General features: G+C 39.9%; 4 protein-coding genes across 4 annotated transcripts in view; 1 reads left to right on the top strand and 3 right to left on the bottom strand.

Moving 5' to 3' along the window:
* Positions 1–1,308: 1,308 nt before the first annotated feature.
* On the bottom strand, positions 1,309–28,101 carry LOC137285118 (piwi-like protein 1). The gene is made up of 21 exons (XM_067817337.1): positions 27,968–28,101; positions 25,090–25,247; positions 23,984–24,128; positions 20,711–20,789; positions 20,096–20,311; positions 19,486–19,681; positions 18,932–19,050; positions 14,366–14,446; positions 14,120–14,233; positions 13,322–13,513; positions 12,616–12,694; positions 12,396–12,494; positions 11,823–11,963; positions 10,864–11,166; positions 9,926–10,021; positions 9,405–9,521; positions 8,527–8,721; positions 7,192–7,377; positions 6,601–6,671; positions 6,081–6,258; positions 1,309–4,257 (listed from the first exon to the last, which is right to left on the bottom strand). Exons 2-21 carry the CDS (start codon positions 25,198–25,200, stop codon positions 4,171–4,173), a joined length of 2,805 nt encoding a protein of 934 aa, XP_067673438.1. The 5' UTR covers positions 25,201–25,247; positions 27,968–28,101; the 3' UTR covers positions 1,309–4,170.
* An 8,569-nt stretch (positions 28,102–36,670) lies between these two features.
* Positions 36,671–42,442, top strand: LOC137285148 (uncharacterized). The gene is made up of 9 exons (XM_067817372.1): positions 36,671–36,771; positions 37,105–37,141; positions 37,745–37,855; positions 38,291–38,481; positions 39,604–39,733; positions 40,031–40,171; positions 40,636–40,812; positions 41,265–41,502; positions 42,260–42,442. Exons 1-9 carry the CDS (start codon positions 36,671–36,673, stop codon positions 42,433–42,435), a joined length of 1,302 nt encoding a protein of 433 aa, XP_067673473.1. The 3' UTR covers positions 42,436–42,442.
* Positions 42,443–56,204: 13,762 nt separating this feature from the next.
* Positions 56,205–58,358, bottom strand: LOC137283998 (uncharacterized). Its single transcript, XM_067815662.1, has one exon. It carries the CDS (start codon positions 58,356–58,358, stop codon positions 56,205–56,207), a length of 2,154 nt encoding a protein of 717 aa, XP_067671763.1.
* A 1,881-nt stretch (positions 58,359–60,239) lies between these two features.
* LOC137284795 (uncharacterized) overlaps positions 60,240–60,948 on the bottom strand; it is a 2,205-nt gene continuing 1,496 nt past the window's right edge. The window contains exon 1 of the mRNA XM_067816776.1: positions 60,240–60,948. This exon is cut by the window's right edge and continues 1,496 nt beyond it. Within this exon, the coding sequence (XP_067672877.1) occupies positions 60,240–60,948 (709 nt within the window).

Below are 60,948 nucleotides of genomic sequence, written 5' to 3'. Positions count from 1 at the left end.
GGTTTACAGTGAGTGAATACCACGGTGGGGCACCAGAAATGGCTTACAGCAATGATTGTGATAGATCGATTACGAAAGCGTTACATCTGACCACGACGTCAAGTTGTTCCTCTACTTTTGCTGCCATGTCATCCACCTTGACGCCATGGCGTGGTCAAGACATTACCTGGGGTTGAGAGGTAAGTCCTCTATACAGGTGTAGAATGGTTTCATCAATCAGCAGTGATAGCCGTTTAATAAGGAACGTTGGGCTGATGTAAAGTGCTGAAAATGCTAAAAAGAAATCTCACCATTTGACGAAGCAAGAATGGTATCTATAAATTTGTCCATCAAACAGGTTGTATCAGGTTTAAAAAAGAACTTGAATTTAGTTATATCAATAAATTACTGGCCACCCTTTTAATTACTGTAAGTCAAAAACGTAGCTCGGATTTGATTAACAGCGAATTTTGATAATGGTGGATTAATTCCTATTTCGAAATATTTAATCGCGCATTTGATTTAGTTTGACTTTCGAAATATTTACAAAATTTAAAATATTTTGGAAATACCAATAGAACACAAATATTTCAACAGGCAGGCTTTGTACAGTTTATGTAAAGAGGTAGGATAGAAATGATGATGTAATAAAAGGGGTTAGAATATAGGGTTGTGGGAAGCATGTTCTGGGCACGTCTCAGCCAGCACCACGTTATACTGACCCAGCCGCTACACCGGGAATTGTTTCTCACAGAAGTTCAAGTTCCTGCTGTGTGCTGGGACCTGATACATTTCAGTAAGTTTGTTAGAACTTTCTGCACAACGCCAAAACATTTGTACAAGTTGTTTGTTTGTACTTGATGGTAGTGCCTGCCATTCGGTATATCAGCATAGTGTTTTACCTTACGTATATATGGAAACGGAAGGTGGTGCATGATGAATGCACGCGCACACATCTCTTCATGCGCCAATGATTGGCATGGTATATGGCCTAACTATAGAGGAAACAAAATTACATTTATTTTAATGGTCTCTGTTCTTTAGAATATAAATCGAAAAGCCGATTTGCAAATTCAGTTTTAGTTTACTTTGATTTCGATTTGATTTGGACTTTCAACGAAGGTACAGAAGACAGGTGGGACAAATCATCCTGTTATTAGTGGTAACCTTAACTCATATTACAGACATCACTATGTAATGTTATTAGAAATAACCAGGATCTACTGGAAATGACAGAACGGCTGAACCAAATGACATTGCAAGAAAATACAATAGACGAATTCAAATCTTGTGAACTCGAAACGTTAACAAAAATGCAAGGAAGGTTCATTTTATATTTTATTATCAAACACCATATTAAATTGCGTATAAAATGTATGGAGCAATAGTTCAAATGAAGAAAATATCTGAGGCAGTCTCCGCATCAGTACCTTAGTTTTCATATTTAATAAATGACAACATAAATGATCACGGAAATGTATGAAGTACCCTACCATTAACATTCTCACAACGGGTAATTACTGAGTATTAAAATGTATTAATAAAAACATAGCCATAAAGGCGGAAATATAACTAAAACGTATAACAATCTGGACGTAAACTGTTTGGTAATCTAAATATCCAATTGTGCTCAATAAGAAATCATTTATTTCATACCAAATGTGGATTTTTCTTCATTGTAATATTGAACAATTATCATTCACCTTTCCAAAATAATTATGATATGGCTATATACTTAACTAAATATTGCCAGGAAATCTAAAACAAACTTGTAACACTGTCTCATATGGTAATTTTTAAAAGAAATCAACAAATCACTAAGATGCTTGTCTCTCACAGCAAATGTGAAGGTAAATTGGGTTTCAAAGTAAGACACATTGATCATGAATAAAATGAAACAAATCAGTTTAGATGTACTCACCACACTCTTTACCATTCAAACCAACTGGAAGACTCTGGCCTAACTTTGACACATATTGTAAATATTCCTTAGAAATCATAACATTCCTGTCCTGCATAAACAACAGTTAACAATTTCTGGCTTCCTCACTTATTACCTAACTAAACTGAAAATTTGGCCAAACTAATATTTATGCATTGTAGTATATACATCAGAATCTATTCCTGTGCTTCTCACATAAAAATTTCTGCTATGCTCCAAGGTCTAATCTACCTAACAAAACGAAAGCTAGAAATCAGCCTCAATGAACATGATGGCAGTCGGAGAGACATGACAAAATTTGCATGAAATTCACTATGGAAAAACTGACTGACATGAAAATGAAAGTCATTCAACTTAATTTGTCTGTAAAATATGAGATTCAATGGTGGAAAATTTGCAACATAACATAAGGAAGAGATCCAGGGGTTAGTGTGTATTTACCAAAATGTGAGCCCCGAAGATATTAAGTATGCTGACTGCCATAAATTATGTTCCAATTTTACACGAGTGTACATAGAGGAACCTTACATAGGTACAATCTTCATTGATAATTGTTGACAAAGTCCTCATTTATTGTAATCTGTGAACCCACTACACTGAATAGAACTGAAAAACAAGAGCCACAACAGAAATATTATGCTTATGTTCCAAAAGCACACATTTGGGGTATTTTCATGTGTCATAAATGACTGGCAGACACCAATATTGCTAAAACATAGTCTCTAAAAAACAATGTGTGAGCAATGCTCCACATGATTGCGGTATTTCTTATACACAGGTGAAGTTACGAAAAGTTAAGACAAATTCCTCTAAGTTTCTCCCATCCCAAATGAACTTTATCAAGTGATGATGCCATGGTCCCATTAACAGTTGTATTGATGTTTCTATTTATGTTCAAAGTGTCTTTAAAAGCCATGTAATGAATAGTCAACTTATTTATTGCGAGTGTGATGTTACTGTATAGGTCCTAATTCTCAGTGTCAGTACCTACACTGAAACATTGCAATAAAGAAGTATCCATAGAACTTGGATTTCCTTAAAGTTCAAAGTTGTTTTTTTTAAGCATGAACAGCTAAATAACTCTTGTTATCGTTTTCTACTTCATATATTTGTCAACCATTACTTCACCTACAAAGGATATTTATTTCATCCAGTACATTTGACAGTATATAATGGTCATGACACAACTGCACTCACAAGCAGTGTATCAGTGTTAAACATAACCAGCAATCTTGGTCCACACTGAAAACAGATGACACTGCAGTAAATCTACCCAATGTTAAGAGCATTACCTTAAACAGACCATCTAGACAAGCTGATGTGTTGTGAGAAGCAATATTTCAAAACCCAGTACTCTAGAGTTATTATTTCATATTTTGGTGAACAAAAATAACATAGCTGCAAAAGATTTTGTCTGCAGTTACCCCTTTTGCTTGACCCAATTTAGGTATACCATACATATTTTCATGTAAGTGAGAATGAACTCCAGTACAATGTCAGAATATGCTAATGAGCGAGTTTAGTTTTACACCGCTTTGGCAATATTCCAGCAATATTATGGTAGGGGACACCAGAAACGGCAATATGCTCATGAAATACACAAACATGTCAGAAAAATACACTGTGTCTTTTGACTAGATATACACACACAACATTCTACATTCTGACAACCATGTGAGTCTGAATGCTAAGGCCCTATACAAAAATAGATCCTATTTATCAAGGAGTGAAGACAATGCAAGTAGAAATATTTGAGTTATTGCCAGTACACACTGTGTAGACCGCATGAAGTTTTCTTGCTAACTACACTGCATACAGCATGTGCTAATTTATCACATCACCTTTACAATCCTTCAACTTCTAAAACCTTTTTAAAATCACAGGCATTAACGCAAAAAATGAAATAAATACATAATAATAGGAGAACTGAACTAACAAAACATACTGTAAGCCATTGGTTCAACTCAAACGTAATGATCACTGTAACAAATGTACACACACCATTTCCATCCTGACTGTTGAATAAGTATGACAACAAAGTACATCGTTACCATCACAATGTTTCTCTCGATGGAGGAGTGTCGATTGTTACTGAATCTCACATTCACACAAGCACCTGTTGCCTTTCAGCCTCTCATACTTCACACTTATGACTGAGTCGCTTGCAAGCACAACTCAGCCAGACTACTGACATTTCCTGATATGGTTGTTTATGTCTGGAATGAAGACATTCAGCTCTATATGTGATGTTACAGGAAAAACAACCTATCCGACAGCAGCTCACTTGGCTCCTTGTGAATACTCTGGCCAACCAGGTATGCAAGCTTATGAGCATACTGAAAAGAAAGGTAAGTAGAATAAAAGATATGATAGATGTGTACATATTCACATGAACAATTAAATACAATATTGTATTCTTATGCTACTTATAGCTAGTTGCAGGAAAATTACACAATCATATATTCAAGTACTATTTTATGTTCATTATTCTGGACACACCACTTGAAGTACCTTGAACAATGATAACATGGTTAACAAAACAATGCACTGACACCCGATAACATAAATCATTGAGCTTCACATTTCAGCAACCATCAAATTATTTTAAAGGTCACATGCAACGTAAAACACAACTTTGCAGATTCTGGTACCTTTCGGTATGCACTTACCGAAACAAATCATAAAAAATGCCAATTCAACCTATAAAGTTGAAAAAAAAAACGCGATGAAAAAAAAGCCCGCGAAATCAGAGTTCAAACGTTTCACTAAATTCCCCCCAGCGTTGGGGGGAAAACTGGTTTCAACAGCTGTGCTGCGCTGCGTCCATAACTCATGCGCAGTGAATAAGTTCGCGGAGCTTGAAACAGTATGCATGCCCAGCGTCTGAGGTCGTGAGCAGTAGTCTAATCTTGGTTGTGTACACAAACAAGTAAATAATTCTACTCGTTACGTAAAACAACTTGTTGATTGTGGTAAGCAGTCTCTGTCACAGAAAAAGCTCAGTGTCTGGTTTATTCACACCTATATGTTTGTTTGCCTGTCTGCTAAAGACAACATGCAATACACAGCTTCAATCATTGACCACGTGCAATTTGAACTTAACACCTATCAGACTATACGACATAAAGAAAATATGTTGATTTATGACTCGTGCACCCGAGTCCCGTGTCTGCCACATTATGCAATTAGGCACATGTGATACACATGACATGTTTTTATGTCTGTGGGTTGCAAACAAACTACATTCATTTTTTTCGGATGACTGGATCGGACGGAAACTGGTGCAAACTCTTGTCAGTTTCAAGTCCTGCTTTGTACTTGGACGAATGACAGATTCCAGCCACGCAGTAGTTTACCATCTCTACTGACATGATTTTTTATTGGATCGAGCGCAAATTCAGAGAACACGTATTTTCCAAACCCAACATCTCTATATACATTCTTCATGGATAACTACTTCTTTTCGTGTATATGATTTTGTTTGACAACAGTATATGAATCCATACGGAAACGACGCATCAAGTACACAGAAAGAAGTTGTTATCCATAAAGAATCTTACTTTCTTGTGACTGGCTATACTTCTAAAATGCCCATCAAACAGATCATCTTTCTGTAAACACAATGAAACCTCAACATATCAGCAAATGAAACAGCCAATCGGAAGCCATCGTTACACTTGAGTGCATATCCACCTGCTATGACTGGGTTCGGTCTCCTGAAGGCTTCGTTTCGGGGGAAGTAAGCCCAAGTACAAAATATTGCACTTTTGAATCGCGATTGTACGCTTATAATTGTGTTTATTTGTTTTTTAAAAGCAGCAATGTATATTATATGTCATGAATTAGTGATACATGTGTTTAAATTATGTTTGATTTTTTGGTTGCATGTGACCTTAAAAAGGAAGTATCAGGTACTGGGGACTTATTCTGCCCAAAAATACCTTTCAGGGCCGAATAAAACAGTAAAGCAAATATTCTATCAATAATCAATCCAAATCTTAATATCCTGAAATACAGAGGAAATAGAATGTTCCTGTATTTGCTTACAATTAAGTGTTACATAAACACTATTGTTTTACAACCAGTGTTTCCCAATATGAAGCCTGCCAGACACAAATATTCCCAAGGTCAAGGTACACTGACAATGTACACCATTTACCTGGCAAGGTGCTGGAACTCTGACTGTGCCTGGCCAGTTGTAATACATGTGGGTCATCTTGTAGGCCAGCCTCTGCATGTGGTCAGGCTTCATGCTGGAGCCATCATGAACCACAATGTAGTGGGTTGGGGACACAGTTCCTTGTCGCACATGTTGTGACACCAGAAAGAAGTCATACCTAAAGAAAATATAGATTGAACCATGGCCAACTGTTACCTGCAGTAACTCCTTAAGAGACAGACCTCTGCGATATGTCCACTGAATTTGAAGATTCTGAATATTTCTTTTCTGTAGAAGTTGTATGAATTTTGTAAATTCCTAGTAATCTGAGTCTGTTCATATGACCACCCTAAGTTACTGTTCCCAATACATTTTCAAGTTGAAGCATTTATTTATTCACAAATCAATTTTTAATATGGAAAACAATATGGATATCTCTTACAGTATAGTATTTTCTAATGCAAATATCTGTATTAGATACATCAGAGCATCCTGAATGAGTTACTGAACATTAACATACCAGTCTCTACGTGTGATGGTGTGATCCATAACACTGCCAGGTGGGGGGTTGTCTATCCTGTCAGGTCCAGTCTGCAAGAAAATAACTCAAAACTTGCAGATGTATCGAGATACAATGAATTGGCAGAAAATATATCAATTAAATCTGGATGTAACGGGGTCTCTTCCAAAAGGAAAAATCTAAGCAAACTACATCATGCAACATATGTCATATTTGGGATTTCACTTTCTTAGTAAAGTACAAATTCTAGTACTATTTTTTCGGTTGAGTCCCATCCGGGATTCGAACCCGCACCCTCAGAGTCAGGCACCTAATCGCCAGCACACAAAGTCAGCCGCCTAGTCCGCTCAGCCACCACGACTTCCAATCTTCGAATCCCGGATGGGACTCAACCGAAAAAAAAAGTACTAGAATTTGTACTTTACTAAGAAAGTGAAATCCCAAATATGACATATGTTGCATTTGACCACTTTCTAAATGGCATCGTGTAATCAAACTACATCATATCGCACATCTTACTCAATTAGCATCCTGTGTTCCACACTCTGAAAATACAAGCAAAAGAAGTTATATATCAAGTATATGGCATACCTGGTAGAAGAGTCTTGTGTTGATTCTCTTCTGGACAACAACTACAGACAATTTTGGCTCATAGTTGGGAAAGTGCTTAAAACAAGTTGCCAGCTGCTTCACTTCATGTTCTGACACTACCTTAAGCTGCCCATCGCCAACTCCATCACGGTACACAATGATCTTCTCTGGCAGTTTGTGATTAATCTGAAAGTTGCAAAATAATACTGTTTACTACAGGTACATTCAAATGAAATGTCAGCTGCAATGAAACTGACCTCACATACATCATCACAACAAGACAAAATTGTGTCCAGGGTCACAAATGCCCCTCCTGCTGTGAGAAGCGTGCCCTATCCTGAGTGTGCTGTTGTGATTAATTTTTACTACACAAGTTCCATAAACATCTATGCAATGATGATATCCACGTGTTTTGAGTTCCAATGAAACACATGTATAATCAATTCTGTTTAGCAGTTTTTGTGGAGAAATGGATAGACTAAAACACCTATTTCACAATCATCAGACAGAAATTCCACAAAATTTATCCACGTTCAAATGTCTCTAAACTACAAAATACTAAAACAAAATATGAGATGCCCTATATAAGCAAAATGAGTTTTGTGCAGTGGTTTTTGAGGAGAAGTTGATAAAGTACACACCCTGTTGTATGGGATTCAATTGGAAGAATAGACCCAAATTCAACTTCATTCAAACATCTGTAGAAGTGACAAAATTAAGAAATTGGGTGGACATTGTATGAGATGTACACCTTGGAGTCCCTATGAAACACATAGACGCTCAATCAATTCTACTTTTGTGGAGAAGTGCATAGACTTCATCCCCTATAACACTACATTCATATAGAAATTTATGTATGTTTAAACAGCATTAAAAATTGGAAAAATAAATAAAATACAAAATCAAAATATGCACACCTTTAGAGTCCCTATAAAGCATGTGTAATCTAAACGAAATCCATCATGTAGTTTTTGAGGAGAAGTGGATAATGTGCACTTCCCTTCGTCCTACTACCATCACAGAAAATTCCACAAAATGTACCCAAGTTCAAATGCCTCTAAACTTACCCCCTAAAACCTGATAAAATACAAAAACAATATATGACATGCACTCAACACGTTTATTGAATTCCACAGAGCATTTTATGTGGAGAAGTGAATAGAGAACATACCCTGTTTTGTACGGACAGATGGACACAGAGGGTAACTAATATACGGCAGGGGAATAAATATTAGAAATATCAATAGAACGTTTCACTATCCCACAATGACAGCATTGATAACGTTGCTGCTAATACAAAGTCCTACTGAACACTGAACATTGATCAGGACTCACCTCATGATATGTTCTAAGAGCAGAGAGAAGACTCGTCTTTAGTCCATTGACCAATTCTTCATGTGGCAGCTGAAAGTGCACTCTGCTGAACCAACGAGTGCATGTGCGGTTGGTGCTGGCAACAAAGCCAGCTATAGAGCGCTTGCCCTTTGTTGCATCATGGTACACATCAATCCCCACAATCATCAGATCTTTCTGTAAATCATTTATTTGAACATTCATTGACCTATGTGTAAAAATCATTATTTGCTAAAATTACTTGGGTAAAAACTAGAATATCCTTCCCATAAAAAAATTCACTATAGTAGATATTGGCAATTCCTTCAGGCAACTGCTCTAAACTAACTCTCAAATAGGCTATACTGTGTAAAGGTTGTGTTTATACATGAACTGATGTATTGGTTACAAAACAAATGTGCAACATTATAAAGATTACTGTCAGAAGTTTATTAACTGAAAAAATAAGTGAAAATTGGCAATCACTTAACAAAACTATACACCAAAATGCAGCTGTTCACCTGCACAATATTTGCAAAAGCTTCCCAGCAGTTTCCTGCATGATCCTCATGCAATTCCTCTGCATAGTTTGCAGTTGGTTTCCCCATGATAGTGGAATTTTGTACTTCATGAAAAACACATCTTGAATTATCCCTGTTCTAAGAATGCTGGGTATGCAATGTTCAAGCATATACACATAACTAGAAATGATTCCATTACCTTGACAAAATGTCATGATTCAAACCTATTTGACTTGTACATATGTACTTGAGTGTAACAATATTCACTGACAAGCTTGATATTGTTTCAGTCAGAACTCTTTCATATATGCATCCTGCTTTAGCTGAGTAGATATTACACATCACGACTAAAAACTTTACCAGAGGAATTTCCACAGCCCACAGCTCTCCTCCAAGTTTACAGTTCATTTGAAGGGCGATCTTCTGAGTCACACTTCGGAGTTTGTTTGGGTTTCCTATTGTTTTGGATATAATAACCTGGAAGAGAATGGACAGATTACAAGGGGTGTGAATATTTGGTATGTTGTTTGCAAGTGATCTAAATCTGGGCCCTGCCAACTCACAACAATCCCATCAGACACAAGATGTTTGCATCTTTTCACAAAAATCAGTCCACATTGAAAATGGATGACTCTTAAAAATGGGGACTCTAAAGGATTTCTTTGAAAAGGAACCCAAAGACTTCCAACTTCCTCTGGACCATTACCTTTTCTTGACCCCACAATCCTGGGTACAAGAACTTTATGAACTCTTGTGTACTATTAGGGTATAATAACAAGCCAAGTAAAATGAAACTGCTCATTCATTTTTCCTAATAATTTAACTGAAGAATGAAGTCTATTTGGATGGCACACTATATACTGAACATGTCCAATGCATACCTGTGAAGGCACAGGACATTCAACACAGCAGAACTTTTTGATTGCTGAGTATCTGTCATCTCGGCTGGTAGGACAGATCACAACCACCATCTGAACCTACAGTCAGATCACAGAAACATGGGTTAAAACATGTCATACTTACATATCTACAGATAATATCCATTTCAGCATACTATGACTATTCTTCCATTGGAATATTAAGGTGGCTGAAGTACAAGGTTACAACCAATCTCATGTGTTGGTATTTGTCTTATGCTTTCAGACTGAAAGCTAAACATATACTGAGAATAAAAAGTTAAGAGCAACCTAGTATATTTTGCCAATACAGGTTGTCTCATAGGACATCTGTCAGAAAAAATCCAACAAAAACTATCATAATTTGGTTTTGTACTTTTAGCTTAAAAACAAAACTGTTGTTGAAATTATCTTTTACTTTCAATAGGATGTACGTGTTTGTTGAAAACATGCAGTTTGTATTTCTCCAAAAGGTTACCTTCTTTTGAAAAGTGAAAATCAGAAATGACTTATACTGTCACATGATTGTCATTTCTGACAAGTGAAACCTAACTTTAATAGTGTAGCATAAGCAGGATAAGAATAGTTATTTTGCCTTAAAAAACCTGCACTATCATATCCTTAAAAATATTTCCTTTAATTTTAAATACACAAAGGGTGTTATATGAGTGACCATGTCATACTATGTTTACGACTCAAGTGCTGAAATGTTGGCATTTCCAGAGCAAGAGCGAGGGACATACTGACATTAAAGCAAAACGTTTCTTTTCGTTTCATGGTTGTTGTCGACCGCATGTAATACTGAATCTGAATGAAATATATGAACAATCGTGTCAATGCAATCAAGTTTTAACTCTCAGATCACATTGATCATTTCCACCATGATTTCAGAGTTTTTCATAAAAGGGTAACTTTAAACTTACCCTTGGGTTGACACTTTCCCGCAAGTTTCTAACAAATGTCTCTGTGCGATCATCTTTCAGATCGCGTCTTATTGGTTCTTGAATTTGAATACCCATTTGTGGACACACTCTTTTCATCATCTGTATATATTCTGTAGCTCTGGGTGTGTCTTTCTTAGTATAGAAGACAATCCAGTTGCGAAGATCAACTGCAACAAGCACTTCAGATCTGGTCACATCTCGTCCAAAATCAGCTTCTGGACCGGCCATGAACTCTTTCTGACGCATTTTTATTTTTTCTTCTTTCAACAATCGTCCCTCAATCTACCAAAAGTAATAATTAATAGTGAAACTCAGTATTAGAATACACATTAAAACAACACATACAAATCTACTAGAACTATCCAATATATAAAACATAAGCTTACTCAAATGAACTTTTCAGTAGGTTTAAATGTTTTACTGTAAATATTTGTCTCTTCATCACCCCAAATACATGAATAGTGAATGTCATAACTTTTTGAATGATAAACTTGACCCCTTCATATTTTCAGTTAAGCCAAAAGCATTCTGCATGCTGGTAAAATCATATGAATTTTACCGGATTATATATTGATATGCATTTAATGCACAAGTAATTATAGTCTTCAAACAACAAAAGTAATGTGTGTGATGGGGGTGGGGTGTGTGTGGTAATTTACTTTAAAATGTTCATGAGAAAAACTGAAATATCAAATTCTACAAAGTTGCCAGAAGTTTACTGGGCAATAAATAGGATAAAGAGCACTTTGACAGAGTGATCAAGAAAATATTTTTGAAAGCATAATATGTTTTGAAGAGTATTCTGGGGGTGTAATTTTAAGAGTCTGCCAATTGTTCCACAAAACATATTTCAGAAATATACAAACTGCAGGAAGCTGGTCTAATACATCTAATTGCTCTTAAAGAAACTCAATGCAACACCAAATTGTTGAACATACTCTTATTGTCTCTGTTTCCAACTCAAGGCCCCAGTTCTCCAGCTGCTTCCTCGCCTCATCGTTGGTGTTGATGCTCTTTATGAATTTCCTCATTGCAATAATTCTTTGCATAGGTGTGACCCGAGTGTGAACTGCAATGTCCTGAATCATAAACCATGAAAACCATGATAATGAATGAATGATATGACAGTTTCATGAATAAAAAAAGAGAAAGAGTTTATTCAGAAGAGGTGGATAAGTATTTATGGTGGACAATAAATGACAAATCATCCATGTTCTATTATGATGTTTTGGTATTTTTAAATGGTTGAATATTTATTGCACTTCCTGATATTACTCTGAAAACAATCATGTTGAGGAAGAGTATATAAACGCTAAAAGAAGTTAAACTAAAGTGAAAAACTGCAAACTAGAATTGGATACAACCAGCAACAATATGAGTCTGAGTACACTAATACACAGCGAGTCTTGCCAGTGCTAATCACTGAAAGTGATGCTATGAACCGAGTTCTAGGCTAGGGGACTGCAAGGTTGAGCATATTGTGTTTTATAATTATATTTCCGAATAATCACCTTCATCAGCCTAAAATCAGACCTCATCTCATCTGTTAGACCTGTCATGTAACACAGTTCAGGAACCAGGCAGATCATCTCAATTTTAGGTTCCCTCTCCTGTAGACAAACAAAATCCACTTTATCATCAACAAAGAATACTAAATGCAGAATGTGCAATCATCACATATAAGTCAAAGCTCTTCTACATATGCAGGATATGAAGAAAATGAAACCATACCCCTGGTTCACGCTTTTTCCTTGGGCGGTTGATGAGGAGAGGCTGCTCAGCATCACGAATACTGATGTTATAATTCTTCCTGCAAACATCAAAGAAAATAATAAGATACACTGAGATTCCATTTATTAAGGGTATTAAGTCCTGCTTTCTATATAAGATCCGCTTTTCATGGTGAAAAGAAATACTGATTCCAGTTTGTAAACATTCCAGATTTTGGTTGTTCCCTGCTGATTGTCAGGTTGCACAGAACAACCCAGACTGAAACTTGTGATCCTAATAGACATCCGTAACTCTGTAGGACCTGCATTTATGTACTTGGGGTTCAAATACACTTAAAAAGTACTCCATCCTAACTATGTGTGAGTGAGGCATTATGCTGCTGTTAGAAATATTCTAGCAACATCACCCAAAAAGGGCTTCACACATTGTACCCATGTGTGGAATCAAACCTGGGTCTTCAGCTTCAACCATTAGGCTACCGTACCATACCTCTTCATTATCAGATCAACTTATCTCCATAATGTCCAAAATTTGAGATGCATATGTTCCAGATAGAATACCTAGATGAAGCAATGGCCGTATCGGAAGTTACAGTCAATTCAGATGATCATGGACTAAGTGCAAGAATTTGCATTGGCGAAACACAACATGATTTTCAAGGTATCAGAAGTGAAAGATCTTACATCCATTTTGAATGACTACTTACTTGTAGTAGTCCAGGAAAGAAATCTCCTCCCCGGTGGTGCCACTCTTGAATGTGTCAAGGGGCTTCATGTCCCACTTGATCTCATCCACCCTGTATGTCTTGTTGTTGTAGCGAGTCAGCACAACGGACCCAATCACCTTACGAACTATATCATCCTGGCAGTTATTTGGGTTCCTAACAGCAATACTTTGCCTATCAGAACAACAAATAAGAGACACTGAGTTAGGAATTAACTACACTTGATCAGACACTGAGACTTGGCTCTAAGTCTAAATTAATTCCCAAACTGAAATCTAGAATTTCCAAAGTCATGTTATTTTAATTACATCAAAGTTATGGCTTTGCATTGGCATCTTGTAATTCACTGAAAAATAGCCAGAACCTATAAAGACGAAGTGACAAGCAGCAATAAAAATTATATTCCTGGCCAAACTACTTAACAGTCATGTTTTATGGGCACTGGAAAGCTGGATGCTTTGAGTCCTTAAGAGTTTTGCAAAAAATTTTTTTGACTAAACATGTTAGTTCTAGCTATTCTAAATAATATCAAAGCATCATTGTATCTTGCTTGTATGTGTATCAGTAGCGTGGTATTAAAATATGGACAAATCATATCCTTACTTTAAAACCACAAGAACTCTGATGCATGGATACTCTAACAGATTACCCATATTCGCCCACAAGAAATGGCAAGACAAATGAGATGTACATTGTGCTCATGTGACAGAATGCAATGTAAACCTAAGTAAAAGCAACTGTATTTTTTAACATAAAAGATAATATGATCCCCATACTTACATGACATCTAGCACTGTTTCTGTCCTCAGTACTCTGTGAGAGGCATCTAGGTTGAGCAACAGCCCACCTTCTTGCTCCTTGATTGAACTGATATATCCTGGCCACACCTCAAGTCTGTAAAACACAAAGAGCAAAAAAAATCAATAGCTTTTAAACAGGAATCTGTCACATGATCATTACCGTCAGAATAATTTTACAGGTTCCCTTAGAATACTAAAACCTTAACAATGGAAATCATATACTCACTTGTGCTGTGGAACCTGAGATGGTGTGTGGGGATTGTAATAGTATCTGCCGACCTGACACATATCCAAGATGCTCATGATCCTGAAACATCAACATTTTCACCATATCACATTTCTTGCTGCAAGACACTATTAATACTAAAGTATTAACCCTTTTAGTATAAATTTGAACTAACCTGTTGAGGTTATAAATTCTTTGAAGAATGTCCTCCTTGGGGTACATATATAGCATTAAAATGTCCATTCTAACATGCTTACAACACTTGTAACAATATTTCAATAAATATTTTACAAAATTAAAAATCTTGTTTTTGTCTTGTGAGACCACCCCTACAGGGCCCCTGACTTGGCCCCCAACAGCCAAGAGCAGGTAACTCTCGCCATCTACCTCGTACCTCACTTTTCCTGCGGAACGAATCAGACAGAATGTGGGGAGGTGAGTGGCCGTACCCCAAGGAGGACATTCTTCAAAGTATTTATAACCTCTACAGGTTTGTATAATTCTTTTTCAGAAGAAGTCCTCCTTGGGGTACATATATAGCATAAGACAGACTCCCATCGAACGTGAGTCAGGAGAGGCATTCTGTCAGCTAACGTGTACCCTTCTCACACTCTCATACACTGCCGAAGCTGCAGGAGATAGAGAAATACACTTACCCAATCACCAAGACCGCCGATGTCAATCAGGCGAGGGCGTGGCAAATGAGGGTGGCAAGAGCCAATCAAAAAAGAGCTCATAGGCTATAGACATGTCATTTCCCAGTCCTCCAAAGAGGTGGGAAATATGGACACGCCCCAATATTTCCACTGAAAATCCCCCAAACCAGCGAAACACAGTGCCGGGGATAAAACAGTGGATGATAGCGTATGTGGACACAATAATCAATAAAAAAATACCACCACCCATTAAATACCCATCACCAATATGAAAAAAGGGTAATACATCGTATCCCACCACCAGGAAAAATAAAAACTGATCGTGAAGTCGAAAGCTCATGCAGCTAGAGAATCACGACTCTGCCAACTGGTGAGAACTGTCTGGACAAACCGAGCACGCTCCCGTGAATGTTTGTCCAGTTGGTAGTGTCGGATAAATGTCCTTGGCCGGCTCCAAATAGCCGCTGAGCAGATCTCCTCGATGGGCATAGCCGCCGCATAAGCCTGCGATGTAGCCATTGCCCTAAGCAAATGAAATTTTAACCCCTTAGGTACTGTTAACCCTTTATGAGTATAAGCCATACCTATGGCAGAGACAAGCCACCTAGAAATGGTCAGCTTGTTCGCCAGAAGACCAGCTATCCCTCCGCGATAACAACAGAACAGCTGTTTATCCTTTCTGATATCAGAGTTTGTTTGATATAAGCCTTGAGGGTCTTACGAACATCTAAGACGTGAGCATGCTGAAGAGAGGTACTGGATGAGGGAGGCTGTTGGAGCGTAAGTCGATAGGTGCTGTAACATCAAAAGCGCATGCAATCTTAGGGCGGTAAGAATACGGCAGTCTAATACTGACTCTCTCTTTGTGAAAGACAGTAAGAGCAAGATCCGCAGACATTGCGTGAATGTCGCCTACCTGCCTGACAGACGCTACCGCCACAAGAAAGGCAGCCTACCAAGTTAACAGCTGGAGAGAGAGATGACAGCTCATAAAAAGAGGATCTGACAGTCAATCCAGAACAATTGACAAGTCCCATGGGGGACTAATCCACCGGACAGTTGGACATATCCTATCCTCGTCTGCAAAAAAGCACTGCACAAGAGGGTGCTTCCCCAAGAGAGCAGGATTATGGAAGGCAGAGATAGCCGTGGAATTGCCTCGGATAGCAGATGCGGCTAAACTGGCCTCTTACCCAGACTGTAAGAACTCCAATACTTCAACTAAAGTTGAAGAAAAGGGATCAAGAATCCCTCTGCCGACAATCCAGCATGCATAACAGCCCACCTATCCTCATATTTAACGCTTGTCAAATCCCTCTACGAAGCCAGAATTGTGTTTGCAACTGGTGCAGGAATTCTGCTCGCTTGGAGGCGATTCTTGACAGTGGCCAGGCCACCCATTGAATCCTGGGATTCGGGTGCGGCACGCCGTTCTGGAATGGAAGGCCCGGTTGAAACAGTAATAGTACAGGAGGCAGAGCCACGAAACCTGAGAATTACTGGAAACCAGCTTTGAGAAGTGCAAGGAGCTCAAGCAGTCTAGCTGGTTGGGTGGCAAGCTACGAGGGGAACCTGGGAATCAGCGGTAGAGGTGGGAATGCCCACAATACCATGCCCGTCCATCGAGTAGGAAAGCGTCCAGGGCGATGGCTTTCGGATCCGGTATCCACCTGGAATGACCCAAACAACTGGGAGATAGTCCTGAATATCCCCAATGGAGGATCCACTCATTTGCTTGGACATTGTCCACCTCCGGGAGATACACAGGTCTCACCCAAATATTGAACTGGACGCACCACAGTAGAAACTGCCAAGCCTCCTGTAGGAGGGACGGAGACACTGTACCACCCCGTTTCAGGATGTAGGTCTTTGCCGTCTGGTTGTCCATCTCTAGATGCATCACACAGTCTCGAACTGTCTCCTGAAATTGTTTGAACACTAACTGGACTGCTCTCCATTCTAGCACAATGAAGTGCAGGCCAGTTTCGCTCTGTGACCACAGGCCCGAGACTGATTGATCACCCAGTACACCCCACCACCACCCTGCGTCTGTTTGAATTGAGAGATCTGGTGACTAGGAAATAAGTGGAGTAAAATCCCTCTTCTACCTGTCCCGTCAGAACCACCTCGATGGCTGCCTTGACCAGTATTGACTGGACCTCGGTGCGGAGGATCTCGGCTTTCTCTGGAACAGCCAGCACTGGAGTGCAACGGATCCCGGAAAGGGAGGTGGGTCTCGCTTCCACTGCAGTAAATGGCCATCCCTGAGTGTGGATAGGACCCAGGGATTAGAGGTGAGTTTTCCCCATTCTGTCAGGAAGAGACAGAGCCGGCCACCCACAGGGATACGATTTCGGCAGTACATCGACTGCTTGATTCAGGGTCAACAAGGGCTCTGGAGGACTTACTACTGGGAAGCCGGAACCTCTGAAAAGGCTGCTGCGGCACCACAGCCTTGCTCTTGCCCCTGCCTTTACCCTTGAAAAAGGGTAGACCCCACCCTATAGGGAAGCGCCAGTAGAGCTTGTTGACTGGTGGGTGAATGCCACACCACTGAAAGCCAGAGCCGACGGAGGCCCATTTATAACAACCGACATCATCTGGCATCTGAAAACCTGAGTCCCGAGTCAGTTGAGACTGGACCTCCATCAGCTCCTGTGCGAGGGTCGAGGAGGCAACCTGCTCTTCTGCCCCCAGGGCGACTAACGCATAGATGCAGTCGTCAACCACTAGGGGATTGTATAATCCAAGATCTCCCATCAGATAATCTCCCATCAGGCAAACTAGAAACCACCGCTGGGATAGTACCCGCCAAACCAGTACCACCAACCACAGAGTGGTCGGTTACTGATTTAGTAGTCAGTACCGGCTCACCCCCTGTGGATATCCCCACACCACAGCCCGTGGTTTGGTTGAGTATTCCACTGAGAGCCTTGCTATGACTAGTAGCAATGTCTGTTTTAACCTATATACTGCGCACAAATATTCAACAGACACAATAGTATGCACTGGCAGTATTTAACTGTTAAAATATTAAGCTGTCCTAACAAGGAACAAATAGCAACTATACGTGCACAAACTAGAGTAATTTGTAAAGGATACTTAAGTAACTAGCACAGTACTCAACAAAAAAATTACCTATGCCTCACTGCAAAACATGAGATAATAAAGTAAGCATGAACTAGTATTGAAATATAATCCCGTAGTGCCCTCTATCCACGCTCACAAATTTGGACAAAGTTACCATGAGGACTGTTACCAGTCACATGGCTGGAAACAGCTGACACCACACAAAGTTACAACATATCATGAATGAAAAGAGTGATATATAGATTACTCATAGCACCCCTGCATTAAAAGAGGAACCATACATAAAGAATTAGATGCTTTCTCACTCATTTTCTGTATCAAGGTTGTAAGCTTCTATTATGAAGACTGTTCTATTATGTAGACTGTGGATGGACAACTGTATGTGACAATGACAGCATGAAAAGTGAGGTATGAGGTAGACGGCAAGAGTTACCTGGTCTTGGCTGGGGAGGGGGCGGGCAGTCAGGGGCCCTGTAAGGGTGGTCTCACAAGACAAAAAAGAGAGTTTTAGTTTTGTAAAATAGTTATTGAAATATTGATACAACTGTCTTAGGCATTTCAAAATGGACATTTTAATGCTATATATGTACCCCAAGGAGGACTTCTTCTGAAAACAAATCATAAAAGTCTAAAGTAGAAAACTATACAGAAACTAAATCTGGGTATTCAAAGCAATGTGTCTCTGTAACTATACTGAAGTTATTTCGAATGGTGGCATTCATGACTGAGTTTCTTGCAACCATCACAGGCCTATATTTCAGTGAAAGGAGTGAATGGTTTAATCTCTTGAATATTTTCATCACTGTTCCTTGAAACTGACCTTCTGAATACAATGTTGTAGAGATGAGCACACTGAGAAGGATCCACAACTGTTGTTAACCTAATGGTTATTGTGACATTAATACCATCAGTCTTCCTTTGACTGTGAAGAACAGTTTCCTGAAGCACAATGCACATGAAGATACACAACATGATCACTGCGTGATTCCATACTTAACCACATAATATCTAACTCAAACGAACATATTTAAATGGTTATTTACTAAAATTCTTTCAGACATTCTAAACTTACGAACATATTTGTATTTTCTAAAATAATCTGTGCTTTTCATAGACAAATCAGAGAGTGGATTTTGTATTTGAACATAAGAGCAACTCCTCCAAAATCAGAGTGATTGGCATCTGATTACATACATTACATGAAATTCATTAAAATGACATGACAATATTTTCTCTACTCTGGTATTTTTTATGATGACATCTGTGCTGATAAGCAACACACCATTTCATTACTAAATGAGTACAGGGGAAAAAGGGCTGTGTCATCAATATGTATACATTGTACCACAAATATGTCCTTATCATTCAACTTACATTTTGAGGCAGTCTGATTGGCAAAAAGAGGAGTCTTCCATCAAAGGCTTTAGTCTGTCCAATAACAGCCTTATGTTCATTGAGCATGCCAATCCTCATGCCTTTACTGTCTATGACTGGATCAAACTTCACATCATACTGAAAAACTCCACTGTTCTTGCACTTGACACGGATATGGTTGGCAGAGAATGGCATTCTAGAGAAAAAGAATTGAAACATCAAACATGTGAAAGTGACACAGCACCCTATTTCTCAATTCCAGTTAACATATTTGTAAGTATATATATATATGTACAATACATGATAACATGAAGGTAATAACTTAATAAGACTCAGAAAAAAACCAAACAGGCTTAATATTGATTCCATGTCACAATTTTTTAGAAACTGCTCTTTCATAATACATGTATTTCAAGTGAGCTTCTGAAGAGGTCTATTTGCAGACATAATTTTCTATTGGCAAAAAAGGTAACTGAATAGATAAAGATGACAAATTAGTAACATATACTGGGTTGTTGTAAGGTAGGAAGTAATTTAGACATTAACCTAAGAAAAATATAATGCAAACTATACTCTAGGTTGAACTGCAATATTTGTGAGACAAACTCACACTTTTCCTTCTGTTCCTGTACGATGGACAGCCTCCTTCCTCTCATATACTGCCAGTCTACTCATTTCCTCTGATGGTGGGGCAGGGCAAGGAGCAGCACCAGCAGCGGAAGGATGTGGAGGTACTGTGGCTGAGGAGGGAACTGGCTCGGCAGGTGGTTGTGTGGCTGTAGATGGACGGCTTGAAGGTGTAGGCATTCCTCTGCCCTGTGCTGCCCTGAAATGCACTTACTTTATTAAGATCAGAGTTTGGACTTCAAAACCAGTTTTGTGTGATCACCATATCAATAAGGATACTATGAACAACTTAATTTTAGCAATTTATTGCTGCTCTTAAATTCATTTAACAAGGGAAGAATTTTGAGAAATTCCCAATATTGCTTCCATGTCCAGGTATCAGAATGTCTGATGTATTCATTTTGTACATTACATTGCCTAACTGTCAAGTCTATATTCATGAAGGAGTGTCAATAAGCTAAATCTGATATAAACAGTTAACAAGTCAACTACCAGTGAGAGCAACACAGATTAAACTGTCAGATTTCAATGTAAACTGGTTAAAAAAAACCCAACCATGTACAAGACGCATCCTTATGACAAAAATGTGGACACTTACTTTTGAAGTAGTTCTTTCATGCCACCAAGACCCCTTCCTATAGGCATGGTAAATGGCATAGTTGGTGCAGGTTTAGGAGCTGAAAGTGTTTATAAATCAAACTTACACACTATTCCTTGTGAATGCTTGATAATTCTAATAAAGATTCAACAAACCAAACAATCAGATATGAAGACTGACGGTAACCTTCACCAACAAAATAAGCATATGTTAAGTGAAAAGTTAAAAACAGTGCTTCAAAAGTGAATGCAATGATACATTCAGTAAAATCCTTAGGCATAAATTTCTGAAAAATGAATTTACCGGGAATAATTATTTGGCAGTCTAATCTTTAAATGTAAGCTTGCAGTTCATAGCAACCTGTAGAAGTTGCTGATTCTTTGAAGAATCCTCCTTGGGGTCCTTATAAGCATAATTATGTCCATAAAAAATTCCTACAAATGTCTCAACTATATTTTGAATAAAATATTTACAAACCAAATACATATTTTTGTCTTGTTCAATCACTGCTGCAGGGCACCTTATAAGCATAATTATGTCCATAAAAAATTCCTACAAATGTCTCAACTATATTTTGAATAAAATATTTACAAACCAAATACATATTTTTGTCTTGTTCAATCACTGCTGCAGGGCACCGCCAGCCCTGTAGCCCGAGAAAAGTTAAGTCTAACCTTGCTAAAGACTTTCCATACTGATAACCTTCAGATTTTGGTGGCCATACCCCAAGGAGGACTCTTCTTAGAATCAGCAACCTGTAGGTTGGTGGTATTCCTTTTCAAAAGAGGTCCTTGTTTGGGTACTTATTAGCCTAAGACAGAAACCCATAGATTTAACATTCTGTTTGACAAAACTAACCCCTGTTGAAGTGGAATTCATCAACTAAAACAGATTTAGAATGCATTTATTCAATCACATGACTACAGTTTTGGAAGAGGATGACTAAGCAACAGACTTGTTAAACACCTGTAGAAATCATTTGCCCAGTTAGCAAAAGGAAACTGAATAGTGCAAACATGCTATTATGCGATTGTAGTGCAGGATAAACTACCAACACCAAACTCCCTTTGTTCCTGTCCTTGCCCCTTGTGGAAAGTGTAAGACCCTGTCACCTAAACTAGTCTAAAACCAGTCAAATCTTGACCTAATCTCAATCTGCTAGAGAGTTGTGACTCTGACCAGTGAGGAGAACAGATGGACCAGACAATGCATCCTCGGTAAAGTGTTTGTGGAGTTGGTAGTGTTTTATGAATGTGCTTGATTGACTCCATAGGGCACGGAGAAGATCTTTCAATAATCAGGGCTGCAGCATACACCATATAGGTTCGCTGCTGCCCTAAACTAGATAAACCCCTGTGGATATGTAGTGGCAGGGAAGCCTAGTAGTTGAAACTTCCGCTCTTTGAACTGAACACCAGAGTATGAGTCCCCAGATGGGTACAATGTGTGAAGTCCATTTCTGGTGTCCACTGCCATGACAATGCTGGAATATTGCAAAAAGTGGCATGAAACTAAACTCACTCACCCTTGTGGGCATAGCCAGTACAAGAAGCCCATGATATAGACCTCACCAGTCCCATGGATATCATGAAGTGAGAAAAGACGTCTCCAATGAGGAAGGCTGAGAAAGAGTAGGGAGGCATAAAGGCGTTGTCACGTGGAAGGCACTTTCTATTTTAAGAAGGTACGAGTCTGGTAGTGAAACACAGGCTCTGTCCTCGTGAAAGACTCTCAGTTTGGGACCAATGGACATCAAATGAATGTCACCTATCCGTCAGCCAGATGTCACCGGAACAAGAAACACTGCCTTCCAATTTAACAGCTTGATTGAAAGAGACATCACATTGTAAAAAAGTGAGCACTACCATCTGTCCACCACTGAGGGTAAGGTATCAATCACTCTGGCATTTCGAGAATCTTCTAGTAGGTCTATGAGTGGGACCACAGCTGTGGCAAGGCTTAATGTATAGGTCTTTCATCCTCAAACGCTCCTGTCACATGACCTCCATCCATATTTCCTAACAACGGTAGCCATGTCCTTGCTGGACCTCTGGGGAACTGAAGAGTTCTGACCCTTGACGATGCTGTCTTGAGCGAGAGAGGCCATGCTTGGTATAAAATCTCATTCCAAGAAAGACCAGAACGGAATGCATCAGAACAAGTTATGACTTCGGGGTTCTGAAATCTGGGGCGCATTGGAATATGCAAGAGGTCAACTGACGTCAGCCAATCTCACTGAGATCACTGAACGCATCTTAAATGACGATACCTCGATCAACCTTCAGAGATTTAGAATGGCTCTGAACCCTCCATCCTTCTTGGTAACGATGAAGTAAGTGGAGCAAATCTGTTTTGTTTTCCTGACCTTTGGGAACAATCTACAAGGCTGCCTTGCCAGGAGAGATGGACCTCGGCACAGAGTACTTCCAGGTTCTCCTGGGAAGCTGAATTTGGTGTGTTCTGCACTCAGGAAAAAGGACAGTTGATCACGCTTCCCTGTGGCAAATGGCCATCCCTTTGAGTGGACAGGATCCAGGGATTCAACATGACTTTCTCACCTTCTGAGTGGACCTGGAAGAGTCGGCTGCTGCCTGAGATACGTGGCAAAAGGCTGTGAACCCTTGCAGCTTGCAAGATATCGCTAGCCCAATGGAATTTTACTGATGGGAAGATGTGGATGACTTCCATTCTCCTCATGAAGGCTATTGCGGTCTGGCTGGCCTGCTAAGATGCTGAATGCACCACTAACTTCAGCTGTTGACGTGTGTTATGGTATTGCTTCTCTAAGGGATGGTAAGCAGACTTCATTCACTGGTGGAGGTGGAAAAGTATTCGTCGATCATGTCAGGTTCAAAGGGTTGAGCAAAGCCAAGGTGTTGGGATCAAACTGCACCGTACAAGGTCTGAAGCAAGTTGGGTCGCTCATCCTCCGGAGGTCTGAGCCAGAGCTCAGGTTGGTTCCTCATCCAACAGATGTGCTTGGGTGCGCCTCTGTCCATAGGCTGTGTCCCATGCTTCTCTTGGAGAGAAATGGAGATGTGGGGGAGAGAGAAAGAAGGTTTGTCCTGCACATGGCGCAGTTTTGAAAAACTGGATCAGTGAAACACAACCAGAAACATAACACATAATGCAACACAATTTCCCCCTAAATTATCAAAGTATTCCCAGTTTCATAGTCAGATGAAATTGTAGTACACATAGATGCAGCTTATCATCATGCCCGTGCTGGTCAATTCAACAGCAAATACACTTAAAAGCAACAAAGCTTGTTACCTGTTTCAGCTAAAGCACCAGGCTGAGAACTAGGCTGGGCTTTCTGCATCATGGCTAGCAGTCCTCCTCCTCTTCCAAATTTAATGGGAGCAGCCGGTGGTTTTGGTGGTGCATCACTACTCTGGGGGGTAACTGGGGGAGCAGCCTATAAAATCATCATCATTAAAAACGGAAAAATGGTTTATTTCTTCCAGTGAAACAGTGAAAAATATCATGGAACATACTCAACCAGTTCAAAACTGGACACTCGTTAAATTGAATCCCACAATGGATGAAATGTGTGCATTATTATGAAAATATATGGAAATAATACTGCTTTCATTCAGGTACCTAAACAGATGATGAACACTTAATCATGTTATTGCAAAATAAATCTATGACATTCCCTGACACCCCCAAGATCCCCAGGCCTTGGACTATATGCAGGAATGCTCATATGATGTACTCGGATCCTCTGACTGTATTGTATGACAACTACAGCCAAGGGCTCATCCAACTGCAACAACAGATTGTCTAGCGTTGAGCTTACCCATGGCACATTCCCTACAAGCTTGTCTTTTTTTCATTGGTTCAATTTCTATACATTTTCCTCAGTAGCAATGTTTGTGTGCTTGTAATGCAATGAATCTGTGATTGCAGCATGACCGGTTTTTATCATACATGTTTCATGTAACAAGAAACAAAATAGGATTACCCTTGCAATTATTACCAATTTTTTATTGAGTATATTTTATACATCAGAAAGCGTTGTCCACATTACAACATGCACAAACATATCAACTGGGAGGTACTGCTGAGTCACAAGATCATGCATTTTCTTAAAATTTGCTTAAAAAGTACTAGAATATGGACCAGACAATGCAATGATCAACATTGCAAACAACAATCCATCACCCTCACTGACTGAAAATGATGAATTAAACATTCATGTTCATTTGTGCCTGCAGCAGTACTGGATTACTTGCATTTGTTCTTAACTTGCATTCTGCAAAAACATGAATGATTGGTTTCAAAATATACATGCTTTGGTAAGATTCAGACAAAATAATCCACCGGAAAAAATATCATTTCACTATCATAACTTTTCATTTGACAAGTTGCCAAACCTGTGCTTGGGCTTGCTCCTCTTGTTGACCTGGTTTTCTAACAGGCTGCTTCAAAGCATCTAGGATAGACCTTCCCCTTCCGCCTCTGCCATAAAATCCACCAGATGCCATGATTGGTCACCGAGTAAGACCCTCACTCCCAACTGTACTTATATGTTCTGTAAAAAGAACCTCACAAAAATAAGTTCAAAGCATGCAGTGATTTCAATTCTTAATTTTCTGAAGATTCTGCATTAACAATGACAAGCTTAAACTTTTGCCATTACAGAAAATTATTTTGGAACTGGATGCTCTTAAGTCCTGAGGCTTTCTCACACAGTATTTGAATAAAAACACTTCATGGACCTCAAACTTTTCACTTCATGGCTAACCCCTGACTTATGTTTTGATCTGTTCTCTAGGAATATTTGTACATGTTACCAGAGAAAGTAAATTTTACATGTACTTGTTATGAAGTCTTGAAGAGACTGGGAATTTTTAAAACAAAGTTACATTTCAGGGTCAAACCTATAGATTTATACATACTGGGAGCAAATGTATGTAATGAGTAAACTCATACAAATATCAGACCCGAAAATGATGAATTCATGAGGAATTGAAGACTGCAGTGGTGGTGTGAATAATTAACATGATTAAAATAATCAAAGATTATTCCCAGTGACTAATGGTCCAAGCAATTGATCATGTTTTCACATATTCCAATACAAACAATACTTTCCTATGGTTGCTTTTGTCAGTGTCATTGAATTTATATTACATAAGCACTACCAGCTTGTTTCAGAATTCATGATTGAATATATTCTACCCATCTACAGTTTAGACTCACTTAAAGCACTCATTATATGTTATGTATATGTATGTGGTTACATTGAAGATGAATTTCTCCACTAACTTGGGGGAACCCACTTTAAAACATAAGCAGATGAAATGTTCAAGGATCATGCATCAAACTGCTGAAAAGCATGTGCAAATACCGTGCATGTGAACAGATGCTTTTCAGTATAAAGTTCTGTCAAGAATTGACCAATTTTCACAGAATTTCATCATTTATTGAACCCATGACAACAGTCTTTTCAATGTTTCAAATTTGTTTTTCAATAAACCAGTACATATGTAAAAGGCACCCTTAAACATTATGGAATATTTTGCAAAATCTAGTTTAGAACAGATGACTGAATGCTTTATTTACATGAGTGAATCTAAACTTTTGATAGTAGCATATATGTTAAAGAAAAAGATGTTAAATTTGCAAATGCGTTTTTTGTAATTTAAACAATGACCCAAGAACCATGTGCTTGTAAAGAACCAATCATCAATTATGAGATTCTAACTAATTCCCAACAAGATAGACATACTCATTGCCAGTGCCACTGTTGACAACAAATACCATACAAAATGTTCACAGGTAGCCTAAAAGGATGATTGGGAGGAGCATTTTGGATGACCCTTGCCTCCCGCATGAATTTTGTTGAAGCAGAAATGAACATGTGAGCCACAAATCTATGATTTGTTCAACTTGAAACCCAAATGCATATTTATTCATAATTCCCCTTCTAAAGCACACCCATCCACCATCTGCTTATACAGGTCCACAAAAGATTTCAATAATGTCTATATCAAAGTACGCATCTCCATATGAAATTGTTGGAATCTAGTTCTTAATTACAATTATTTTAGCACTTTTTCTTTATAATTAGCAGCTGACAGGCTGACAAGATAAATGGATAGACATCATTTTACTTCTGTTACTTTGATCCCTGAAGGAAGATGTTTTTGAGCACAAAGCACACAAATAGTCTTTGTTACATTTTAACTTCAGCAGAAGATACAAAAACACTCAAGACAGGCCAAATGGCAAGAGTTTGTTGCAACCTTATGTCCCAATAGGGAAAGAGTTCTGCCCATATCACCACCTGTCCCTTTTTAACAGACTACCATAGCAACTCATAGTAAATTTGCTCCTGGGAATCCTTCCCCTGTCTACTATTCCAACACTAAAATAAGTTCACGGATTTTTGCTTAAATATGCTTGTTCTAGTTTATTTATTATAGTTATAGCGAGGTATGCATGGATTTCACTCTCGTCAAATGCTATCACCAGAATGTTACATTCTTCACCATATAAGGATGAGTTTGAACATGTTGTATTGTATCTTAACAATACTGAAAGACCTCATTAGCCCCCATTGGGAGGATACGGGCAGTGTTCACGATGGTGTACATCAAAGTAACAGGACATTGGGTCCTGTAAGTTTCAGATGTCTGTCTGACCCACTGAAAATTCACAGGACCCACAGAATTAAGTTCAACAAACATTATATATTTAACATTTCTTATAACTGACATTGAAATTTTTAACATTATATGATAACAAACATAAGATAAATAAATAGCAAACAAGTGTCACATGCCACAAATAACAAATTCACACAAAGACGTGAAATATTCAGTCAGACACTGGGGCTTACAGGTTGGTGATTTCTATCTGACCACTGGGGAATCTGCCAGATTTGTCAGAGGGTCAGACGCTATTCGCGAACACTGTACGGGTGGAACTCTTACCCATATGGTCATAAAAAGACTATCGAAAATACGTTACGTCAGGATATCTGTCCACTAGTGTTTGGGCATATTGTCGTATCAGCAGCTGTCACCAGTATAATGAAATACGTCTGTCTGAATAATTACACAGCATAACTTCAGACAAACTAACTCTTTCAATAACCTCTGTTCATTCTAACATGAACAACAATCCTGTCATCTTTTCAAAAGCAGACGCCATGTTTGATGTTCCGCGCAATCTAATCAAACATTATGATGCAAACGGCAACTGAGATATAATCTGTGAAACTATCATTATTTGCCACCATTTACTCACAATGTTTCTCCGAGAAATGCATTTATCGTTCTGGTCTCATTCACGGGCTTAGGGTAGATTTCAACACGAAGACAGTTTCGGAAGACAAGAACTCGTGGGAACATCACCCGGATGAAAACAAAGGGGGATAAGCACAGTTTCCACAGCCGGTCCAACAACCACCCGTCTGTATTCGATGCTTTCCAGAACCAGGAGGGTCATGATGCCTATGACTGGACATAACTTGAACATATGTAACTGACACCGTGTGATAAATAAATAAATAAATAAATAATAAAAATAAAAACTGGAAAACTTAATAAACATTCAAACCGAATAAACGCGGATTCCTCTGGGTATATGGTTTCAACATCTTAAATTGAGCGCTCAACTTCGTGTGTAGCATCTAGTGGCATTATTTGAACAAATGCTTGCTTGACTGCTGGCTAAAAAGTAGAATTTACATCCTTTTTAGAAGATTTTAAACGATGGACTGTCTGATCGAGTTAACTAATGGATAAGGTTTACGTTTAAATGTTCATCATTTCAATACTTGTCAATACTATTCTTTGTATCTGATTGTACCACTTTTTTGCTTCATTAGATAAAACAGGTGGAGCTAATCGTAATGCCATAATAGGAGTTAAACATAAACATGAGTAGGAGTTTATTGCGAGCATGAATAGTAGTGTTACTGACTTCTAACATTGCCGGAAAGTTTTATGTACACAAGCATAACCTGTTTCGTGCAAGGGCTTTTTATGTGTATACAGCATTACACGACCGTGAAAAATGTTGACGCTGAGTGTTATACTAATTATAAAACTGATGTCTGGTGTACTGGAAGTAAAGCCGACCTCTTTTATGGAACTATAGTCTGTAATCTTGGTTTGCAGGCATATTAGTAATTGTTTCCTAATGTGGGTACAAAGGCAGTTTAACTGTGTACAGTATCATATATAACCGTCCTGATTTATTTGATCCCTTATTATGTACATGTATAGCACAGATACCGACTTTATTTCTCACTAAAATACATCATCTGGGTTTAACACTCTTAAGCAAGGACCGTATAGTATCATGTTTCACGATTAAACCGCACTGGATATTTTTTTTATGCATTCAACGACAACCATGTTGTCCGCAGTCTGAGAGCAGATCTGGTATCTGGGGCGAAAGAGGGACAATTCACTTCAGAATACGCACCAAGTGGCGTACTAACAATACCATATCATGATTTTTGACAAGCAGATGTGTTATATCTTTGTATTGGAACCCAAGGCTGTAACAAGCATGAACCAACTCGTCGTGTCTCCGCTCCTCCACTGCTTATTGAGCAGTGTATCTCAAGATAGGAACTTTTTTAATGCAAATTAATTTTTATTTGACCAAGGTTTGTGTGCAAAAGGTATTTAAGTGATTAAAAACAACCCAGTAACTGACTACACCGTAAGTTCAAGATTTGAACTTGATATAACTCAACATCCTAGCTTGTGAGTTCAAGATAGTGTCTTTGCGCTCAAGATAACTAAATTGAGCGCTTAATATATTAACGTGTGCGCTCGAGATAAATTTTATTTCATCAGGTCCCTTCAGCGCTTGTGTAGTATCACGAATGATCGCACTATAATAAAAAAATCGGCATTCCCATTCAGCTGAGAAGATATATCAGTCAAATTAAAAGCTTTTGTTTGATCTTGCATTTAAATATAATTGTTTGAATTGTGGACCGATGATTTCATTTTTGGTTATATGCATCAAGACATACACAGAGGGTAATTTAGTTGTTTCCTTTGAAAGAGGAACCGAACACCTTTCTTTCATCCACAACGCACGGAAAAGGTAAACAAAGCACACGATTTGAATAAATCTATACAGACGTTATCGGACAGATGCAAGGTTGAAAACACTGCATACAGTTGGTCTAAACACAACGGAGTTGTGCAGAGTTGCGTCCCTTATATGCACCAGGATGGCATTATCCGCAGCACCTACCACCTCAGCTGCCTGGCTGTAATAAGGCTACAAGAAAACCACGCCCATGATTTACAGCATCGTCAGCGCAGTGTTTGTAACAAAAGATGTAGCTCTCAAACCTACATACACGTACATCTTTCATCTGACAGACAGGAATAGATTTGACCAGTGTTGACGGATGACCAGTTATGTAAGTTACCACTTCGATGTAAAGGTGCAAAAAAAACACACACACAAAACCCACACACACATATATTATGCCACGTATGTACACGTCTAGAATCACGTGATTGCAAGTACTTTTATGAGATGATTGTTAATTTCTAGATTATTGTACATTTACTATCAACCATCTTGAACGAACCGTGCAGATGTGTCGCTTTTTGTATAAATGGCCCATTTCGTATCAAACAACATATATACGACAATGTCCATAGACATTATCTTACCTCACACGTAAATGTCGCTGGCTGATTGGCTGAGCGTTCTTCAAAGAATTATTTTCGATGTACCCCGTGTACAAGCGAGGTGTATTGCAATAACACCCCGCTGCCAACAGGAATTCGGTGGAACTTCGAGGTAGTTACTTCGTTACTTTTTCACTCTCGAATGAAATTAAATCACGGGTGATGCACGGAAATTACCGATGTTTTGCGAAGGGAAATCGATGGAAGGGAGATAATCTGTGTTTCTTGTGTCTTTCGCAAAATCTAGCGATGGCTATGAAAACATATGAGTCTCTTTTCAATAAATAAGTTTCGACAAAACGTTCAAAAATAGTCCTTGTGAAAATTAAGAAGGGGAATTTCACCGAGGCGACTTTATAAAGACAATACCTACGGGAAAAACAGCAAGATGCAAGAATGGAATCGTTTGATTCACGCAGGTTGGCTGAAGTATACAATCCGACCATAGTCGACCATCGACTATTAATAAGTATGATCTAAATGTGTAATCTACATCTTACATGTTTCGTTCATACTTATCAATATATCTGAGTCGAGCGCCTATGGACCCTAGAGCCATGCTTCAAACAGTTCAAAATTAACACTGAGGTCTGCACAAGTGGGAATCGATGACATGTGCCAACCAAGCAAGTCTGACCACCCGATCCTGTTAGTACGACAAGCAAAGCATTGGGGTTGACACGTGGATCAGAACCACGCCCCATGGGACACATATCAAGGTTATACTGGTTACAGACCCTGCTGTGCTTAAAGTAAAGCTGATTAACATAATTATGAAATCAACAGTCTTCAGTGGTCAAATGTAATAGAAGTTCATGGTGAACTGCTATAGTCACAAACATTCGAGAAAACTGGTTTTTAAAGCTGGTTATAATTTTCTAGCTGTCCGTGAAAGACATTGCCGTCAATGATTTTCTTCCAGATAATAGTCCAAAGACACGTCAACGTTATAAACCAGCATAATAAAACTTCAAAGTGAGCTTTTATATTTATCCAAACAAAAGATAATAATAATAACACCACCACCACCACCCGAAAAAACACCCCCTCAACCGCCCCCCCCAAAAAAACCAAAAAAACCAAACAAAAAAACAAAACAAACAACAACAACACCCAAAAACAACCAAACAACCCCAAAACACAAACAAATAAACAAACAAAAAAAAGAGGAAAGAAAACAACAACAAAAAATAACCCCCAAAACAAACAGTAGATAGATAATTTTTTATTTCAATGTTGTCTGTAGGAGTAACGAAATTTACGTTATGGTAACTAATGTACCCAATTGACCTTTAGTTATTGGAACATTTTTTAAAGGATATAATCATACGTCACAGCTACGATGAAATATGTCTCATAGGAATGGATGTGGGCCCTAATCCTTGGAATGGATAGTATAACCGTGACTATGTTTCCATACATCACATCACCAACACGGGGCAATGCAGTCCTCTTGCTGGACACTTAATATGAGGATGTAATTTACGTTTTGCAAGTTACGCTCAGTAGATGTTCAGAAATTCCGCGCAAGTGAAAACATGCACAACAAATGCCTTATGCAATCACATATTGGAGTGAATGGTCATTCCAGCACATCAGTCGAATGTAAACATTGATGAATGGATGGACAAAGTATTATTAAGCAGCCTAGTCATGTGTAATGTTTTCGAGTTACATTTTTGTGACTTTACAATAATATATTTATTAATCATGTTAAATACTCTCGTAATTCAGACGTTTTAACATAGGTATTGCCCTTCATACCTAGCATAAATACTCTGAACTACTTAAGTACACACCCGAATGTTCATACTGCTTTTCCACACTAATAGCCCGTAAAACTGCCTCTCTCATTCTGTTGTTTTTGAAAATATCAATGTATTGTTTTTTGAAGTGCAGCTTTTCATTGTGACCTGGATGTCGTCACGTAAATTCCATAACTTCAGGGTACAATAGTATAAAGAGCTGTTGCAAGGTTAATGTTTGTGCTTGAGTGCTGATTATTTAGTAACAGATTCTCAAATGATTGAACTTCATTTGTCATGCAAATTAGTAACCATAAAACATTTTTACCACGTGTTTCCCATGGTTAATTGTACGTTTTAACTGAGAATGGTTGTGGTATATTGATAAATGCGGCGTTAAGCAGATCTGTTTATTAGAACTTGTTTCGGCAAACACGAAAGTCACACCGTGCAATGCTTTCACATTTCATACTAATATCAAGTCCGAGGGAATGGGAAATGTGCATCAACATTTCCGAATCGTGATACCAAGGTATCCACTGGGGATTACCACTTCAGCCCAATGGTCCTGTCCGTAAAACTAGCTCTCAGCTAAGCGATAGCGGATAGTTTAAGTTCAAGTATTGGTTAAACTGTTACATTCGTCTCTACTCTGAGATTGATTTGAGCCAGGGTACAGTACACATTCATCTGAAGGATAGTGGTGGCAGTTTTGAGACATGTGCTTTAAGAAACTAAATATGATGATTACAAACATGATAACGCATTCCTTCGATTTCGAGCGAACACACAACGTACCTGGGTCTTAATGCAAACTACCGGATAGATAACCAGGAAACGGAAAGTACAACATCAACGTTGAAACAACTCTTTCCTTCTTGATTAGCCATTTGTGTCCTAAACTGGACATGACGTTTAACATTCAGAATGTATATATATGACGTTCAAAACAGAAATATCACACGCTGTGAAGTCTTTTTGTATTTCCTTTATTACAATTGGAGATCGATCCATTGAACATTTTTTGCACAACACAATGGCACATTTGCAGAAAGCATCCAGTGTTAGTGGGCAACATTATTTCCTTTCGGTGTTTTGGGAAATGGATTATGTAATTTAATCTTTCTTTGGTAAAAGCTGATGCGGACGTATTCTCATCCTGTCTCCTCTGGATCTGTTTTAGATATTTATCCCCCATCCCCCCAATCCACCCTGCTCGGCACCCCTGCCCCTCCCCACCCCTTTCTGAATTTCAGATATTTACCATTCTTGGGTTATGTGCGGATTTCATGTAAAATCACGAGTTACAAATACCTTAAGCAATAACGTCTGACCCATATACACGGGCATGAAAATCGAACAAAGCTTTGTAAAATGTCAATAATTTCTTTCGAATTTCCCACTCCACAAGTGTGTAATTCCCATAGTGATCGAAGCCCGACCTCTCTGTCTCATGGTGAGATGACGGCAGTGGAATTTAGAGAGGAGCCTGTTACAGATATATCCCATCCCTCCGTCCACGCTGCAGCAGAGAAAGGTGAGAATTACGTACAGGAACTACAATTCCTCTGTTTTGGTGTCCAGGTTAGGCTTATAGTGTTGTGTACGAAATAGTCTGATGGTGTTGTGTCCCAATTAATTCGTCTTTAGTGTCGTATCTGATTTAGGCGTATAGTGTCGTATCCGAATTAGATCTTTAGTGCTGTGCCCGAATTATGCTCATAGTTTTGTTTGAGTGACATTCTAGAAAGCGTGCGTGCGTGCGTGCGTGCGTGCGTGTACATTTTCTGATGTATAAATTTGACATATATGTGACATGGGGTAGTTCTAGGCATATCATATTAATTTGAAATATGACTTAAGTTGGCATATATGGTCAGATTGCTACACGAGAAAGACTAATCAGTATATCACCGTTTGGTCTGATTCTGAAAGCTGATCAGATGTTCATGTTGTTTTACTGGAACCCAAATTTCTTAATACCCGAGCACGTGAATCAAGCGAATCACGGATTACCCACAATCCGAAATACAAGCTGTGAATGGTGAGTTGTACAGGGAATCTCATGCTTACAATTCACGCGATTACTTGTCGTCATCAATGGTTTACAGCGGTAGGTTCATAAAATTTCCTTAGGTTATTGTGATTTTCTAACTTTCAGCTTTGTAGACCACAGTCTTGGGAGACGTGTCACGCCTTGATCGAAGGGCATTTGTTATTAATGGTGGTGAGATTATCACTACGTGAACGCGAATAATCACGCGAAGTATGAGTGGGATATTGTGACAAGAGTGAGTGAGTGAGTCACGTCGTCAGTATCTCAGCCATGTAGTGACTATATCAAGTCATATCTTAGCAACAGTTATAGGTGAATTATATGAAAAGGACTGTAAAACTAGTTTACCACAGATATACATTTTAAAACAAGCACACAAGTCAAAACATTCTAACTACATGAAAAGACAATATAGATCGCCTACCTATTGTGACACGATTTATGCCTTGCTGATGTGTTGAATGTATGCATATGACCTTTTATTGATACACATCTTTTTCTCTTAGTTATGTCATAGCATTTCTCTTGAAGACTGTATAACCATACTGATCCATTGGACTGAAATGTGTATCATTTGAAAATCTGCTTTGGGTCCCACAATCTTCACACCACCTATGTTACAGTATATAGGAGGTGGGATACTTCGAGGAAACTCGAAGCTTACGAGAGCTTTGTGAAACGGGCTTCTGTTGTTTGTATAGTTTACAAGTGACCGAGTTTGGTTCAGTCGGTGCGTACTAGCTGTAACAGAATTTAGGATGTATCATCGCGATTCGAACTCACGCACTTGTCACGTTCCATAGTACATGTCTACTGGATTTTCTTGTGCTTGTTAAAAACAATAATATATAGCCAGCATTGTCCGGATCGAACTAGTTCAAGCTACCACACATCGCATACTTCACCAATCCCTAGTTCCATCGAAATTATATCTGTACACATTCATCACGATAGTTACTGACAAATGTGATATTCTCTCCAATGCTAGACCTTTTCTTCTAATGAATGAGGTATAGAAGAAAAACATTCAAATGATGCTTTTTAATAGAATTCAGAACAAAGGGTTTGTCATGAATAAACAGATATAAATTACAGTTGCTGGAAGCTTGTGCCAGGATCTATATTCGTCTGGAGGGCACATACATCTTAATAGCACGCAAACGTCTGTAGTCGATTTCAAATGTTCCGATTCCCCACGCCATGAGAATGTCAATAGTTGCTATGAACTATCCAATTAAAACAGACAATAAGTGATGATATACCGTTTGCTTCACGCCGTGCGCACGTGGATTTGTTCTCACGTCTAGAGTCTTGAGTCGATGGAAAATATCGAGATTTCCGATTGTGTCCCAAACTTGAAGATTTGAAATCCAATTTTCTCATTACTGTATTTGTTGGCGAACAAACACCCCCTGCTATTAGTCGGATAAGAAACGGGAGGACATGATAGGTGGGGGCAGTTTACTGTCTGACCATACAGTTTGAAGGTGAACAGGGACGTCAGTCTACAGGGATCCTGTTTCAACTCTTACTGACATCTCAACATTTCATAGCAGCCCGGCTTTTTATTACGATCCTGGTATTTTTACATTTAAACACGACAGGGAAGCGCCATCCAGTTCGCCTAATAGTGTATTATTAAATCGAACCATTAAATCTGTGGTAGAAATAAATCTATACTGAAGTGAAAAGGAAAATATACGTCTCAGTTTATGATAGGTTTGGTTTTCAGTTAAAAACAGCGAGTTTAGTTTTACGCCGCACTTAACGAAATCCAGCTAAAAGGCGGCCCTTCTGCAAACAATCGAGTCTCAACCAGGTGATTCAGTGGTCAACAGCATGCGCATCTATATACGGAAATGGGATATGAGAACATGGATAAACCCAGTCAGCAAGCCTGATCACACGATCCCGTTAATGGAAATAATATCTAGAAAATCCAGAAGTACGCGTTTTCGGCGCTAAAACAGAATATGTAATGGCAACTTCATTCTCAGCCATAGACTTCTTTTTAAACATTGGCAGGACTGACTGATGGTAACATGGGCATAATCCAGTTCGACATTTCAGATCTAATTCAGTTTTCAGTTTCGAAGACCAGCCACTTCAGTTTGCGCGTTCCTCTTTCAGAAAGTGATTTCCGAAACTGCTGTAAGTTTAGCAAACTAGGAAAACATCCAGTCGAGTTGCATTGCCCACTTTTCTCACACATGTCTTCAAAGTACTTTTTGCATCACTGAAATTTGATAAGCCGCGATGAAACAAAATTTGAATCAAGTTACTAAAGATTTGTGGAACATGGTGCAGGCATGGCGGAAAACCAAATTACAGAGACAGTAACTTCATGCTCGATAACATCAGTTTTGGTCGTATACTGCAAATGAAAACCTATACGAAACAACGCAACTAGTAAATGTGTTAGAGGATCGATCGTTTTAACAAGTGTTCCCTTTCCACTTTACGTGTTTTGTAGTGGATTATGTCTACAACAAGTACAGAATATCCAGCGCCCTCAACACCCAGTTCCGCTGACATTCTGCATGAGTTCCAGAACACAATGGACGAATTCGCGAAGGCAAGGTGTGTTACTTTGACCGACGTGTATAAAGTTACCATTCATTTGTATCTTTCCTATTACGCCCCGGAACCAATTCCTGCTTACAATCGAGGCTTATTACATCTGTCTATTTCTACACAAGGACAAAGCAGCATTATTATTACATGTCATGATTTATCATAATTTATGGCATATTATTCTTTGTTTCAATTCAGTAGACATGCTGACGTGAAGTGTCTAAAGGTATTGTTCTTTAAAAGTTTAGGTTTTCATTCTTATAATCCCGCATAAGCATCAGTTATGTAATCGGTAGTCACTTCATAATTACCACGACACAGCCCGTATGACTGTTTCAGGTTGTCGGAAACGTTCACTACAAGTTCGCCCTTTAAGGTAAGAGAAAGCACAGCTCAATATGGAAGAGTAGCCGGTACTGTCTCCGTCACAAACTTGAGTACAGTCTGCAGTTTTAATACCGATGTACACTCACTACAGAGTTTTGTTTGAGACAGATTGTTTTTCTTGGTCACTCTCGTTTGTACCCGTAACAGTTTTAGATCAGATCCATATTCTCAAAGTATTCCAGCCCTTCCCACAGAATATCAGATCACCGGAAAGCTAGACGCTGCGTTATTTAATCAGTATGTTGTTGATGTCAAGACTCATAGCTAGCCATACACCCATGTTTTCCTGTTCCATGTGTGAACAACTGACTTGCCTGTGCATGTGTTTGTGATAGCAGGGTTCGTTCACCTTATCATCACCATTTGAAAGTGATTCATAAGCTTACGGTCAGGATATATCCATCAGAAATGATACAAACGATCCTGTTTTTTTTATAGATTTCTTGTAATTTTGGAAGGCTTTAGTCGCTTATTTTTGCCAGTATATGGAAAGTTTACTGTAAGGCTGTACAAAACACAATACACTATCCGGCTATTTCCTGAAACAGTTAGACTGAAAAATCGATTAATCTTTGTTTGGATGGTTTGGAAGGATGTGACTCCGTCTTTGTCGACGTCGTGCCGTCGCCTAACGGAGCCCGCTCAAGGTCTCCGTCGTCTGTCTATGTCCACTATTGGCTGCCTCCCAGACAATGTCCAGCAGGTGAGGGGACAGTAGGCGACAACTTTACACTCAAAAGGTCCTTTACGGACTTCTAAAAAATCACTTAAAAGACACACTTTTGCCATTTCTTTAACAGTTTGCATTGTCATGTTTTATTAGGGTGGAAGGTTAGCCCTGTGGTAAAAGCAATCACTTATCACACGGAAGACCCGGATCGATTCCCCACAATGGGTCCAATGAATGAAGCCCATTTCTGGTGTCCCCCGCCGTGATGTTGCAGGAATATTGCCAAAAGCGGTGTAAAACTAAACTCACACGTTTTATTAGCTGTTCCATAAGTATAATAATTCCACAGTTAAGTATTAATAAAATCTGAAAAGTACTAACCAAATAGGTAATCAATGAACTCTTCAGTGTTCTATACAGAAAGCATACGACATAGACATGACATTCTGTAAACAAATTGTCTTACAGGCCATCCAGAGCTTCTCAATTCAAGATGGGCGGCAGCACATCACAATAGCGTTTCCACACATGGTGAGAGAGTTACGGAGGTGCTCCAGCAGTTCTACTAAATCTCCTTTTGGACAAGGACTATTCTTCCATCAAGAAAAATCCTTCATCCAAGGATTTGATTCCTTTTCTACATTCTATGAAGATCGTTGGTATGTATCCTTTATGGTGTCTCTTGTTTCAAGAAAGGGTCGATGCAGTCAATGAAGAAACTGCGCATGTCCTGATGGACAAAACAAAACTGGCTTCGCCACACATTTATAATTTCCTAGTGCCGAGTGACCGATCAGTGACCGATCAGTGACCGATCAATGGGCGATCAGTGACCGATCAGTGACCGATCAGTGACCGATCAGTGACCGATCAGTGACCGATCAGTGGGCGATCATTGGGCGATCAGTGACCGATCAGTGACCGATCATTGGGCGATCAGTGACCGATCAGTGACCGATCAGTGGGCGATCAGTGACCGATCAGTGACCGATCAGTGGGCGATCATTGGGCGATCAGTGACCGATCAGTGGGCGATCATTGGGCGATCAGTGACCGATCAGTGACCGATCAGTGACCGATCATTGGGCGATCAGTGACCGATCAGTGACCGATCAGTGACCGATCAGTGACCGATCATTGGGCGATCAGTGACCGATCAGTGACCGATCATTGGGCGATCAGTGACCGATCAGTGACCGATCAGTGGGCGATCATTGGGCGATCAATGGGCGATCAGTGACCGATCAGTGACCGATCAGTGGGCGATCAGTGACCGATCAGTGGGCGATCAGTGGGCGATCAATGACCGATCAGTGACCGATCAATGGGCGATCAAAGCACCCCATGATGATAACCGGTGCATAATATGTGATGTACATACGAATTTCATTAATGGCAAGGATAAGTTGTGATGAAATCTCTCGCCACACTGCACGTATTTGACATATATCCCTCTTATAACAAAGTGAAATGAGAGCAGTGCGAATAATGAACAATCAAGATCTATGTGATAAAATAACAGAAACACATTTTCTATGCAAACGACTTCAATGGATGTGCAGACGTCGGTTATTTCTTGTATTGCTCAAGCACGATGTTTGATACAGCTCAACAATGCAAAGCCCTCTTACATCTAAGGGGTTAGATATTTAAGAAATACACCCGGCAACAATGTAGTTTTTGAGGCATGTAATATCTTCTTTTATCATGCTGAAACATAAGTATCACCCCTTCCACTTCCAATTCATACCAGCGATCGCTCATGTCCATCTGTTATGCAGTTCCACGTACCGAGTGTTACTACTGACCCTTCTGGAGGCTGACAGCACTGCAGGAATCACACAACATTTCAAGTCTCTGCTCGCACTGCTACTGGACACCAAGTCGACACTGTCCAGTTGGAACATGCCTGTACGTCAACGACGTGGTGATAGACGACGTCTGATACTGTACTCTGAGTGAGTGAGAGTGAGTGAGTGAGAGTGGGGTAGCCCAGTGGTTCAAGCTTTTGCTCTTCACCCCGGAGACCCGAGTTCGAGCTGATCATAAGGGTACAGTGTGTGAAGCCCATTTCTGGTGGGTGTCCCCCGCCGTGATATTGCTAGAATATTGTTAAAAGTGCCGTAAAATGGAGATCACTGACTCACTGCTATTTACAAAAAATAAAACCCTGACGCATACAGCTGGTTTTAATAATTGTTGTTCCAGGTTTGTGTTACAGACGTCACAACGCCTCAATTGGATGACGTCATCAAAACGTGTGCACAAACTGTCCTGGATATCCAAAGGGAGAATCTAACAAAAACGTACCCATCAGAAACCATGTCTGGACTGTATAAATACGTGAAGGTAATCTCAAATGCAATGTATGAAATATTTTCTATAAAAATGTCTTCTACGGCTCGCTACATTGATTTGATGTGTGTCATTGTACAGATATTACAGCAATCACTGGTCCATAACTCTCACTTCATACAACTGTAATATTTGCTATGTGTGCCGTTAAACATTGTTTGTTTTACTCAGTGTTTACCCCAGAAGGGTCAGGAGCAAACACAATCAAAACAAAAGAGACACCTTAAATATTACTATGCCACTGTTTGGGACGACAAACCTGTTGCGCTTCTCAATTGTCTATTTGAGGATCCTGCAGTGTATTAGTGTAACATGCTGTAAAAAAGAACCTATCGATGACATGTACTTGATGTAATATATGTAACAAAAAAGATGGTTGAGCAAGTTTCTCCCCGCCACCAGCGGGTCGAGTGTTTACAGTACCTTGCTTGAACTTCAAAGTATGTTTCTGTTCCAAGGAAAGCATCATATCACCAAAGTTCTGCACCTATCAGAGCCACCTGGAGACATTACTAAACCGTTCTCTGGAGAAGTGTTCCTACACGAACCCCAGCCAAGTGTTCGAGCTGATGACATACATTCAGTCAAGCGACTGTAGCGAAAAGGAATTCCTACAAGTTCATTCTTTTATGCAGGTAAGAGGTCACATACTGTTTGATTTGACGTATTCCCTGCCAATACGGATCTATACATGCTCAGTGAAATTTACGATAGCTTAAAACAGTGATATGATCAAACGGAAAGGTCTCATGTTGTCTTCCTTACTGAAATAATCTTATAACTGCCCAATTTCACCTTCCCATAATCAGCAGTACGTGTTTTGAGGGACGTGTATTTGAGGCAGAGGTTGTTATGTAGAGTTTCGTCCCTTAGGTTCGGCAGATCCCGACGATTGTTCGAATTCTGTTTCGCGCCAATTATGTCTTTCTGTTATGTCTATGTTTCTCTGCACTATATACGTGTTCTTTGATTTTATCAAATCGTAAACATCTTGAAGTAATTATCCCTCACTGTGATAATGTTCAAAGCCCCGTTACAATCACTAGTGTTTACCTGATAACGTCGTGCTTTCATCATTGTCAACAAGTCCTCCAGTACAGAGGCGCCACTCCGGGAATTATGGTTGTCTCTAACAAGGTCCCGACTCACCTACAAGTTGTTCCCAGCATCGAGATGGTCCCAGGCGTTCCCAGTCGTTCCCCACCTTGACATGAGAGCTTTGAGAGAATATGACTGCGTCCATAACACATCATTAAAAGATGTACTCCAGGCTGTCTTCAGGGCCCTTAAATTTTGCGCAGAGACTCCGCTGGAAGTGACGAGATGTATGTAGACACTTCTTCTCTTTCGCCATACAAGCTAGGATGTACATATGCTTTGTTGGTTGTGTAATGCTTCACTCTTCCAATATTGCATATAGTGGTAACTTTAAATCCAGGAGTATAATTCAGTAGAATATTAAGTGATAAAGCCTTTCGAGACCTTGACATGGCTGAATCTTTTTTGTACAAACGATACTCAATTGAACATAAATATACTTTACCGTTCCTGGGTTATGACAGATGCCCAATGGTCGTAATTGATATAGTGATCGGGTGACTTGGTTAAACAAGAGGGCATTTTATTACAGTTGTAACCTAAAGACAAACTCTACATTAACAGTATCGAAAGTCTATACAGAATGCATATTCTGTATGTTGATTCAAACAAGAGCCACACTGGGTCAGCACCCTATCTACCGTGCCACGTTATCATTCTAGACCGACAGACATCCGAAATGGGCTTTACACATTGTATCCATTTGGGAATCGAACAAGGGTCTCCATCGTGACGCGCAAACACTTTAACCACTGGGATACATCACCACCTCACTAATGTATGACGGTAGTTAGAGAAAGCTCAGGGAAATATGCTCATTTTCATCATTTTCCTACAAAGTTACTGTAGCAGTTTAGGGGACGTGGTTTAGGAAAGGACTTAATAATAAATCATTTCACGTACTTACCTCTGAACACGTTCTGCGCTCTTAATATACCCTCGTCTTGAGTTAGTGACGACATCAGTCAGTATTTGTTCTTTCAGCCGGGCCCAGCGACCTGGCATCTGTCCAGACATCATGGCGCACAGTCCACCGGTCAGCTAGGGGCGTAATGAACCCAGCCTCAAGATACCACGTCAACGAAGGACACCATATCTTGTCACCATTCCTTTCGTTTTCTGGGCTTATCTGTCCATGGAACCCTAACATTAAATTCTAAGACATGACATGCTTGTTTGTAATGTATAGTGAAGAGCTAGCTAGATACACGTGATCATTCATACACAGAATGAGTGAGTGAGATAAGTTTAAGGCTGTCTTGTACAGTGTTAGAGTAAGCCCAGAGTGATGCTGTTCGTATACCTTTACCGTTTTGGGGGAATTCACGAGAAAAAGATGTCAATAACAGAAATATAACCAGAGCGAAATAGGGGTTTGAACATACGACCAATTTTGGCAAACTTTTGTCAGGCTATCAGAAACCACGAAGTTGCATTGCCTTAAAGGCAATGACAAACACTTACTGTACACTTGCTGTTAATTATGTCCCATTGCTAATTATTATTTTGATGCCACCTCCGACCCAAACTGATGCCATCATTAAAACAGGAACAGTAATGTGATGAGGCCTCGAGCCCTGCATGCCACAGATGTAAAAACTAACGCCGAATGGTATGGGGTTGCCACACGATAATCAGAATCCCTGCCAGCACAGGTTGCCTTGTTTTCTGTCATTTGACGACTTGGGCCTGGATTTTTCAAACGTTCATAGCCCTAAAAATTCTTAACTTTGATCGCAGCCAATGTGTTGAGAATGGGCATAAGAAGTCCTTAGAACTACGTACGTTTCTACAATCTAGGTCGGTGAATAATATAGTCAAGGTTGTATCAAGTAGTTCTAGTACTCAGGTTTTATTATGTATAGCACGTCGTTCTAACAGCCTTTCACAGGCTGGATGCGTACCAGAATATATACGATTGGGACTGCTAGTCCTATGTTTCCAACCAGAAAAATCGATTTTTATTGCAGGCAGTAGGGTTGTATTTGCATCATGCGTAGAAATAACAGGCGGATATATGTGTGTATGAATGTATGCATGTATGCGTGCGTGCGTGTGGGTGTGCGTACATGCGTGCGTGCGTGTATGCATGTACATGTGTGTATGTAGTGACGATCCGGGATACAAGTGATCTTCGGAAACCCACAATTGTAAGAGGCCACTAACTGTATCGGTGGTCAGAATGACTTGCTTGACACATGTCACCGTATCCTTCTGCATAGATCATGCTGTTGATCACATGATTGTCTAGTAGACTCGATTATTTACAGACCTCTGCCATATAACTTGAATATTGCTGAGTGTGGCTTAAAACTAAACTCACTCACTCAGGCAGCCATGGACTCGACCCGTTTCAATGTTTCAACACAATGGCCTGAGCGTTAGAAGCCTATTAAGCCATGACAAACCCTCAAAGATCCTAATATGTTTCAACACTGGCCCTGCATTTACATTTACTTTTTATGTAACCTCGAACACATTTAACATCCATATAAGCTTATCTGCCAATGTTGATGGGTCTGTTATGTGCAAACACAACCCTGATCAAGATAACAGTAATTTGTTTCTATCGGTCTGTTTCACCAATCCACACGTACTTGGTGTCAATAGAAAAAATATAGCAAACGCTTTACGCTTCACCGCCGTTAAATGTAGATATATCGTTCATGTTGTATGACGAGGAATCGACCTGTCTGAGAGAGCGAGGGAGTGAGAGAGAGAATGAAAGAGAGAATGAGAGAGAGAGACGTCCATTCATACACACACACACACACACACACACACACTAATCCATATTAATACACACACATATTAATACACGCTGACGCACTCACACACGTACGTACACAGGCATACTCGTACACAGACATATTCAAGCACTGTACACATATATACTCTCTCACACACCCACGCGGACACTCACACATACACTCATACACACGCCATCACACACCCACATGCACATATGTACACACTTTCACACTCACATACACATGCACACACGCAAGCATCACATCAATCACCAGGTATGAGTATACGTTGTATGGCTCACGTGTACAAGCCACTAACATGAGATCCTCAGTAACTACGACACAGTCAGTGGAATATGATTGATGATGTACAATCATTGATCCAGGTACAAGAGTACAAACATTTGTTCAATTCCAAGTGAGCGGGCTTCACTGCTGGATCACATCTGGATGCAGTGTAACTTTATACAGACCTTCATGGGATTCAGTTCTCAATATCCTTACCTCATATTTAACAACGTCATGTCCAGCAATTTAAGGGAGGATTTCTCTGACTGGTCCTTGTCTTTCTGAATTGTCATTCAAGTTGAATGTACCACATTTGTGAGGTACGTTATCGGTTATTTCGACCATGGTGGAAACGAGAAAACACACTGTCCTTATTCAAAACTGCCAAGAAATGCAGGACCGTCGATACCCATTGTGCACGTGCGTTTACAGCGCTGGTAATGTTGATATCGAGGCATGAGAGATAGCACTTCCTGCCATGCTGAACAAACAAGAGCATGTTCTGACAACGTGTTTCTGTTTGATATCCTTTTACGGGTTATGTATGTCTATTATGACTTTTGTTGGTTGCCAAAGATTTGTTTTGAACAGACACAACTGATCATGCCCTTTTGTCAACAGTCATCGTTTATGTACACAATCGAAGTTGCTGCCTTCATGAAACTTAAGTGTGTTCCGACCATAGTGCAATAGTATTAATTTTTTACCAATTGGAAAAAAACCCCGTTTTCTTAAGGAAAACCTTACCTCGATGTTTCATTTGCTGTTGTTTACTGTTACCGGTATTTATTTAGCATATGTTTCTCTCCTGGCGTTGATGTTTACCTTCATTAGAACTGTGTACTTTGCGTTGTCTTAAGACGTGCCCTTCAGGAACGTAATGAAAGCATGCGCCCCCATGTACATCAATACATCACCAAATGTAAACATAATTACGTCTTACGTCAACAACAGACAAACGGGCACATTGTAATGAAACCATCTGTTTCGCAAAGTGTATGTAATCTGTTTGTGGAAACTAAGCATTCGGTCACCAAGATGGTATCATTAGTTTCATTGTTGTAAGGAATTGTTGACACAGTCGAATGACGTACTATAGGCCAATGAGATATCTCAAGCATCCCTGTAAATGCTGGCCACTGCCGTAGGTGAACACGCGGCAGACTGTCGTGGGGCTGGTATTGATACAGAGGACGTTCACTCACCTGCACTAAGGCCTGTGTGTATAAAACGATCACTACATTCAGTGCAGACTCATGGGTTCCATGTTCTTGACAGAAGAAACACAACATTCATATACAGATATCGTCTAAATATGTCATGTATTCTCAAGGAAGGAAACAGAGCATAGCCTGTATGTGATTCAAAAGGTGGTTTGAAGACGGTGTTAACTACGGAAAGATGAAGTTTATGAGTGCGGCTACACTTACATCTTTCATCATTTATACCAACATCTCTTGGGCCGAAGAGCTTGACCCTGACAAAGGAAACGTTTCTCTATACGCCAATTTTACCTGTGGTGGACGATGGTCATGCCAGCATAGACCCGCATACCTCGAGGATGATGAGCAGCTGTTCTACCTTAGAGACAAAAATTGTGCTTGTGATTCAGTATGCCATTACTTTAAGGACTGTTGCTCTGACAGTATGTACAAGAACGCATCCATCTCCCCAGCACTTCAAGTCATTCCACGCAATGACGTGCTATGCCTATATAACCGACTTCTCTACATATACAATCCAGTGTACCAAATTTCAAGATGTCCTGAGTTCACGAGCTCCAATGTGTCACAGCCATGTGAAGCTGATAATGCAGATGAGTCGGACATACTGTTGATGGTACCAGTGACAGGGATTAACTCCGGGATGCTTTACAAAAATTTCTACTGTGCTGTGTGTCATCGTGAGGAATACATTTTCTGGATACCCTCAGTTGAATGTGGTTCTTATGGACCACTTGGACTGAACGAGACTTCAACCTTTAAAGACACACTGGATAATGTGAACTGTCGTGTGAGCATGCTTCCTCCTGACAACCATACAGATTTCCATCCGTGTAGTATCCACTACAATCCGGAGATAACATGTCTCCCTCCGTACAACGAAACCAGGCTGAACCATCTGTGCCAGTCATCTAAAGACGCTTCAGAGTTGGTGTTTTCGAAAACTACTCCATATAAAAACAAATACTGTGCTCAGTGCAATGGCAAAGAGCCAGCTTGCAGAAGTCAAACAAAATATTCACCGCCACCAATTCCAAGAGTGTACTCGTTTTCTGTCTTGTTTGACTTAAATACTGGAAGTGAATCTAAGAAAGTGGGTGTGATGGAACAGAGAACAGAAACGCTGGAGGTAAAAGAAAACACGTGCAGAAACAATGAAGTGTACGACGTGTTCGTGGAAAAATGCAGAACTGTCATGTGTGATCCACCCTTGACAGTTAAAAATGGGAAATGTGTTTTGCCAAATTTGAAGCGCCGCACACTCACAGAACTGAACAATGTATCGAAACAATGTGCAAGAATGAAGTTAAACGAAAGTGAATACACAGTTTTTGATAACAGAACACTTCTTGAAATTGCATCGGGGCGGCATTTTGGTGAAAGCGAATTTTATTTCAATAATACATTTGCGTATGTTTGCATCAATTTTACCCAGAATTTCACTCAGGTCGTGTACGTCCAATCCTTTATTAGCTCCCTGTCGTATTCCAACGCTCAGATAATTGTAACATTTGTGTGTATGCTGCTATCCCTTATTGCTCTCTTCACTACTGCTGCAGTGTATTGTTCAATATCTAGTCTTAGAAATTTGCCAGGGAAATGTCTAATTTCTTTATGTGTCAGCCAGTTTGTAGCATTCATTCTGTTCCTGTTGTCACCTTCTGCCGAACCAAACATCGTGGCTTGTAAATCAGTAGCCATTCTTCTGCATTATTTCTTTTTGGGTACATTTTGCTGGATGAATGTTCTGTCAGTCAATATATTCTTAACATTTTCAAAAAGCTTTGTAAACGCCAGCAGTCAGTCGGGGAAAAGATTTGTAAAATATTCTCTTTACGCATGGCTTACACCACTACTTCCGGTATTGATAGCAATCATAGTTGATTGTCTGCCCTTTGATTCCGCACAGGAAATAAAGCCCAATTATGGTAGTGGTATGTGTTGGATAACAAACAAGATGGGACTCTTGGTATTTTTCGCTGTTCCCCTTTCGATATTGCTGTTGCTGAATATTGCATGTTTCGTAGTGTCAGCGAAAACAATATTCTTAGCAAAAAGACACTCAACGAAGTATCTTGGAAAAGAAGATAAAGGCACTTTCTTTATCTATGTCAAACTGTTCTTTATCATGGGGTTAACCTGGGTATTTGGATTCCTAGCAACCTTAGTATCACACCCCGCCATGTGGTATATCTACACTTTCTTTAACGCTCTCCAAGGACTCTTTATTCTGGCTTCATTTGTTTTGAACAGGCGAGTCTTGCGCTTGATGAAGATGAAAATGACTCAGTCGTGGGACATACAGTCTCAAAGTCAAAGCACGACTACTTCTATGTATACAATTACCCCTAGGGTTGAATCCGATCCAAACGTTAATGTAACCACAGGACAAGGTGGTAGGTCTTATGACTTGAATGAATGAAGTGAGTACAAATGTTCCGTATCATCTTCAATACACTGTCGGTTTGAAGAGGTAATACTCATTGCGTTCGTATGACATCGTCTTATATTGGGGTATGATAATTTGACCAACACGATGACTGATTAAAACTTTCATTTCTGTTAGTTATAAAGACGACAGTGGCTATGATAGAATTAATGCCTCCACCACTTCCTCGACATGATGGAGATTTTTGATCGTAATTTATACAGCTGCGATAACAGCCTTCCCTTAAGAAATAAGTAAATGGCATAAAAGGAAATTTTGTTCTCTGCGATCGCCTTTTCATAAGCATTCAGTTTATGAACCCAAATTCATTAGTAATTTTGCCAGGTATTTGCGAAAAGATGAGCGTTTCTTGCAACAGGGATGCCACCCGTCACAAACACATGCACAGGTAAATCACGTATTTACCTACAGTATCACGGGAACTTCGGGGCGAGTTAAAATAGAGAACTGCATCGGTCAAACTTGTAAATGTTCTTTAGGGGTAAATCCATTAAATCCAATTTTATACAGTATTAATTTATTTAAAGAGTTTGAGATCCGTAAATCCCGATAAAACGTCTTTTAAGTAAGCGTCATATGATGACTGAAAGTATGAAAGCTGAGAACTGAAGACATCCAATGCTGCATCTACTGGAACATTGTAGTCACCCTTCCAGGTGAGCCCTTGGTAGTTAAACGCGTTAAATAAGCTTTTCCAAATTTGTATGCTATGAACCTTTAGAATGGAGCAATGGAAAGGAATGTTGCATCTGCGTGAAAGTAGAGGACAGTGAAATCAGCATAAATGCACTGTGAGATGTATGTTGGTGTGTTGCTTCCTCCAAGAACTCACATGGGTCATGCGATCCATGAACCTAGAACAATATTTGGAACATAATTCATATTGCACGTGGCCAGATCATTAATACCTACAGATCAGCATAGAAAAACAAAATATTTGTAAGTAGTTTTAGATTTCACTGGTTTACAGTTCGACGTTCTTTTCAATGCACATATTTTTCTGGAAGACAACCGTTGATTTCTCATCACAGCATGACACTCGTTGTTGTGTCATGCAAACAAAAGTCCGTCGTAATAACTCCATCATCTCAGCAAGTAAACTTCATTAGGTTGAAGCTGCCACTGGAACGATAACATGTAAATATGTCATGTTTGATATAGTAGAGTTAATGACCACGTCTGTGCTTAATGTCATTGGCCCTCCCTATCAAATTGAATACTGGCTCAATTTCTCATAACACAGATATTGACCCACGTTACTAGGCCATGTTTGTGCTTGTTTAAATACAGCGATTACAGATTTGTACTTCTTAAAGGTGTAAGCTAAGCAAGACAGTTGCTGTCTGAGGCATAGAGACAGGCTGTTCAACGACGCATGCAGACTTGTTATTTCCCTTAACTGGACGATATAGACCTGTTATAGACCTGAAAATTATTAAAACATGTGGGAATTGAAATTATTTATTCACTTTCAACATTTCCAACGACGCAAGATGATTTAAAACATGTTAATGAATTAGGTGGACGGAATGAAGCATATGTAATGCTACGAGTGCCCTGTAACCCCTTCTCAGAGCGTTAAGTAAACTGCAGATGGTTGATGAGGAATTAAACGCTTCATATGTGCCCGTGGGTAGGGCCACTGAAGGAACTAACCCGAATGCTGGGTTGCATAATGTGCATGTCCTGAAACAGAAGTGCACAAACCCCTTTTCCTGTAACTCTCATTCTGTGACAAGTGGAACAAATTTGGTATGCGTGATACGGTGTTTTGTTCAACGAAAAGATGTAATGTTAATAAAAAGGATTTTCCTCTTTATGAAATATCAATAACATGATAATCTCGCATGTCTTTAGTAGTAGTTTTTGTGTAATTGCCTGTCTATCTCCCTCCCTACCTGTTTGACAGTATCTATTGTGGTGGAGTTGGACTTTGTCATCAGTATGCTTGGTCTACATTGGTCTGCATACTCACGTGTTCACATGCCCGTCCTTGCTCCAGACCCGTAGTTAGACTTATCAGGGGTGAGTGTGCATGCAACGAGATATATCCAGACGCCGATCTCTACAATCAGACGGAGTAGTAAGCCTACTCCAGTCACGGCGTAGGGCCTTGGTGGCGCCATGAGTCCCAGGCGGTTTTCCGTTACCATTTACTGCCACTGATGGATTAAGATGCATGTCCATTACACTTGTACAAGTGTCTGAGGTAATAGTAAATAGTTTAAATAATTCCTATACAATAAATATTTCTCTGACGGACTGGTGTCCTGTCCTCCAATCCATGAAGATCAATAGCTGATGTCCAGTGTTATTAAATATCCTTTTGATTTGCTTGTGCTGTGTTGTGTGGTGGGTTTGTGAATAGGTAGAGAAAGTTCGTTTGTCATATGTAAGGTCAGGGTTGGATTCCCGACATGGGTACGATAATATGCCCATTTCTTGTGTCTATTGTCGTGACTATTGGCTGTATATTGTTAAAAAGCAGCGTAAATGCTAAATAACCCACACACCCTGTATGCATGTATATTCAATATGTTAATCTTTAAATGGTCTATGTCAGTTACACGTGGTTTATTGTTGTTGTTGTTGTTGTTGTTGTTGTCCTGGTATATGTATTACGTCACTTTTAAGAAACATTTTATAAAATATTTTAACCTCTGCTTTTTGTGATGGCACCATATTTGTATTTTCGTAATTAACATCTTTTTTGTCTCAATATTAGCAATTAATTTTAATGTGTTACACTAACTACCGCTTCTAAATATATAGTGTGTTATAATTGTGTTATTAGGTATTTATACCACAAAGTATACATATGTGCAGCCCCTGCAGTTAACAAAGCCCTGTTGTCGACAAAGGTTTATTGACTCTACGCTCGTGATTATTACATAGTTAGTCAGGATGGTGGTGCTCATTACGCAAATTTGCACATGGTTGATATTTCACGTACACGTAAAGGGGTTCATGATTATAATCATGCTTTTGAAACTATGTGAGTCACGATATAATTGTCCTCATTTTCGTTTGGAGTAATATTTGATTGCATGATTAAACTGATGCAGCGTGTACTGCTTGGCCGAGAACATCTCATACAGATCCGAGCTTTTGCTATATCTTTTAGTTTAGAGAAGTAATTAGTACTGAATGCAGTACAGCCTTCATCGAACATGTGTGTGTTCTGTCTTGCAAAATTTGTTTAACCTTACCACACCCCTAATGTTCATTATAGTATTCTTGTAATTAATGTACGATTCCATAACTGTAACAGAACAGTTTTACTGTTGTATCTTAAATGTCACATGCAACGAAAAAATAAAAAATGATTAAATCACAATTATCACGTATTCATGCATTTACGATTAAGAAAAAAACAAATAAACAAAATTGTAAGTGTATATACAGACAGATAGACAGACAAACAGACACATAGGTGTCAATAAACCAGACATTGAGTTTTCTCTGTGACAGTCTGCTTATCACAATCAACATGTTTTTTATGTAACGTGTAGATTATTTACTTGTTTGTGTGCAAAACCAAGATTAGACTACAGCTCATGACCTCATAGTCTTGGCGGGCATACTGTTTCAAGCTCCGGGAACCTATTCACTTTGTCTGCGTTATGAGAGCAGCATAGCTGTTGAAACCACTCTTTCCCCTAACTCTTGTGGAAAATTAGTGAATCGTTTGAACTCCGATTTCGCGAACTTTGTTCAATGCGTTTTTTTTCAACTTTCAACGTTGAATTGGAATTTTTGATGATTTGTTTCGGTAAGTGCATACAGAAAGGTAAAAGAATCTGCAAAGTTATATTTTACGTTGCATGTGACCATGAAAAACAACATTAAGTGTTGTGGAGAAAATAAATGTTTTCTTTCACTGGACTGTCATCATTCTTTATTTCAACGTTACCCTGGCACCACTGTTGGGTCGATCAGTGATAACTGGGATATGAGTATATTATCAAGGTTAGGGTTTTGTCCGCATCGTCAAGATATTTTATAATAACATTAATAAGTCACACAACGGACATTGCTCTTACTCAGTGTATGCATTATTCTCATTCTCGCCAGGGGACTAATGTTACGTCATCACAGGCCCCAAGATGCTTGAGGTGCTAGCAGATTAGCGATCCTCCTAACGGGTACCCGTTCACTGATGAGTGAACAGGGACATTTTTCGAAATACGTCGCTTTTCCAAGGAAACGCCATCTGTGTCCATGAATTAGACGTTGATAGAAGACCGAAGTTGTGGGTTAGTGTATGGGTCTCAGTGCACACAGATAGTCCAGGGTAGTGAGTGAGTGAGTTTAGTTTTACGCCGCAGTCAGCAGTATTCCAGCAATATGGCAGCGGTCTGTAAATAATCGAGTCTGGACCAGACAATCCAGTTATCAACAACATGAGCATCGATCTGCGCAATTGGGAACCGATGACATGTGTCAACCAAGTCATCGAGTCTGACCACCCGATCCCGTTAGTCGCCTCTTACGACAAGCATAGTCTCCTCTTACGAAGTACAGGGTAGGGGAGAGGGGTAACAGTATAATTGTCACATCGATGTATGAAGTACACTGTCGAGATAACATGTCAGTGATAGGTGTAAGGAAGATATCATCTCCTTACCGGCCACGAGGTGATTCCACCTTAAAATGGTTTAAATGAAACCATAGTGGTGAGAGGTGCGTTCATGGTTCGAGAGGTCAGACAGCACACCATCGTAACCGGACGACGTGGACATGTGTTCACACCACCAATCACTGGATTGTCTGGTCTATAATTGATTATTTGATGGTTCCTTTATACTGTTGAGTGCGGCATTAAACAACATGCGAACAACGTATTTGATATTTCTCTACAGTCCGAAATCTTGAATAATGTGCTAAGGGAGAAGCGGCATGTGTTTCCATGACATATATTTCAGTATGGGGCATGGCGTAACCCATGAACACCAGGAACGTTATGTTTGCCGCCTTAGAGACATAGAAACTCTCAGACTAAGCGACGACCCAGCTATACTCAACACCGTCCGTGTTGCATGAGGTCACTCATGATGTGTACTATGATACATGATGTGAACTGTGGCTACCGGCCACTGCGTCAGCTGACAGCTTACAGGAGGACGTGATAGAATGGTGTTTTGGGTTTTTTTTCGCTGACTGCGGCGAGCTACGCTAGGTCAAACATACTGAGCTGTCTGAAGCAGAAGATTGATGTTAGTGTTAGCCAGGATGAGAAACAGACGGAGAGAGAGCTCAGCTGTAAACATTCACACCGGTAGTTCTATAATTTAATGATCTACACGTATGTGCGCACGTGCGTGTGTGTGAGAGTCTCCTACACTAGACTTGGCTTGTAATACAAGGCTAGTCCACTGACGGGGCAATTGGACAGCTTGGAGGTTTAAGCATTCTCTGGTCCGGGTTCGTTACCCACGTGGATTGAATGCGGGGAGCCAATTTCTGGCATTCCCTGTCCTGAAACTGTAGGAACATTACTTACGTGAGTGAGTATTCGGGTGTTATCTCGGGGAACACCAGAAATGGGCGCCACACATTGTACCCATGAGGGGCATTGAAGCCGGGTCTTCAGCGTGACGAGCGAACGATCTAACCACGAGGCAACCCCTTCACCACGAACGTGGTAAACCCCATTCATTTTCTGAAGCATTAGTCCACTGAGGAACCACACCTCAGTGTATCATGGACACACACTTTGCTACAGCACACGGACAACGAGCCAAGCAGTTGTTGTTAACGCTTTACTGCTCAACGTCACTTACATCCTTTGACGTGTCCCGACCTCACGTTCCCTGGGAAGATGCCATTTTCGAACTTGTCCCTCTAAACATCGATAACAATATATCTTGAACAACGCTCTTTGCATGTTGTTTGTTGTTAAACAGGGTTGTTATTAAAATTCCAGCTATACGACGGTGGTCTGTGAATAATAAAGTCTGGAGCAGACACTCCAGCCACTTACAACACGAGGATGGATTTCTGAAGACTTACTCTCATTTATATCTCCTCTAGTAATGGACTCTTGAAGATCCGGGTTAGACTTGAAGATCCATGCTTGTCGAAAGAAGCGACTAACGGGATCGGGTGTCATGTAGACTTGCTGACTTGGTTACATATGTCATCGTATCCCATTGCGTATGTCGATCCTCATGGTGTTGATTACTGGATTGTCTGTTCCAGGCGCGATTACTTACAGACCGCCGCCATATAGCTGGAATATTGCTGAGTGCGGTGTAAAACTAAACTCACTCACTCCTCTGGTAATACTTATCATTGAACGGCAATGGCAAGACATAACATACTATTTAAGTTTTTATGTCAAATAATTGTTTAATGTTCAAACACAAGCATAGAATCGATAAGCATTTCGGTAATCAACATTCATTGCATCTGATGTGATACGATTAAAAAGATGTCTGATATTATTGACAAATATTTCTGAGCAGTTCTCACATTGTTGATGCCAATGTCACCTTTAATTGCCGGTTTCATCACGTCACCGTTTCTATGATACGTAGTCAATATTAACAGATCCGTGTACACAATAATCGCCGAGACAAGCTATTACGATCAATGGAACACCAGTGAACCACTGCTGCATTGTTCCATGTTCTCTGCGCTTACCATACGGTGTTCTATTATTACGCTTGTTTGTAACACGTGAATGACAAGTAAAATTTACACCAAGGTCACATAAAAATCTTCTTGTTCATCTAGATTAAAAGAAATAAATCAAAATCTTTCAATGTTGATTATGACAGGAAGTCATTCAATGCTATATTGGACTTTTTTATATGATACAATCACGTCCAAAAGAAACTTGACCCCTAACATTGTTGATTAAAATTAGAAGTTTAAGTTTGAATAAAACAAAACACGACGTCATAGCATTTCCTTTCTTCACAGACACAGAAAACATAGTGCAGAAACGCAACATTTCAAAATCATGCTTTACGAGCGAAGTTTTCCAAAAGTTGTTTTTCTTGCTTGTGCTCGAACCCCACGTGCAATTTTGAGTATAAAGAGAGAGTGCACTCCTCACTGTCATCGCAGTAACCAGGAAACCACCGGAAGAATGCCAAGACTTACAGCGGAGCAACATGAAAGAGCTCTCGGTATGATCCAAATGGGGGCTTCTCGAGGCCATGTTGCAAGAACCGTCGGCTGCTCGACCTCAGCAGTATCCAACCTGATCCAGCGGTACCAACAGACTGGCCAAACAAGGGACCGTCCCAGATCAGGGAGACCACGAATCACAACCGCACAGGAAGACCTTATGCTCTCGGGAGGCATAATGGGAGATCATACCACTAGACTCGTTGTCTTTGATCAGAACCTGACTGGACGACGCTACACTGACCAGGTTTTGAGACCAGTAGTTCTTCCTTTCCTCCGTTAACAGCAGCGAGCCACTCTACTTCAGCATGACAACGCCAGGCCCCATGTTGCTTGAGTTGTTCAGGACTTCCTAAATCGCAATAACGTCAACGTTCTGCCTTGGCCTCCACGTTCTCCTGACACGTCTCCGATCGAGCACCTGTGGGACCACCTGGATCGTCGTATCAGATAGCGTCAAGCACCTCCACAAACCCGTCAAGCCTCAGAGAGGAGTGGCAGAGAATCCCTAACAACGTCTTCAGACGGCTGACGTCATCAATGCGCAGGCGTGTGTTTGCATGCATCCAGGCACAGGGAGGACACACCCGTTACTAACATTCACTTAAACCAGTCTGAGAGCTTTTGTGTTGGTCAATACATGCCGGTTCATGATACATAAGGTTTCAGTGGCATTGTGCCAATAATGCGCACACGATCAATATTTTAGCGGGTATCAAGTTTATTTTGGACGTGAGTATATTATCTCAGGGCTTACCATTATCCAAGAGTACAAAATGCCCGACCATTTTTCACTTTCTGCAAATTTTAAAGAAATGTTACAACCCTATGTGTCGTGATGCCGACAACTCGACAACCAGATAACACTCATATGGGATATTATGGATTTACAAATGATTTCAATAAAATGGAAGCCCTTTTGAACAATAGCCATCACGAATATGTTAGGCCTATATACTCTATATACTTTCACTATGTACAATGTTTTACTTTCTATGTTTCATACAGACATGCTCTTGCCTGTTGAAAGTTACACATACATTTTGTTGCAGTTGTTTAAACACCCAAGACAACTCGACAACTTACTGCACCTGGTCTGTGACCCTGAAGGTCAACACAGTGCTACGTGTTGGGGTTGAAGACATCTGGCCAGAGCCGGCAGACTGTCTCCGAAGATTTATTAATCGTTCCCACAGGGAATGCCATACTCTTTTAGTAAACACAAAGGCTATACATATAAACATACCTTGAAGAGTGTTGAAGATTATGTAAATATACCACATAACGGTGTAAGGGAACAGCGAGGCTAGAAAGCCTAACACCCACGTCAGTCCCATAATAACAGACAATTTAACGTAAATACCAAATTGGTTGCTGTCACCTTTGCCCAAATAGGCGGCAGATTTCCTCTTAGCATCGTGGATATTCTTGGCAGCAATGGAGAAAAATACAAAGTTAAGACAAATGAGAAGAAGTAAGGGTGAAGCAAAAAACACGAGCAGGCCTCGTTTGTTTGTTATCCAGCATAATCCGTGTCCGTAATTGGGTTTATATTGACTTTCAGAGACCACGTTGTCGACAGTTACAGCTGCCGTTACAAGAACGAGGGCAACGCCTCGCGCATAAATATTGTAAAACAGGAACCTCTTCGACGACTTCCCACCATCGCCCGCTTTGACAAAACTCTTGGAGAAAGTGAACCACACGTCTGCCGCCATTACGTTCATCCACAAGAATGAGTCTAGGAACAGATAGTGCATCAATGCCGCAACAACTTCACATGATGTTGAATGACTTTCTGCCAGAGGTGCGAGGAGCATAGTTAGATTCGCAAAGAACAGCGAGGTGGTTAGGGAGAGGAGTATTTTCCCAGGAATATTTCTCAGAGTTTTGACGAAGCTGTAAATCACCATGGTAATCACCAGTCCTAATAAGGACACCAATATGAATATCGTTGAGATAATTGCTGAAGTTGGTGAGAACATTAACTCTATACCTTGGTCGATGAAGCACGTAGACTCTGAGAAATTCCGCGTGAGGTTAGTGCACACATAGGCATATTTTCCATCATGATAGTATTCATCCTTGACGTATACGGATCCGGATAAAGTCTCTAATGTGCCGTCCCCAGCTAGAACAAACTCGCTTTCGTTTAATTGAAGTCTTGTGCACTTACTTGAAACGGATTTCGTATTTGAAATAAGTTGCGGGAGTAGAGTGTCATCTTTTATGACACTCCTGCATTCGCGAATAAAAGGATCATATACTTGTGACTCCGAACACGTGTGTGTAAGAATAACGTCTTGTTCAATTGTTCTATGTCCATAGCCAACTTTGGATGAGCCAGTTTTGGTATTCAGATCCAAGAGAACTAAAAAGGAATACATACCAATAGAACCTTTAGCTGACTCCGTTTTCTCAATAATGAAGCAGAATGGAATTTGGTAGTTACACCGTGCACATTCAATGTTGAAAAACACAGAACCCGAAAAGGAATACACCAATTGCATGTACGAACTTGTCTCACATACAGATACTTTCTCAGTGTCATTGAAGTCAGGAGCGCATCGTCTAACAAAATCCAGTTTACATGGTCGATATTTGCCTTCCTTGTTGGGAGGAAGGAATTTAAGGTGGCACTCTGGGTTGGCCAGGATTTCCGCTATCGTAGACTCGGGATTAATATTTAATGGTGTTTGTGAGCTGCACTCTGCCTTCGGGTTCCAAAACTGATAATCTTCATTATGGCACACGGCACAGTACATGTTGCGGTATACAAGCCCCGATGACTTTCCAGTGACTGGTAGTCTCAGCATTAGATCGCTTATGTTACTTGACTTGCATGCGGCATCTGTGTCAGATCTGATCCAAACACTTGGACACCTCACAACAGCAAGAAACCCATGGGACATACTTACAGCCGAGTCACTGACACAACCAACATATGGCTCTACCTTAAGGACTGAGTCATTGATATCCAAAGTCGAATTATAATCAATGCAACAGTCACCAACGATGTTGCAAAACTGATCGCATACACATCCCATGTCTGTGAAATATCCTCTTGAAAGAGAACGCATCCAGTCTATATTCTCTTTACAAAACCAGGAAGAACACGTCAGAGAGTCTTCGGTCTCAATCCTACCTCCATGACAGCTGACCACTACGAAATGTCTTATGAATATTATAAAAACTAAATAGTTATTGCTTCTGATTTTCCCAGCCTTGGTTTCCATCTTGTGCATACTGGGTTGTCCTGGCTTGACTCACGACAGGTCTCCTTCAAATGCGTTCAGTGAAAGATAGACTCACATTCTAGATGCATTACACGAGGTATGAACGAATTTTCAGACATGGCTGAATTGAACATATGGTGTATATTCGGTGACGATGGAATAGTAATTATGGTGTTTAAAATGTTACTTTTGATCATCAGGTTTAGGAAGTTAGCCATTGATAATGTGTGAAATTACTGTAAAAGTTAACACTCAAAGGAAACCATACCTGTTGCCTACTGGGAAGCTGATCTCGGCAAACACAGAACGCCTTGGGTCTGCTGCAGAATAATTGGTGTTGGGTGAATCTAGATTACTGCTTATTCGCTGAGAAATGCATTCCTATGAATTTGGCGACTCTCTAAACCGTAAAAACATATTTGCATAAATTTAAAAATCCTTTCAATTAGTGCTTCAAGTGCGTGGTATGTGGTTAAAATATATGTATGAATTTCCACCTTCATGGAGTTCATAACATAATACCACAGGTGCCAATATTACATGCAGATACACCGCCAACACTGCAGCTGTCTACACCACATGTGGATACCACTGCCATCACTACAGGTATCAATGCAACATGCTGACACCACCAACAGCACTGCAGGTGTGAATACAACATGCAGACACTACCACCAGCACTGCAGGTGTCAATACAACATGCAGACACCACCAACAACACTGCAGGTGTCAATACAACATGCAAACACCACCACCAACTCTGAAGGTGGCAATACAACATGCAGACACCACCACCAACACTGCAGGTGGCAATACAACATGCAGATACCACTGTCATCACTGGCAGGTGTCCATACAACATATAGATACAACGCAGACACCGTCAACACAACAACGACCAAACCACGGCTTGCATATATCTCAATGCTAAAAAAATATAATCTCATATAACCACAACTGTAAATTATACCTGACTAAATTACATAACAAAACCCCCATAAACAGTGTAAAAACTAACACTTTTAATACAGGTCATATATGTACATAGAAGTGCATGTTGACACTCTTAGGGTACATAATCATACATTTACCAATATGAGGAACGTTACATTGAAACCCCAAATGTTTGAAAAAAGGCAACTCCTTTCTGTGAATACCGGGATTTTTCTTACAGCAATATGGAGTGCAACGTGTATCTGTAAGGTATGTGCTTATTGTAGTATACACATTGACTATAGCATTTTAAAAGAAACGTCCATCGTTAGATGTACTAAAAGTACGGTAGAATCGTTTTACCGCTGTTTACCTTTAACCGAGGATACCGATATATTTTTAGTATCTATGTTAAAATATAGAGAACACCGCTAACACCGCTAATACATTCTATATCACTGCAAATACCATTGTTACCTCCATACAGGCACAGCCTATAATGAAATGACATCACAATCTCTTAATGTTTCAACTTAGTGCTCAAATCTGTCGCTTAACCCAGCAGTAATTCATCCAATTTCGTGTTCCGTCACGTCGAATATTGAATAACACACTAGTTGCTGTTGTCATAAATGGTTAACGAATGCTGGCTGAATGGGGAAACAGGTTTACAAAGGTCTTCAGCAAACAGATCGTGAAAGGCGTCAAGTAATCAATAGGGGTCTCTTGGTTGACCTCGTATCATCATTATACGATGGATTGGATCGTTGCCCATACCATCAATCACTTGGTTGTCTTGTCCAAACTCGTTTATATACAGGCTGCATCTAGAACATTTCTACAGGCAACAGTTCGTCTTACTGTCCATGTTTGATAATAGACACATCTAGGTGTTTATAAAGAGCTGGACACGTATTTTGTTACAGTCACTCCGGACAACTCGACAACTTACTGCACCCGGTCTGTGACCCTGAAGGTCAACACAGTGCTACGTGTTGGGGTTGAAGGCATCTGGCCAGAGCCGGCAGACTGTCTCCGAAAAGTAATAAATCGTTCCCACAGGGAATGCCATACTCTTTTAGTAAACACAAAGGCTATACATATAAACATACCTTGAAGAGTGTTGAAGATTATGTAAATGTACCACATAACGGTGTAAGGGAACAGCGAGGCTAGAAAGCCTAACACCCACGTCAGTCCCATAATAACAGACAATTTAACGTAAATGCCAAATTGGTTGCTGTCACCTTTGCCCAGATAGGCGGCAGATTTCCTCTTAGCATCGTGGATATTCTTGGCAGCAATGGAGAAAAATACAAAGTTAAGACAAATGAGAAGAAGTAAGGGTGAAGCAAAGAACACGAGCAGGCCTCGTTTGTTTGTTATCCAGCATAATCCGTGTCCGTAATTGGGCTTATATTGACTTTCAGAGACCACGTTGTCGACAGTTACGGCTTTCGTTACAAGAACGAGGGCAACGCCTCGCGCATAAATATTGTAAAACAGGAACCTCTTCGACGACTTCCCACCATCGCCTGCTTTGACAAAACTCTTGGAGAAAGTGAACCACACGTCTGCCGCCATTACGTTCATCCACAAGAATGCGTCGAGGAACAGATAGTGCATCAATGCCGCAACAACCATGCACAAAGTTGGA

The sequence above is a fragment of the Haliotis asinina genome, chromosome 5 (genome assembly GCF_037392515.1).
Source record: "Haliotis asinina isolate JCU_RB_2024 chromosome 5, JCU_Hal_asi_v2, whole genome shotgun sequence".
In the NCBI taxonomy this organism is placed as follows: Eukaryota; Metazoa; Mollusca; class Gastropoda; order Lepetellida; family Haliotidae; genus Haliotis; species Haliotis asinina.
The sequence above is the reverse complement of the archived record's forward strand: the minus strand, read 5'-3'. Positions and strand labels throughout refer to the sequence as shown.

Bases quoted from the DNA above. Each gene is read 5' to 3' on its own strand.
- LOC137285118 (XM_067817337.1), bottom strand. From the start codon at position 25,200: ATGGCATCTGGTGGATTTTATGGCAGAGGCGGAAGGGGAAGGTCTATC. The intron at 20,312-20,710 runs GTAAGTGTCCAC...AGTGCATTTCAG, and splicing joins ATGAAAGAACTACTTCAAAA to GGCAGCACAGGGCAGAGGAA. The intron at 14,447-18,931 runs GTCAGTTTCAAG...TTGATGTTTCAG, and splicing joins TACAACATTGTATTCAGAAG to GATCATGAGCATCTTGGATA.
- LOC137285148 (XM_067817372.1), top strand. From the start codon at position 36,671: ATGTCTACAACAAGTACAGAATATCCAGCGCCCTCAACACCCAGTTCC. The intron at 38,482-39,603 runs GTATGTATCCTT...TCTGTTATGCAG, and splicing joins ACATTCTATGAAGATCGTTG to TTCCACGTACCGAGTGTTAC. The intron at 39,734-40,030 runs GTACGTCAACGA...TTGTTGTTCCAG, and splicing joins TGTCCAGTTGGAACATGCCT to GTTTGTGTTACAGACGTCAC.
- LOC137283998 (XM_067815662.1), bottom strand. From the start codon at position 58,358: ATGGAAACCAAGGCTGGGAAAATCAGAAGCAATAACTATTTAGTTTTT.